At 48.8% G+C, this 67,815-nt stretch overlaps 6 protein-coding genes and 1 pseudogene across 10 annotated transcripts in view; 4 read left to right on the forward strand and 3 right to left on the reverse strand.

The window, feature by feature from the left end:
• FUCA1 (alpha-L-fucosidase 1) overlaps nt 1-4,826 on the forward strand; it is a 13,400-nt gene extending 8,574 nt beyond the window's left edge. The window contains exons 5-8 of the mRNA XM_058718655.1: nt 712-912; nt 2,410-2,600; nt 3,746-3,845; nt 4,067-4,826. Coding sequence (XP_058574638.1) covers nt 712-912; nt 2,410-2,600; nt 3,746-3,845; nt 4,067-4,207 — 633 coding nt within the window. The 3' untranslated portion in view covers nt 4,208-4,826. The remainder of the gene's footprint in view (nt 1-711; nt 913-2,409; nt 2,601-3,745; nt 3,846-4,066) is intronic.
• Nucleotides 4,827-5,277: 451 nt separating this feature from the next.
• LOC131505740 (U4 spliceosomal RNA) lies at nt 5,278-5,432 on the forward strand (annotated as a pseudogene).
• A 15,331-nt stretch (nt 5,433-20,763) lies between these two features.
• On the forward strand, nt 20,764-37,193 carry HMGCL (3-hydroxy-3-methylglutaryl-CoA lyase). 2 transcript variants are annotated; one of them, XM_058718658.1, is made up of 9 exons: nt 20,764-20,894; nt 24,443-24,526; nt 26,939-27,046; nt 27,715-27,810; nt 29,309-29,457; nt 32,103-32,166; nt 33,617-33,805; nt 35,140-35,265; nt 36,534-37,193. In XM_058718658.1, the coding sequence occupies exons 1-9, from the start codon at nt 20,835-20,837 to the stop codon at nt 36,633-36,635; spliced, it is 978 nt and encodes a 325-aa protein (XP_058574641.1). In that variant the 5' UTR covers nt 20,764-20,834; the 3' UTR covers nt 36,636-37,193. The 2 variants fall into 2 exon arrangements, with proteins under 2 accessions (XP_058574641.1, XP_058574642.1); XM_058718659.1 differs by lacking the exon at nt 20,764-20,894 and adding an exon at nt 22,296-22,843.
• A 922-nt stretch (nt 37,194-38,115) lies between these two features.
• Nucleotides 38,116-42,842, forward strand: GALE (UDP-galactose-4-epimerase). Of its 2 annotated transcripts, none has more exons than XM_058718656.1 (11): nt 38,116-38,230; nt 39,901-40,026; nt 40,227-40,342; nt 40,427-40,540; nt 40,806-40,982; nt 41,281-41,394; nt 41,492-41,558; nt 41,660-41,745; nt 41,845-41,922; nt 42,121-42,235; nt 42,485-42,842. In XM_058718656.1, exons 2-11 carry the CDS (start codon nt 39,906-39,908, stop codon nt 42,541-42,543), a joined length of 1,047 nt encoding a protein of 348 aa, XP_058574639.1. In that variant the 5' UTR covers nt 38,116-38,230; nt 39,901-39,905; the 3' UTR covers nt 42,544-42,842. The 2 variants fall into 2 exon arrangements, with proteins under 2 accessions (XP_058574639.1, XP_058574640.1); XM_058718657.1 differs by lacking the exon at nt 38,116-38,230 and adding an exon at nt 38,286-38,548.
• A 49-nt stretch (nt 42,843-42,891) lies between these two features.
• On the reverse strand, nt 42,892-47,570 carry LYPLA2 (lysophospholipase 2). Of its 2 annotated transcripts, XM_058718660.1 has the most exons (10): nt 47,421-47,570; nt 45,847-45,950; nt 45,542-45,573; nt 45,349-45,414; nt 44,831-44,878; nt 44,671-44,741; nt 44,362-44,435; nt 44,185-44,286; nt 43,909-44,082; nt 42,892-43,806 (listed from the first exon to the last, which is right to left on the reverse strand). In XM_058718660.1, exons 1-10 carry the CDS (start codon nt 47,542-47,544, stop codon nt 43,756-43,758), a joined length of 846 nt encoding a protein of 281 aa, XP_058574643.1. In that variant the 5' UTR covers nt 47,545-47,570; the 3' UTR covers nt 42,892-43,755. The 2 variants fall into 2 exon arrangements, with proteins under 2 accessions (XP_058574643.1, XP_058574644.1); XM_058718661.1 differs by lacking the exon at nt 44,362-44,435.
• Nucleotides 47,571-49,694: 2,124 nt separating this feature from the next.
• Nucleotides 49,695-56,304, reverse strand: PITHD1 (PITH domain containing 1). 2 transcript variants are annotated; one of them, XM_058718662.1, is made up of 6 exons: nt 56,007-56,300; nt 55,264-55,307; nt 54,828-54,905; nt 52,199-52,303; nt 51,392-51,500; nt 49,695-50,630 (listed from the first exon to the last, which is right to left on the reverse strand). In XM_058718662.1, exons 1-6 carry the CDS (start codon nt 56,202-56,204, stop codon nt 50,529-50,531), a joined length of 636 nt encoding a protein of 211 aa, XP_058574645.1. In that variant the 5' UTR covers nt 56,205-56,300; the 3' UTR covers nt 49,695-50,528. The 2 variants fall into 2 exon arrangements, with proteins under 2 accessions (XP_058574645.1, XP_058574646.1); XM_058718663.1 differs by lacking the exon at nt 54,828-54,905 and having other exon boundaries at nt 56,007-56,304.
• Nucleotides 56,305-65,976: 9,672 nt separating this feature from the next.
• ELOA (elongin A) overlaps nt 65,977-67,815 on the reverse strand; it is a 16,783-nt gene continuing 14,944 nt past the window's right edge. The window contains exon 11 of the mRNA XM_058718664.1: nt 65,977-67,815. This exon is cut by the window's right edge and continues 782 nt beyond it. The gene's annotated coding sequence lies outside the window, so the exon portion shown is untranslated.

Here is a 67,815-nt window from a genome sequence, read left to right on the forward strand (position 1 = left end):
CTGTGCTGTCATATTGTCCACACGTCTGTCTCCTCAGCCAGTCTCTGCTGGATCTCTAAGGACAAAAACTGTTTTATTCACCTTAGATATGCCAGCACGAGCATAATGGTAGTATTAATCATTAACATTGAGATAATCTGCGTAATTTCTCAGAGTGCAGCAAAGATTTGAAGGAAGGAAAAGAATATTTGCTGACTTTTCTTTACCTAGGAAAAGGAAGTCAGGGTTATATAGTGGAAAGCATCTTGGGCTGGGTTCACCTACCAGCTTCACAATCCCAGCTTCCTGAAACTCTGCCCAGGGATGTGACCTTGGGCAAGTCTTCTCTCCATTTCTCCTTTACAGAAGAAGTGGTTTACCAGATGGTCTTTAAAACAGGCTCTCCCAGCTCTGACGTTACCTATGGGCCTAGCAGGGTTTCTCAGCCTAGCACTGTTGACATTTGGGGCTGGATGTTTTGTTGTGAGACATTTAACAGCATCCCTGGCCTCTACCCATAGATAGCAATAGCACCACCCCGACTGTGGCAACCAAAAATGTCTCCAGACTTTGCCAAAAGTCTCCAGAGTAAAACAGCCCCCAAACGAGAACCACTGTTGTAGACCAAGTCTGCTCCTTCTGTCCAGATACATACTTAATTTACCAAACAGCATTACATAAGGAGGCTAGGTGGTTTTACCTCTGGTGACCCAGTACTCTTTCTTCCTTTAGGACAAGGTAGTGGTAAATGACCGATGGGGTCAGAACTGTTCCTGTCACCATGGAGGATACTACAACTGTCAGGATAAATTCAAGCCAGAGAGCTTGCCAGATCACAAGTGGGAAATGTGTAGCTCCATAGACAAGGTCTCCTGGGGCTATCGTCGCAACATGGTGATATCTGACGTCGCAACTGAGTGTGAAATCGTTTCGGTAAGAACACTTACGAGTTAGGTGTTTGTTAACTACTATCTCAAACTAGCCTTCTAACTAAGAGTGGTGGGAGCATTCTGGGATGGAAGTGCAGGTCGATCTATAGACCCACTGGGGTCATTGAACATACCCACAGAAACCTGTCCTAAGGAAATCATTGTAATTACAGAAGAAGGTTTTACATACAGAGATGTTCTTCCCAGGATTATCTGCAGTTGGACATGCGGATTGTGTTCATTTCTGGCAGCCGTAAGGGGATATTTAAGTAGATTTGGGGATTTTCCTTAACCATTAAAAAGTTTATGAATGTAATATTGGGTCAGTGCCTGGGGATTGCGTGAAAAAATAAGTTATGAATTACCACAGCTATATAAAATCTATTTCCACTGCATAGGAAAAAGACCAGAAGGGAGTATCAAAAGTTGGTGGTGTAGTGTCTTTGGGATACTGTAACAAAGTCTCCTTTTTAAAATTTTATGAGTGTAACCATAATTTTTCTGGGCCTCCTTGAAGTGCACCTGTTTGAGGTCATAGTAAATACACACACACATACACACACACACACACACACACACACACACACACACACACACACCCGACTCCAGAAGCCTTGAAGAATATATTTCTTTACAGCATCTTTTCCCAGAGAGGCAGCATATACATTTATGTAGCCCATTTCTTTTTTTTTTTTAATGTTTATTTATTTATTTTTGAGAGAGGGAGAGAGACAGAGCACGAGTGGGGGAGGGGCAGAGAGAGAGGGAGACATAGAATCCCAAGCAGGCTCCAGGCTCCGAACTGTCAGCACAGAGCCCGACGCGGGGCTCGAACCCACAAACCGTAAGATCACGACCTGAGCCAAAGGCGGACACTTAACCGACTGAGCCACCAGGCTACATAGCCCATTTCATACAGAGCGTCCCGAATTCTGCAGATCTCGTCCATGTCCCCAAAGTGCCCCTAGCACCCCCTCAAAATCTCTCTTGTCTTATCCCCGTATTCTATGTGGCTCCATGGGATCACATCACAGCAAAGTGTTTTGTCCTCCCCTTCCCTGCTCACATTTTGCCCTTCTGACACATGACCTTCCCAGTGCGTGCCGCACCGTGGGAAGTGCAGGCTGACACGGAAGCACCCATGATCACTTCCTGGAATTCAAGTTAATCTATTTCTCCACTCACTCTGTAGCAGGATTTTTTCAGTTTTCTCATATAAGCCCGTCCTGCTTTCATAATGACAAAAAATATATGGCATTTTCAAAAGGATAAAGGCTATTCACCAAAGGAGATTCTTTTTCTTAATACCTATGTGTTTCAGATTCTGTGTCTCCCTCTCTCTCTGACCCTCCCCCGTTCATGCTCTGTCTCTCTCCGTCTCAAAAATAAATAAACGTTTAAAAAAAGAATTTTTTTTAAATAAAAAAAATACCTATGTGTTCTCAGCATCATGCTGGGCTTGGCACTCGTAGCTATGGTTTCACTGTTCTGCTCTCTCCAGGAACTGGTTCAGACAGTGAGCTTGGGAGGCAACTACCTTCTCAACATTGGACCAACTAAAGACGGGCTGATAGTTCCCATCTTCCAAGAACGGCTTCTTGCTGTTGGGAAGTGGCTGAGCATCAATGGGGAGGCCATCTATTCCTCTAAACCGTGGAGGAAGCAACTGGAGAAGAACACGACGTCTGTGTGGTGAGCTTGTCCTTCGTTGCGGGCGGGAGCAGGACGGCGGCCCGTCCCAAACTGGCGTCTCCTCGGGTCTGCAGTGTTAGAAGCCAGGCTGGAAGCCATCTTGATTGAGGAAACCCGGAGCCGTTCTTTTGCTGTTAGATTTGTACCCCAGTTTATGTCTGAAGCCACCAGGATATCTTTGACTCGTGAGAGGTGTGGTGGGCTTCGTGAAGGAAGGAGCCACAAGGCATCTGTTAACATACTTGACCTTGTTACCCTATCTCTAAAAATAGTAATAGCCAATACTTGCACAGCACCTGCAGTGTGTTAGGCTCCAATCCAAATTCTTCCCATTCACATAATCCCTTCAGTAGCCCCACCAAGCGGACACTGTTATCATCCCCATGTTGCAAGTGAGAAGGGGACCCAGGGCAGTTCTATACAGTTCCTAACCCTAGGACCACAAAGCTAACTAGTGGAGAAGTTGTGATCAAAACTTGGAATTTTGAATCTAGTTATTTGACCCTGGGCCTGTGTTTTTCAAGTGCGAAGCAGAGCAAAGATACTTAACTTCCCGGAGTTGTTGTGATGGTTAAGTGTGATAACTTATGTAAAGCGCCCGAGAGCATGCCCAGCGTATACAAAGTGCTCAGTGAAAGGTATCTGCAGGTGTTACACCATAGCACATAGGTCTTTGGATCGGGGGAAACACGTTCATCCTTCCGTTTCGAGTGAATTTCTATTTAGTGACTTTCATCCTCTTCTCTAAGCCTGGTGAACTCTCAGAACAAATGCGTCTTTATTGTACATCTTGCCCTTGTTAGATCCTCTGCTGTTCTCCCACGGATTTGGGGTTGAAAAAAGATTTGAATAATAAGGGAAGTGGCTTCAATGTGGAATAACTAGTATAAGCGTTAAAATTTTTTAAAGACAATTTCTAGCCCAGTAGAGCAGGAAAATGGAAGAGATCACCAAAAAGAGCCTTCCAAGGCTGTTTTCTTTCCTTCCTGCGGACCTTAACTGGTGTCCGAGTAAGCATCACTTCCTAGCAGCAGTGACAGACTCAAGGTCTTGGAGTTGGTAGATAACTGAAAGGGAGATGTATAAGGTTATGTGTCAGGGTCACAAGCCAGGTATTTCTGACAATGGTGTTTCTTTTTTCCCAGGTATACCTCAAGAGAAACAACTGTTTATGCCATTTTCCTGCACTGGCCAGAAAATGGAGTCTTAAGCCTCGTATCCCCCATAACTACCTCGACTACACAGGTAAGGAGCCTCTCAGTCTGTCCTTTCTGAGAGGTAACTTTTTTTAAAGGAATGGGAGGTCATCTCTGTTTCTTCCCTTTGGCCCCAGTTTTCCCCCATTTTGATTCCCCTTTTAGACCGTCTGCCCTCCCCTGGCCCGGTGTGGCCGTCTCCCATCATGTTCAAGCCGTATTCTGTACTCAATGCACTGATGTGTGATCATTCCCTTTTACTTTCTGCAGATAACGATGCTGGGGATCGAAAAAGATCTGAAATGGTCTCCAGATCCAGAAGGAGGTCTACTCATTTATCTGCCCCGGTTACCACTCCTTACTCTCCCAGTTGACTTTGGTTGGACTATAAAGCTGATAGGAGTGGAGTGACCACTGGAGCTCAGGCAGAACTGTCTTCTCTTTGCTGCTTTGATTTTCCCCTTATAGCACCATCGTTGTAATAAACTACTTCTCTACTCAGAGCTGGATTTTCCAACACATTTTAATCAAAGGAACTGAGCGTCTGTACTGATGTCTCTGTGGATCAGGGATCTGAGATCCATGGCTAGCATGTCCCTCTCTGAGCAGAAGGAACTAATCGGTTAAGCTCTGAGTTCCTCCTTCTCTTCCCAACTCGGGAAATTCTCTACCCTGGAAACTTCCCTCCATTCTCTGTGTTCGAAACCTGTTTCCTTACTCAGTGACTTCAGGTAAAGAATAAGCCAGTCACCCTATTGCCTGTGGAAGGAGGTGAAAAAGGTTTAGCAAGCTCAACCACATGCTGTTTACCTAGTGCCATTTGTCATCCCCACCCTTCCAAGAGGTGGAGAGCCTGGAAGGGAAAGGAGAGGCTTGCTAGACTGCACGTGGTCAGCTCTTTGAAAGTTTCCAAAGCAAACTAGGGACTCAGAAGTCCAGTTTGTTTACAGAGATATTATGAAGGAAATGAATGTGATTCTGCCTTGCTTTTTAAAATACGATCAAATAAATAAATTTTTATGTCAAATCATTTCTACCAAAAAGCATGTTGTAGTCGTCTTCTCCCAGTTTCTATATGGACTGCTTATAAAAAGCTTTATATTTCTGTAAAAAGAAAAAAAAAAAAAAAAAAAGACTCGCCAAGTCTCCTTAATGCAGAACAGAGAACATAATTCCTTGGTTTTTTTGCTTCTCTAATACTGCTTCTTTTGAGTTGGCTACCAGTTCAGCCCCCCTCCCCCCTTTAATTATAGATCTAATCAGATTTTCCATTTCTTTTTTATTTGGTAGATATATTTAGACATCTTAACACGACGTTTAAGGAATGTTTGTTTTCTCAAGCACATGGAATATTTATAAATATAAATACCAAAGGAGCACTATCATACAGATGTCTGCAACATAATTAAAGGACCATAAAAACACAAAAACCTGGAGGAAAAAAGCGTATAGTTTGGAAATTTTCAAACCTACCTTAAAATAGCTTTGCACAGTGGCAGTATCATAGCCACTGAGGTTTATCCGAGGCACGATTATTGCTAATTAAAACATACTTTAAAATAACTCACTGATCAAAGAAGGCACCATACAGGGAATGAGAAAATGCTTAGAATAATATTGAGAACACTATGTACTGAACCTTGTGAGATGGAATGAAGTCTTTAGAGAGGATGCTGGGAAGATGGCAGAGAGGAGGCACCAGGAATCTATCTCCAGACCTGGACCACAATTGCACTGGCAGAATTTGATGCAACTTTTGTAGAACTGTGGAGTCTACCAAGGCTCCAACTTCCAGAGGAAGATTTGGATGGTAAATTGTGGTTAGTGTTGGTCAACTTAGCTGCCTATTCCCCACCCCCAGCCACGGAACAGGCAGCTATGAATGTGTTCCTGGAACAACTTGCACACCGCTCATGGGAGCCCAAGAGGGCAAAAAGGACCCTGCCCTCCAAATACCTGGGATTTGAGCTCGGATCTCTGATGGCTGCTTCTGGTCACAGAGGTGGGCAGCCATTGTTGTGCCTCCCCCATTGTTGCAAGCCCCTCCTCCTTGGGCTAAAGTGACTTCCAGTGGATTTAAAGGGCTAGTGCCCTCCCCTCTCCCATTCAAATATTACCCATTTGGGGAGCCAGACATTAAAAACTAGGATATTCAAAAGCAACTGCATGTATGAGGAGAATTAGAAAGTGACCATGCATGCCCAGGGAAAGGCTCAGAAAAGACCTGAGGAGACCTTAAGTTTATACCTCTGGATTATCCTCAGCATAGAAACAGCCTACAATAATCAAAATACAAAAACAATAACAACAACAAAACCCCAGCAAACCCAGGAGGGTAGTAACTGATTTCCAGAATTACGACATTATTAGATTCCAACTTCCAGTTTTAAACAAATCACCAGGCATGCAAAGAAACAGGGAAACATGTCCCTTCAAAAGAAAAAAGCGAATCAACAGAAACTTAAAAACAAGTCTCTGAAAAAGACCTGATGGCAGATACATTAGACCTTAAAACAGCTGCCTTAAAGACGCTCAAAAAACTAAAGGAAGCTGTGGGAGAAATTCGAGAAAATGATGTACGAATGAAACATATGTCAATAGATAGCTAGATAACATAAGAAACCGCACACGCACAAAATTCTGGAGCTGAAAAGTACAATAACTAAAATGAGAAATTCACCAGAGGGATTCAAAGGTAGATTTGACTAGGCAGAAGAAAGGATACCGCACTTGAAGACAGGACAATGGAAATTATGGAGCCTGAGGAACTGAAAGAAGAAAGATTGAAGAAAAGACCATATGTTAGAGCAGAGATCAACAGAATAGAGAACCAAAAAACAATAGAGAAGATAAATGAAACAATTGTTTTTTCAGGGCGCCTGGGTGGCTCAGTCAGTTGAGCATCCAACTCTTGATTTCACCTCAGGTCATGATCCCAGGGTTATGGGATTGAGCCCTGTGTCAGGCTCTGCACTGAGTGTGGAGCCTGCTTAAGATTTTCTCTCTCTGAGCCAAAGCATAAGAGACTCTTAAAAACTGAGAACAAACTGAGGGTTGATGGGGGGTGGGAGGGAGGGGAGGGTGGGTGATGGGTGTTGAAGAGGGCACCTTTTGGGATGAGCACTGGGTGTTGTATGGAAACCAATTTGACAATAAACTTCATATATTGAAAAAAAATTTTTTTTAATTAAAAAAAAAAGATTTTCTCTCTCTGCCCCCCTCTCCTACTTGCATGTGAACTGTCTCTCTCTAAAAAAAAACTTTTTTTAAAGTTCATTTTTTGAAAAGATCAGCAAAATGACAAACCTGTAGCTATGATGAAAAAAGAAGATTCAAATTACTAAAATAAAAATGAAAATGGGAACATTACTACTAATTCTATAGAAATAAAAAGGACTATAAGAGAAAACTAATGAGCAGTTGTACTCCAACAAACTGGATAACCTAGATGAAGTGGGAAATTTCCAAAAAACAAAACCTACCAAGACTGCATCACAAAGAAATAGAAAACCTGAATAGACTTATAACTAGTAAGGAGATTGAATCAATAGTTTTAAAATCTCCTGTCAAAGAAAATCCCTGGACCCAATAGCTTCTTGACAAATTCTACCGTTTAAAGAACTAACTTTTCCAAAAAATTAGGAGAGAAAACTTCCTAACTTTGCGAGACCAGAATTAAACTCCTATCAACCCAGACAAAGACACTACCAGAAGACTACAGACCAATATCCCTACGATCATTGATGCAAAACTCTTCAACAAAATACTAGCAAACCCAAATCAGCAAAATATTCAAAGTATTACACACCATCACCAAGTGGAATTTATTCACGGAATGCAAGGATGGCTCAAGATACAGAAATCAATCGTTATAATACACCACATTAACAAAATGAAGGGGAAAAAACATGATCATCTCAACTGATGAAAGCATTTGACAAAATCCAACACTTTTTTTGTGAAAAATACACTCAAGAAACTAGGACTAAAAGCAAACTACCTCGACATAATAAAAGCCATATAAAAAAAAAAACCTGTAGCAAACATCATACTCAATGGTGAAAGACTGAAAGCTTTTCCTCTAGGACCACACACAAGACATGAATTCCTGCTTTTACCACTTCTCTTTGGAAGTCCTAGCCAGAGCAGCTAGTCAAGAAAAAGAAATAAAAGGTATCCAAATTAAAAAGGAATAAGTAAAATACTCTGTTTGCAGATGATATAAGCTGATATGTAGAAAACCCTGAAGATTCCACACACACACACACACACACACACACACACTGTTAGTTACTAAGTAACCAAACAGCATGGTACTGGCATAAAGCAGACATAAAGTAGATAAATGGATTAGAATAGAGAGACTCAAAATAAATCCTTGCACATGTGGTCAAATTATTTTTGAAAACGGTGCCAAGACATTCACTGGGGGAAAAAAACAGTCTTTTCGACAAATGGTGCTGGGAAAACTAGATATCTATGTGCAAAAGAATGAAGTTAGACCCTTCTCTGATATCATACAAGATTAACTCAAAATGGATCAAATACCTACACGTAAGGCCCAAAAACAATAAAACTCTTGGAAGACAGATGACATAGGACAAGAGTTCATGATACTGGATTTGGTAGTGATTTTGTGGATACACCAAAGGCACAGAAAACAAAAAGAAATAGACAAATGGACTTAATGAAAATTTTAAAAATTTGTGCATCCAAAGGCACCAACAGGATTTATAGAGCAAACCTCAGTTAAAAAAAAAAAAGAATGCGGGGCGCCTGGTGGCTCAGTCGGTTAAGCATCCAACTTCGGCTCAGGTCATGATCTCGCGGTTTGTGAGTTCAAGCCCCGTGTCGGGCTCTGTGCTGACAGCTCAGAGCCTGGAGCCTGTTTCCGATTCTGTGTCTCCCTCTCTCTCTGACCCTCCCCCGTTCATGCTCTGTCTCTCTCTGTCTCAAAAATAAATAAACGTGGGGCGCCTGGGTGGCGCAGTCGGTTAAGCGTCCGACTTCAGCCAGGTCACGATCTCGCGGTCCGTGAGTTCGAGCCCCGCGTCAGGCTCTGGGCTGATGGCTCGGAGCCTGGAGCCTGTTTCCGATTCTATGTCTCCCTCTCTCTCTGCCCCTCCCCCGTTCATGCTCTGTCTCTCTCTGTCCCAAAAATAAATAAAAAAAAAAAAATAAAAAAAAAAATAAATAAATAAATAAACGTTTTAAAAAATTTGTTTAAAAAAAAAGAATGCATACCTCAGAATGGGAGAAAATATTTGCAAATAATATATCTGATAATATTACATATTTAATATTATTTTTAATATTAATAAAATATTGATTTTATTTAATATTCTGATTAAAATCCAGAATATAAAGTAGTAGACTCCTAAAACTCAACTAACAAAGGACAGACCAATTTAAAAATGGAAAAGGACTTCAACATATATTTTTCCAAAGAAAATATACAAATGGACACTAAGAATAAAAAGATGATCAGAATCACTAATCGCTAGGGAAGTAGAAATCAAAACCCCGAAACGCCACTTTACAACCATCAGAATGGCTTTATCAAAAAACAAAAAGACAAACCAGAAAATAAGTGTTGGCAAGGATGAGGAGAAATTGGAACCCTTGTGCGTTGCTGGTGGGAATGTAAAATGGTGCAACTTTTGTGAAAAACAATGTAGCACTTTCTGAAAAAAATTAGACATAGACTTACCATACGGTCCAGCAATTGCACTTTAGGGTGTATACCCCAAAGAACTGAAAACAGAGTCTCAAAAAGAGTATTTGTACACCTATGTTGATACCAGCATTGTTCACAATCATCAAAACATGGAGGTAACCCAAGTGTCTGTTGACAGATGAATGGATAAGCAAACCGAAATATACTTACATATGTGTTTGCTTTTCAATGTATTTCACCTGTATATTGCACAGTTTGCTTAGCCACATATATGTTACTCAATGTCAAAAAGGAAGGAAATTCTGCAATGATACAACATGGATAACCCTTGAGAACATTAAATGAAATCAGCCAGTCACAAGAAGATTCCACTTCTCTGAGATACTTAGCATAGTTCGAATCACAGAGACAGAAAGTAGAGTGGTGGGTACCGGCTGTAGAATTTCAGTTTTACAAGATGAAATCAGTTGTCGTGATGGATGACAGTGATGGTTGTACATTATGAATATTTAATACCACTGAACTGTACACTTAAAAATGATTAAGATGATAAATTGTATGTTATATGTATTTTACCACAATAAAAAATGGGAAAAAATGGAAAAGTGTACTTAAAGGAAATGTATAGCCTTAAATTTATATTGGGAAAAATGAAAGGCTGAGATTTTTTTTTTAATTTTTTTTTTAACGTTTATTTATTTTTGACAGAGAGAGACAGAGCATGAACGGGGGAGGGTCACAGAGAGAGGGAGACACAGAATCTGAAACAGGCTCCAGGCTCTGAGCTGTCAGCACAGAGCCCGACGCGGGGCTCAAACTCACGGACCGCGAGATCATAACCTGAGCCGAAGTCAGACGCTTAACCGACTGAGCCACCCAGGCGCCCCAAGGCTGAGATTTAATAAGTTATGGAATATCATTGTAAAAACATCAGGAAGCAGGGTTGGGGGGTGGAAACGGAGCACCAATTCAAAGAAAATAATATTTAAGTGATGAAATTAAAAGCAGAAACTCAAGAAGCAGAATAGAATAATGATCAATAGGGCCAATAGTTTATTCTTTGAAATACTAACAATAAACAGAAAAAAGAAAAGAAAAGGCACAAATAAACAATCTTAGGAATGAAAACACACTACACAGCAAGATTAAAAAGGGAATAGGGGTGCCTGGGTGGCTCGGTCATTAAGTGTACGACTCTTGATTTCAGCTCCAGTCATGATCTCAGGGTTTGTGAGATCGAGCCCCAAGTTGGGCTCTGTGCTGACAGCATGGAGCCTGCTTGGGATTCCCTCTATCCTCTCTCTCTCTCTCTCTCTCTGCCCCTCCCCTTGCTCTCTTTCTCTTAAAAATAATTTTTTTTTAATTTTAACATTTATTTATTTTTGAGACAGACAGAGCATGAACAGGGGAGGGTCAGAGAGAGGGAGACACAGAATCTGAAACAGGCTCCAGGCTCTGAGCTGTCAGCACAGACCCTGACGCGGGGCTCGAACTCGCGGACCGCGGGATCATGACCCGAGCCGAAGTCAGACATTTAACTGACTGAGCCACCCAGGCGCCCCCCAAAATTTAAATTTTTTACAGAGAATAAGATGGATGATTTTGTACCAATAAAATTTGAAACAAATAAAATGAAAAAATTCCTTGAAAAAAGCACTAAGCCAAATGACTTAAGGAGAAATAGAAACCTTGAAAGTCCTCTAACATTTAAAGAAACCGAATCAGTACTACACGATCCTCCCGTAAAGAAAACACCAGACCCAGGTGGTTTTACAGTTGAGTCACGCAAAACTTCCAAAGAGGTTGGAAGTCTTACTGTTTTTCAGACAATGGAAAAAGGAGACACACCTCACGTCATTCATAACACTACCATAATTTTGACACCATAATTAGAGGAAAATAGTAAAATAATAGGATAGCTCTATCCACTCATAAATAAAGATCCAAAAAATTCTTTTTTTTAATTTTTTTATGCTTTTATTTTTGAGACAGAGAGAAAGCATGAGCTGGGGAGAGGCAGAGAGAGAGGGAGACAGGAACCGAGCAGGCCCTGCACTGACTGAGCTGTGAGATCATGACCTGAGCAGAAAGTTTTTTTTAAGTTTATTTATTTTGAGAGAGAGAGAGAGAGAGCATGCGGGGGCAGGGAGAGGCAGAGAGAGAGGGAGAGAGAGAATCCCAATCAGGCTCTGCCCTGCCATTGCAGAGCCCGACTTAGGGCTCATTCACATCAACCATGAGATCATGACCTGAGCCAAAATCAAGAGTCAGACACTCAACCGACTGAGCCACCCATTCACCCCCAAAGATGCAAAAAATCCTAAGCAAAATATCACAAACTGAATCTAGGTAACAGTCATAAAAGTATAACAACACTTGTTGAAATTGGTTGTATAGCAGGAATTTAAGGTTGCCTTTAATATCAGAAAAAAATGCCAGTGAATTCAACACATTAATGGAGTAAAGCTAGATGATCTCAATAGTTTCAGAAATATTTTTTGATAAGTCACATTTTTTTTTGTGGGTTTTTTTTTTTTGTAGTTTTTTTAAGTAGGCTCCACACCCAACATTGAGCTTGAACTCATGACCCTGAGATCAAGAGTTGCATGCTCTACCAACTGAGCCAGCCGGGCGCCACCCCTGATACATCACATTCGTAATTCAGAATAACAACAACAACAAACCTAAAGCAGGACCAGAAGTGGGCATACGCTAACAGTTTACAGCAAACATTATACCTAAAAGGGGGTGTTGAGAAGCAAGCCTTGTAAAGCAGGAGTGAGCTGGGGTGCCCAGTATCACTGTGCTCAGCGCTATTTGGGAGGTCCTAACCCATGCAATAAAACAGGTAAAAGAAATAAGGGACATCAGAATTCGCAAGGAAGAAACCAAGCTGTCGCTGTTCTCAGATTGTGTGATTGTCCACATACAAAACCTCAAAGAATATACAAATGAATTCTTAGAAGTAACATGATATGTTAGCAGGTTGTTGGATCCGTAGATAGAAACCAGTTGCATTTCTACAGTCCAGAAACTAGAAAACAATGAAAAACTTCCTTCTTCTGTAACAATGAAAGATACAAGATACCTAAAACAAAATGAGAAACAGTTGTGCCAGAGACTCAACAATGGCCACTCCCACGGCCCTAACCCCTCATCCCACTGGAAGGAGATGGGGCAGACAATGTGGCCTGCATCTGAAGGCCTCCCAGACGGTATGAAAGGTCCCCAGTAAATCCTGCTGGCTGAGTTCACTTACAGACCCAGCTCCTGGCAAAATCTTACACACCCTAGGTGTGTCCTCAGCTCTTCAGTCTTTCAGAAGATGCCAAACTGGAGTGCTTCCAGGATGGTTCTCAAGAAGAAGAGTAGATTCAGCTCCTTAAAAATGTAATCCCTTGGGGCGCCTGGGTGGCTCAGTCGGTTAAGCGTCCGACTTCAGCTCAGGTCACGATCTCCCGGTCCATGAGTTTGAGCCCCGCGTCAGGCTCTGTGCTCACGGCTCAGAGCCTGGAGCCTGCTTCCGATTCTGTGTCTCCCTCTCTCTCTGACCCACCCCTGCTCATGCTCTGTCTCTCTCTGTCTCAAAAATAAATAAACTTGGGGTGCCTGGGTGGCTCAGTCGGTTGAGCGTCCGACTTCGGCTCAGGTCGTGATCTCACAGTCTGTGAGTTCGAGCCCCGCGTCAGGCTCTGTGCTGAGTGCTCAGAGCCTGGAGCCTGTTTCAGATTCTGTGTCTCCCTTTCTCTCTGACCCTCCCCCGTTCATGCTCTGTCTCTCTCTGTCTCAAAAATAAATAAACGTTAAAAAAAATTTAAAAATTTAAAAAAAAAATAAATAAATAAATAAATAAACTTAAAAAATTAAAAAAAAAAATGTAATCCCAAAGTGTGGTCCCAACTCTAAGATGTCATCCAATGTCTGGAGTAAATCATCACTGTTGGTCATTATTGGAGAATGGCTGCTATGAAAACCGGCAGGTCCAACTTCTTACAAAATTGAGTTGTCCCTAACTCTTAAGTCTTAAATATTGCATCAAATGTCTGGAGTATGGAGCACCTGGGTGGCTCAGTTGGTTAAGCATCTGATTTCGGCTTAGGTCATGATCTCACGGTTCATGAGTTCGAGCCCTGCATGAGGCTCTGTGCCGACAGCTCAGAGCCTGGAACCTGCTTTGGATTCTGTTTCTCCCTCTCCATGCTGTTTTGGGTTTGATTCCAGATGACGGTTATGATGGAAATAAGTAGATCCAACTTCTTACGAAACGGAGGTCAGAGGTCTGTCATATCCTTTCAGCCTCCCTGCTCATGTGGAGGGTCACAGGTCCAGGATGGTATGCTGCTGGGACATAGATGGAACCCCTTACAAAATGTTGGCTCAAGGTGTGTCCCAGGATCTTTCTCAACGGAGACAAGCAAATCAAACACCTTGCAAAGTTTGCCATCAACTCAAATGTCTTAAGTAATTGCATGTTGGAATTACCAGCCCAGGGCAGGATAGTTTGTAGGGAAGACTTGATTGGATCTCTTACAAAATGGAAGCCTAAGTTTCCGGACTCTTCAGCTGAGGACCTTGGCAGACCACTTCCTCTCATCTGCCAGCAAATCCTAAGCTGACAAATTTTCACTGTAGTTACCTTAGGAAACTGACAAAAGTGACTCTCATAGTCTGTTAATGGGCTGAGAATTTTCCAAAGGTAGACAACCCTGCCACAGTGCCCCCCCCCCACCGGGGACATGGGTTGCAGATGAGAAGACCTTGACCAGGCCCAAGATACTATACTTGTGGGGGCTACCTTGGGCCATAGATCTAGATGGCCAACCTTGAGCGGGTGGAAAGATGGGACTGGGCGCAAAGACTCCATTGTCGGTCATCTCAGGGACTTTCCCTCCCTTTATTATGTTTTTGCCATTTAAAAAACTGCTTGATGGAGCTATAATTCACATTCTACAACTCATCCATTTAAAATGGACAACTCAGGGGCGCCTGGGTGGCTCAGTCGGTTAAGCGTCTGACTTCGGCTCAGGTCATGATCTCACAGTCCGTGAGTTCGAGCCCCGCGTCGGGCTCTGTGCTGACAGCTCAGAGCCTGGAGCCTGTTTCGGATTCTGTGTCTCCCTCTCTCTGTGACCCTCCCCCGTTCATGCTCTGTCTCTCTGTGTCTCAAAAATAAATAAACATTAAAAAAAATTTTTTTTAATGGACAACTCATTGGTCTTCAGTATATTTACAGAGTTGTCCAAACATCACTACAATCCATTTTAGAACATTTTTATCACCCCCAAAAGAAACTCCATACCTTTAAAAAAAATTTTTTTTTACATTTATGTATTGTTGATAGAGAGAGACAGAGCACAAGTGGGGGAGGGGCAGAGAGAGGAGACACAGAATCCAAAGCAGGCTCCAGGCTCCGAGCTGTCAGCACAGAGCCCCAAGCAGAGCTCAAACTCACAAACTGTGAGATCATGACCTAACACTCAGGCACTCCTCCATACTTTTTTTTTTTTTTTAATGTTTATTTATTTTTGAGAGAGAGAGGGAGAGACAGAGTGTGAGCAGGGGAGGTGCAGAGAGAGAAGGAGACACAGAATGTGAAGCAGGCTCCAGGCTCTGAGCTGTCAGCACAGAGCCCGATGCACGGCTGGAACTCATGGACAGTGAGATCATGACCTGAGCTGAAGTCGGACGTTCAACCGACTGAGCCACCCAGGCACCCCACCTCTCCATACCTTTTAAAAGTTGGCACTCCCATATCCCTTCAGTACTCTCCCAGCCCTAGGTAACCACTAACATACTTTCTCTCTATGAATTGACCTATTCTAGGTACCTCATATAAATGAAATCATACAATATGTGGTCTTTTGGGTCTGGCTTCTTTCACTTAGCCTAGTTTTTTCAGGGTTGATCCATGTTATAACACATATCAGAACTTTCTTTTTATGGCTGAATAATACTCTGTTGTATTCATGCCCCTCCCCCACATTTGTTTATCTATTTATCACTTAATGGGCATTTGGGTTACTTTCACTTTTTTGGCTAATTATGAATAGGCTGCTTCATACAGTTATGCACAACTTTTTTTAATGGACATATGGTTTTTAAAGAAAAATTTTTTAATGTTTATTTTTGAGAGAGAGAGAGAGAGAGAGAATGTTAGGAGGAGAGGGGCGGAGAGAGAGGAGACACAGAATCTGAAGCAGGCTCCAGGCTCTGAGCTGTCAGCACACAGCCCGACGCGGGGCTCGAACTCACAAGCTGTGAGATCATGACCTGAGCCGAAGTTGGACACTTAACCAACTGAGCCACCCAGGTGCCCTGGACATATGTTTTTATTTCTCTTGCATATATACCTAGAGTGGAATTGTTGGTTCATACGGTAACTCTTTTTTTAACTCTTTTTATTATTATGAATATATATATATATAACATAAAATTCATCATTTCAACCATTTTTTTAATATGAAATTTATTGTCAAATTGGTTTCCATACAACACCCAGTGCTCATCCCAACAGGTGCCCTCCTCAATACCCATCACCCACCCTACCCTCCCTCCCACCCCCCATCAACCCTCAGTTTGTTCTCAGTTTTTAAGGGTCTCCTATGTTTTGGCTCCCTCCCTCTCTAACCTTTTTTTGTTTTCCCCTCCCCCACGGTCTTCTGTTAAGTTTCTCAGGATGCACATAAGAGCGAAAACATATGGTATCTGTCTTTCTCTGTATGACTTATTTCAGTGACCATAACACTCTCCAGTTCCATCCACATTGCTACAAAAGGCCATATTTCATTCTTTCTCATTGCCACATAGTATTCCGTCAACCATTTTTAAGCATATAATTCTCAGTGACTTTTAGTACTTCCTCAGTGTTGTGCAACTATTTCTAAGATTTTTATTATTCCAAACAGAAACTCTGAAACCTTGAAGCAATAAGTCCCCATCCCTCTCATCCCCACTCCTCTAGCCCCTGTTTTTTTTTTCATTTAAAAAAAAAAATTTTTTTTTAACGTTTATTTATTTTTGAGACAGAGAGAGACACAGCATGAACAGGGGAGGGGCAGAGAGAGGGAGACACAGAATCCGAAGCAGGCTCCAGGCTCTGAGCCATCAGCCCAGAGCCCGACGCGGGGTTCGAACTCATGGACCACGAGATCGTGACCTGAGCCGAAGTCGGACGCTTAACTGACTGAGCCACCCAGGCGCCCCTGTTTTTTTTTTTTTTTTAATGTTTACTTATTTGAGAGAGGGGGAGGGGCATAAATAGGGGAGGGGCAGAGAGAGAGGGAGAGAGAGAGAGAATTCCAAGCAGGCTTCTCGCTGTCAGCGCAGAGCCCAAGGTGGGGCCTGATGCTACAAACTGTGAGATCATGACCTGAGCCAAAATAGAATCTGAAAGTCAACTGACTGAGCCACTCAGGTGCCCCCGGTCCCTGGTTATCTCTATTCTACTTTCAGTCTCTGTGAATTTCCTAGATACTTCATGTAAGTAGAATCATATTTGTCTTCGGTTATTGGCTTATTTCACTTGGCATAGTATTTCAAGGTTTATTCGTAGTACAGCCTGTATCAAAACTTCATTCCTTTTTAAGGTTGGAAAATGTTCCACTGTATGTGTATACCACATTCTTTTTATCCATTCACCAATTGATGGACATTTGGATTGCTTAGACCTTTTGACTACAGTGAATATGCTGCTATAAACATTGACATGCAAGTTATCTCTTTGACTTCCTGTGTTTCATTTATTTTGGATGCGTAACTAGGAGTGGAATTGCTGGATCATATAGTAATTCTGTGTTTAGCTTTTAGAGGAACAGACAAACTTTTCCAGGGTGCTTTGTACCATTCTGCATTCCCACGGGCCATCTACGAAAGTTCCAGTTTCTTCCTGTCCTCATCACCACTTGCTATTATCTGTCTTTTTTTTTTTTTCTGTATTTTTGATTATAGCCATTCTATTATATTTGAAAAAAAATTTTTTTTACATTTCTTTATTTTTGAGAAACAGAGTGAGACAAAGCATGAGCGGGGGAGGGGCAGAGAGAGAAGGAGACAGAGAATCTGAAGCAGGCTCCAGGCTCTGAGCAAGAGGGCAGCACAGAGCCTGATGTGGGGCTCGAACCCACGAACTGTGAGATCATGACCTGAGCCGAAGTCAGACACTCAACCGATTGAGCCACCCAGGGGTCCTGATTATAGCCATTCTATGGATGTGAAGATGATTTTATTTTTGAGCCACTTTTGAAAGTTATAATTTTCTAGGAAATCCATTTCAACCAAGTTTTCAGATTTATTGTCCATAAATTGGTAAACTCAACAGTGCAGTGTCTTTAATTCTGTCCTCTTGTTTTATTCGTGCTTCTTTTTTTTTTTTTTTAATCAGTGTGGTCATATGGCGTTGGCACTGTTTTTAGTCTCAAAGAGCCAGTTTCTTTTTTTTTTTTTTTGATTGGATGATCCTCTCTCAGTTGTAACTTCTTCCCTCTTTCATTCAAATTTGTACCTTTTTTTTTATTCTTCACTCTACTTACTTGGTGTCTTTTTCTGGTTTTTTTTTTTTTTCCTCTCTCATATTTGAGTTAAAATAAGATTCCAACTGAGAGTGACCCTGAGCAGACTCAAGTACATTTGCTAGTATTACTCATTCAGTAAGTATTTAGTGCCAGCCATGTACCTAGTATTGTGGACACCACAGTGAACAATCAATTAAAGTCTCTGCCCTTTAGGCATTCACCTAAGAGCTGAGCTTGTAAGTAACTTACATTTGCAGAATTTACTAACAAGTGCTTTCAGGAGACAGACAGGGAATGAGTGAATCAGACCATCTGTGATAATAATTAGGAGGGGTGGGGACAGGAACTGGCAATGGCATGCTTTGCCTAAGAACAGTCATCATATGGTGAGCGTGTGTGCACTTTTTTATTAAGGTAAAACGTACACAACATAAAATTTACTATTTTAACCCTTTTGAGTATACAGTTCAGAGGCATTAAGGCACATTGTTGCTCAATCATCTCCACTAATCATCTTCAGAATGTTTTCATCTTCTCAAACTGGGACTCTGTACCCATTAAACAATAATGCCTCATATCCTTCTCCCCTCAGCTTCTGGTAACCACTCTACTTTGGCAAACACCATCTTCCTAGGAGGAATGTCTATTCACATTCTTGCCATTTTTGCGATGTTTATTTGTTCTTGAATTTTAGGAGTTCTTTGAATATTCTGGATATTAAGCACTTATCAGATATATGATTTTCAAATATTTTCTCCCATTTTGTGGGTTATTATTTCATTCTTGATGGTATTCTTTGATGCACAAAAGTGATGAAGTCCAATTTCTCTGTTTTTCCTTTTGCTGCCTATGATTTTGGTGCCATACTCAAGAAATCATTGCCAACTCAAATGTCACGAAGCTTTTCCTCTATGTTTTCTTCAAAGAGTTTTGTAGTTTTAGCTCTTACGTGTAGATTTTTGATCCATTTTGAGTTAATTTTTGTATATGGTGTGAAGTAAGCATCCAATTTCATTCTTTGCAATGTGGATATCCAATTTTCCCAGCATCATTTATTGAAAAGACTGTCCTTTTCCCCACTGAACGATCTTGGCATCCTTCTTGAAAATTATATGACCATATATACAAGGGTTTCTTTCTTGGTTCTCTATTCTATTCTACTGATCTATATGTCTTCCTTTATGCCAGTACCACACTGTTTTTATTAATATAGTAAGTTTTGAAATCAGAAAGTGTCAGTCCTCCAACTTTGCTTTTTTTTTTTTCCAAATTGTTTTGGCTATTCAGGGCCCCTGGAGGTTCCACATGAATTTTAGGATGAATGTTTCTATTTCTTCAAAAAACATCATTGAGATTTTAATAGGGATTGCACGGAATCTGCAGATCACTTTGGATGATACTGACATCTTAACAATATTGTCTTCCAATTCATGTACATGAGATACCTTTCCATCTATTTCTGTCTTCTTTAATTTCAGGAATTGTTTACAGTTTGTTTATAGTTTTCAGTGCACAATTCCTGAAAGTCAAAAATAAATATGTCGTAACAGTCATGAAAATCATAAATAAATATTTTAAAATAAATTAAATGCCGTGCTAGTATTTTGAGGTCTGATTCTGTCCGTTAGCTGCAGGTTTGAGAACTCTGGGAGTAGTTTTTGGTGCTGAGGAAATTTTTGGTACTATGGAAGCATAACAGAACACTTATCAGGTCATGTTCTTCCCTAGCTAAAATCTGAGCCCCCTGATGGCAGGGACAGTGCCTTCTCTGACTCCCGTAGGAATGCCAGTTAGTGTATTTACCAGCTGGATACCACCCACCCAGTAGCCACAGTGACTTTCCACTAAATGGGAATTTGATCATCTCTCTCTGCTTAAAACCCATCAAATGCATTGTTATTAAGATAGCTGTTAATGTGTTCTCCAAAGCCAGTGGTATGGTCCCTGTCAATCTCTCCCATCTTAGTAGAAAGTCCCATCCTTGCTCTGCGGTCATTCTGGCCTTCTTATCTCTCTAAAACAGTGTTTTTCAAACATTTCTAAATTACAACCTACAGTAAGAAATTTAATTTACATTGTAACCTAGTTGACATATGTAACAACAAACAAAAGATTTGCAAAGCAGTACTTAGCTTTACTACTATTTTCTCCAATTTTTTCTATTTTTTAAAAAAGTTGGCACCTGCTAGATTAACGTTATGACCCATTAATGGGATACAACATGCATTTTGAAAAACACTGCTCTAAGCATTCAATTTCTTTGCCCCGGGGCCTTTGCATATGGTTTGCTCTCTGGAAAGCTTTTCTTGTGTCCTCTTTACCTGGATAAATCTTACTCATTCTCAAGGTATGAAATCAAAGGATGTTTCATGCTCGCGCCCACTGTCTCTCTCATCGACTGCCTGCATTTGAATCCTGGAGGTCGTGATGAAAGAGTTAATACGTGCAAAGAACTCAAACCTGGGCATGGCAAATAGTAATGCTTCATCTTATTACTTTCCACTCGGAACTGGAAGGGTATTCGTGATTACTGTTAAAGGTAGTAATTATGCAACTATTTATGTGATTATTAATGTCTTCCTACAGCTCCCAGACTCCAAACCCCTTGATTAATTTTTGTTCATCTTTATAGTCCTAGCCTCACTTCGCCATGGCAAGTAGAAGGCACTCAGAAAACGTAATGGATAAGGAACAGCAGGCCAGAAGAAAGAAAAACAAACTGGAAACAGGGTCAGCTGAGGGTGTCGTTCCGCCGCACCCGAAGCCCCGCCCCAAAGGCAGGGGCACGCCCACCTGGCGGCTGGCGGTCACGTGAGACTCAGCCGAGGTCCGCGGGGGAAGCTGGGCCAAGATGGCGACAATGAGGAAGGTCCTGCCGCGGAGACTGATGGTTTTGGCGTCTCTCCGGGCTGTAAGTGCCCCGGCCCGCCGAGGGGTGGCCCTGCAGGCACCGTGACGGTCGGGTTCGGGGCCCTGGCCCGTGGCGGCTGCTCTTTGAGAGCCGAAGCCGGACAGCTCCTCAGGCCACCGTCGGGAGGAGGGCCTTGGAGTCATGGATCCTCTTTGTCCCGCCCAAATCCCTTGAGGGGCACAGGGAAACTGAGGCCCGGAGATAGAGAACGATTTGCCCGGGTCATGGAGATCTGGGCCTCTTCCCGGCGACCCTAGCACCTCGTCCCTCCGAGCTTCCGACCTTGCCAGGCTTCTCAGTAGCGAAAGTCACGAATACCCTTCCAGTTCCGAGCGGAGAAAGCAAGGCCCTCGCCCTCCCTCCGCCGGCATTGCCAGCTCTGGTTGCATTTGGGGACGCTTGGAGAGCCATCCTAGCGTGCCAAGTAGGACTGGGATCGCGTAAGACTATTTGTGATTCCCTTGGAATCGTACTTTGGGCATATTCGAGCCTGATGTTCCTGCTCAGTGAGCGGAGGGAAAGTGTAGGAGACCTAGCTGAATAAGGGGTTGAATAAATTGTTTTGGTTAGAGTTAGAGCTCTGGTGCCCAGTGGTTCTGCCCCTTTCTAAATTGAGTGACAATCATTTACTCTCTAAACCTCCGTTTTCTCGTCTATAACTTGGGTAAACATTACCTCAGGGTTCTTTGGAGTGGAAGGAAAATGTAGGTAAAGCATTTGACATTGTTTTAGGTCATGGTAAGGGATAAGTCAGTTGTGTTATTTTTGCCTTAGATTGTTTAGGAAGAGTTAGAAGAGTAAGGTGGGGAAAATGACACTGTCTTGGCAGCGGGCCCCTCGGAAGACCACTCTAATGTCTGCTAGGCCACCCACCCCTACCAATTATTAATGTGTAAAGTAGAGATGGTGCTTCCAACTTGAAAAATAAAATTAAATGAGATGGTGGGCATCAACGTGCTGTGAAAAAAAATGCCTGGTGTGCCGACGTGGTGGTAATAGGCCCTTCGTGGGGTTACTAGCATAGGGTTGAGAGCAGAAGCAGATGGTTCAAGGTCAGACTTCTTCACTTGCTAGCTGTGTGATTTTGGCTAATCTTTCTGAGGCTGCTTCTTCCTGTACGGACTTGAGATGATGATAGTCCCTGCCATGGAGGTACTCAGTGCGGTACTGACCCTGAAGTTAGCGCTGGACTTCAGTTGCTATTAACTGTTGGTACCGGTATGCCGTAGCTTGGGAGGCTTGGCCCAGGACTTCTGTGGTTAGAGGAGATCATCTCTGGGCAGAGCTGTACAGAGGGAATGAACTGGGTGATTAACCAGACTGGTGGCGGGGCGGCGGGGGGGAGACAGAAAAGTGGCAAAGAGGCAATGTGGCCTAGGGGTTAAGAGCAAGCGTTGTACGTCTACACTGCCAGGTTCAGATATCGATCAGTGGGTCAGCTAACCATCTGACCTTGGGAGAGTTATTTAATCTCTGGGCTTCACAGGAGATTGTAATAGGCCGACCTAATGAGGTTGAGAGGATGGTATGGGTTAATGTGTAAAAGGCGCTGATGAGTGCCTGGCAAATATTAAATGCTTAATAAATGTGGATTATTATTTTATTATGTGAAGAGTTGTTACGGGGAAGGAAGTGGAATTGAGTCTGTTCTTTTCTAGTAAAAGGACACTGGAAGCGGGTCTTGCGTGCTTTCAACAACATCCAGCAGTTATTTGTCAAACCCGTTTATGTCCCAGGGCCTTGGAAATACGGCAATGGATAAAGCAAAGTCCCTGCCTCATGCAGCTTACATTCCAATGGGATCCATTTAGGGCAATGGACTAGCATAGGCTGAACATCCCTGTTGTAGTGACATTCAACTTGCAGAGACCTTCCAACCTAGCCTATTGACTTCATGAAATTCATTGGCTCATCGCCTTAGTCTCTGACTAAAAGCAAGGCCAGTTCAGGTGAGTTGTTCAAGTTCTAGCTGATTCATAGCAGGGAATGTTTCCTTCCTTAAGGGTTTCAGGAGTTGGCGATCCTCAGCAGATTACCCAGTGCACTTCTCTCCCGCGGCCTCATTGCAGTATGTTTATCCAGATTAATTATGGTAACACGAAGTTAATTTGAAGAGTTGTAGTATTAAGAAGAACAGAGGAGAGGGGCGCCTGGGTGGCTCAGTCGGTTGAGCGTCCGACTTCAGCTCAGGTCACGATCTCGTGGTCTGTGCGTTCGAGCCCCGCGTCAGGCTCTGGGCTGACGGCTCAGAGCCTGGAGCCTGCTTCCGATTCTGTGTCTCCCTCTCTCTCTGCCCCTCCCCCATTCATGCTCTGTCTCTCTCTGTCTCAAAAATAAATAAACATTAAAAAAAATTTAAAAAAGAAGAAGAACAGAGGAGAGAGGGGAGAAAAGCCTTGTTTATTACTTGGTGGTAAGGAGAGGAAGATTTGGGGCAGACTTTAAATGGAGGAGACTCAAGGACTTTTTTAATGTGTTCAGCTGTTGGTGTCCTCTCCCCTCAAGCCCCTTCCTTGTCATCACCCAGCCTATGACTAACAGAACAAGTCCTCCTCTATCCCCCAACCCCACGAAGTCTAAGACTAACTACTCCCCATACCTAGTAATTGCCCTCCTCTGGGGCAGCTATGCCCCTTCATGCATTTATTTGTTGTTTCAGTAACTTTTTAATGAGTGCCTGCTTTGTGTGCCAAGCACAGTGCCAAACACAAGGGATGGAGTGGAGGTCGAGACTGAGCCTCATAGAGCTTATATTCTATTGGGGGAAACATTGAGTAGGCATTATTTGCAGTGCTCTGAAGGAATTACTGTTTTGATGTGGAAAATGATGAGGGTGAGGGGATTGGCAGCTTTACAAAGAGTGGTCAGAAGAGGCTCATCTGGCTGAAAGGTGAGAAGGAGCCACATGTGGACGAGCATTCGGGGCAGAGGGAACAGTAACCCTCGAGGCCCTGCTGTGGGAGGAAGGCCATTGGGACTGCAGTGTAGTTACCCCACTGGGGAAGGTGGGGCAGTGGGAACAAGTAATGGGTTCACTGGGAGGTGGGGGGGTGTGGGACAGTAGAAACAAGTAATGAGTTCACTGGGATTAGCAGGAGCCAAATGATAACCTTCTAGCCCATGGTGAGTGGGGTCAGGGGATGAGTCAAGTTTCTGGCTTAAGCAGTAGAATGTATGTGATGATTTTTACTGAGAAAGCATGAAGTCAGATGGGGCTTCAGGAGAATTTAAACAGTTCTGTTTGGGGATTTCTAAGTTTAGGAGGGGCAAATAGGTTTGTGTAAAAAACAACCTAAATGCTCCGCTGACAGACAGTTGGAAATGGACTTTTACTGGGAGCGTGAATCTCTTGCCCATTCCTCAGTGAAACATTTTTGTTCTTTTTGTTCTCAATTCTAAAATGAACCAAATGTGAGAAATATTTACTGTTCAGTGAGAAATACTGCTTCTTGTCTCAGTGAAGGTGGATCCATTCTTTTAGATCTGTTCCCCTGGGGACTTGGGACAATCTCTTCTGGTTACTTTTTGTTTCCTCTTTTAAACCAAAGGTCAGCACCTCTTCTGCGGATACTTTCCCAAAGCAAGTGAAAATTGTGGAAGTTGGTGCCCGAGATGGACTACAAAATGAAAAGGTAAAGATGGAAATCATCCAAAAGAGGTTTTTCAAGCAGTAAGAGCTCCCTGTGGTGGGCACAGCCGGGATGGACAGAGCTATGCAAGACACGATTGTCCCAGCCAAAGTCCAGGAGGCCGGGCAGGCACCTGTGACGGTAAAGCAATCTAAATTGGTGGAGCGACAGGTGTGGTGTCCCCAGGGGGAACATCTCAAGGCCCAGTGGGGCAGACCGCAGGAGAGTAGAGTGAAGGTGAGAGCATGCCTTTTATCCAGCAATTCCACGCAAGGGGACTTATTCAAAGGAAGTAATGAAGGCCACATGCAAAGATTTAGCCTTAGACATGTTCCTTCCAACCCCCTTGTAACAACAGAACAGTTGGAAACCACCTAAATGCTCAGTGTGGGGAATGTTAGATCAAGTACTTAAATGACTTCATAAAATGGATTATGAAGTTGTTACTAATATAGGTGTATATTAAGTGACTCAAGCTGATGATAAGATAATATGTATATTCTTTAATCTTACACTTTTACGTAAGAAACAAAAAAGTTTATATGTGTGTGGGAACATCTACCTAGAAAAGAGTCTAGAACTGTCCTGTCCAGTACAACTTTCTGTGAAGATGGAAATGTCGTAGATGTGAGCTGTGCTGGACATGTGGCGATCGAGCACTTGAAATGTGGCTAACGTGGGGTGCTGTGGTGGCTCAGTCAGTTAAGCGTCCGAGTTTGGCTCAGGTCATCATCTCATGGTTCGTGAGTTCACGACCCGCATCGGGCTGTCTGCTGTCAGCACAGAGCTTGCTTCAGATCCTCTGTCCCCCTCTCTCTTGGCCCCTCCCTTGCTCACACATGTGCCCCCATTCTCTCTCTCTCTCAAAAATAAGTAAACATTGAAAAGAGAGAAGAAAGAGAGAGAAAAAGAAAGAAAGAAAGAAAGAAAGAAAGAAAGAAAGAAAGAAAGAAAGAAAGAAAAGAAAAGAAAGAAAAAACAAAAGTGACTAGTGTGACTGGAGAACTGAAAGTTTGTTTTTATGTAACTTAAATTAATGTCAATTTAAATAATCACATATAGCTAGTGTTAATGTATTGGATTACATGGATCTAGAAAGCTACATTATCAGGGTGTTACCGTTGTTATCTCTGGGAGATTTTAAGGATGGCTTTCTTCTGGTTTTGGCATGTTTTTTGAAATAATCATGTATTATTTTTTCAATCAGAAATGTCTTTTTTTCCTTCTTTCTTCCTTTCCTTTCCTTTCTTTCTTTCTCTTTCTTTCTTTCTTCTTTTTGAAAAGCCAAGTGTTAATAGTGAGAGCTTATTTCTGACAATAAACTGTAAGCTCTGTGAGGGCAGAATCGTTTCTGTTCTGCTCACTGCTGTATCCCTAGCACCTAGCACAATCCCCGGAACATGGAGGGCTCTTAAAAATTACGGAATGAATTAAGGTAAAGCAATGGGAGAGAAATTAGGGGGTTGGGGTGGACGGGCCTGGTGAGAAGGACTGAGTTCTTGGGTTTTTTACCTAAACCTGTAAGTACTAAGGAGCCATAGAAGGCTTTTGAGCAGGAGAGTGAAACAATAGAGACTGTTTTCGAAGGATTCCTTGTGGGATGAATTGGTAGAGTGAGACCATGCCGTAATATACATGGGAGAATGATAGTGGATTTGGAAAGGGGGATCCATAGAACCTAGTGGAGCAACTAGGCGAGGTGGGGGAGGGAAAGAAAGAAGCAGTAGGCTGACCATGTGAGGATGAGGCCCTGAGCCAGTTGGGAGGTGGAAAAGGGGGCAGTGTGATACTTTAGGGGCCCCATCTCCTGGGACCCAGAGAGTTAGTCATCTCTGCCCTTTCGAGCCATCGCACATTGATCTCAATTTGTTTATGGTGGGTTCATGAATTAACAGTTAAGAAAAAGCCTTTAAGGCAGAAAAATTATCATTTCCATGTAAATATTTACACCTTTTCAGGCGAGAAGTTGCCTCCACTGCAAAATGCTATCTGTAGAACTTGAAGATGTGCCCCACCTACTGGCAAGGATTACGTGTGAACTCATTCATGCTTAGAAGTTGAGATAGTGAAGTGCATGCTTTTTTTTTTTTTTTTTTTAACGTTTATTTATTTTTCAGACAGAGAAAGACACAGCATGAACGGGGGAGGGGCAGAGAGAGAGGGAAACACAGAATCGGAAGCAGGCTCCAGGCTCCGAGCCATCAGCCCAGAGCCCGACGCGGGGCTCGAACCCGCGGACCGCGAGATCGTGACCTGAGCCGAAGTCGGACGCTTAACCGACTGAGCCACCCAGGCGCCCCAATGTGAAGTGCATGCTTTAAGCAGAGCTTTGAACTAACGGGCACTGCATTTTGAGACCACTGTATTCCCAGCTTTGCTAACCTGTCTTTTCTGGTGTTTCTGTCTCCTCTACAGAATATTGTGCCTACTCCTACAAAAATCAAGCTGATAGACATGCTTTCTGAAGCAGGACTCCCTGTTATAGAAGCCACCAGCTTTGTGTCCCCCAAGTGGGTTCCCCAGGTGAGCCCCAGCCCTCAGTAACAGGCGTTTCTCAGATGAAAGAGGTGTAAAGTTTTGCATTTGCCCTGAAAGTAGGTAGAAGTTGGGAACAGACGTCTCCTGATCTCTGGCTTGGTCTCAGGTGACTTCTAGTAGCATGGTGCAGCACAGGAACATAAGGAGGAGGCTTGCCCCTTCCTTGCTTGGGGCTCTTGGTGAGGTCTTCCCCTCTCCAGGTTGAGGGTGACCTCTCAGGTCTCTTCTGGCTCTGGAAGTCTAGAATCTCTAGACCTGTCTAGAGATGTGGTGTCTGTGTTTGTAAAAGGGAAAGACAACTGCTGCTTCACAGAAACAGTCAAGTGGGAAGAAAGATCCTGTTTACCTGAGTAGTAAATAACACAGAGTATGTTCTCATTAAATGGCTGGTAGCGTCATTGCTGCTTTTCCTGCTTATGTAAAGCTGACAGTATTAGCCATATGGAGAAATTGGGGGAATTACCTGCACCGAGGAGCCTTCTGGCCCATCAGTGCAAAACAAATAGAAAAGCACTGGGAAGACGCGGCTCTGCAAAAGGACTTCTTTTCCAGGGGTTCTGGACAACAAAGATCTTGTGATAAAAACGCTTTCTGTACCTGAGCTCTCTGCCTGCCTTTGGCAGTGACCTGGCATTGTCTCCTTTGGCTCCCAGATGGCTGACAATGCTGAAGTCTTGAAGGGCATCCAGAAATTTCCTGGCATCAACTACCCGGTCCTGACCCCAAATATCAAAGGCTTCCAGGCAGCGGTAAGAGACTAGCTTGATGGCGGGGGCCTCTGAAATGAGATAGACAGCATCGGTCCCCGTCTTGTCCCTGAGCCCCAGTTCCTGTTGTGGGATGTCTGTCTGAAGGGCTTTCTCCAGTAACGATGAGCACTGTCAGACAGACCGGGCCCTGCCACCCCCAGCTCTCTGATCTTGACCGGCTACTTAATCTCTCTGAGCCTCAGGTTCGGCCTGTAAAATAGGGCTAATCATGGTTACCTGATGCTGGGAGGATTTCAGAGGATAGAATGCACCTATATTGCTTAGCAAAAGCCTGGTAGAAGGTAAGTGCTTAATAAATGTTAGCTCTTGTTAATACACGTTTCCTCTTTAGAGAAAGGGCATCGTGCTCCCCACAGTGGTTGCTCGTATCTGCTAACTTTCTTACAAGTTAGGACAAAAGCATCATTGGGGATGTTGATTCTGAATTTAGGCAGAAAACTGTCCTTCAGGGTGATTTGCAGGGTGGTGATGGCAGTGGTAGTGTTGGCCTTTGGGGGAAGGCCATGGGTGGTGGTGGGTTTTTTTTTTAAGCTTTTAATTCTCTATTTTTGAGAAAGAGAGAGAGTGCAAGCAGGGGAGGAGCAGAGAGAAGGACAGAATCTCAAGTAGGCTCCGTGTTGCCAGCGCGGAGCCTGATACGGGGCTCGAACTCACAAAACTGCGAGATCGTGACATGAGCCGAAATCAAGAGGCAGAAGCTTAACCGACTGAGCCACCCAGGCACCCCAGGTGGTGGTGTCTTTTTAAATGAATATCTAATTCACAGTGTCAATTTCCTAGGGCTACCATAAGAGAATACCAAAAGCTAGGCAGCTTAAAACAGCAGAAATGTATTCTCCACGGCTCTGGAGGCCAAAAGTGTGAAATCAAGGTGTTAATAGGGTTGGTTCCTTCTGAGGACTGGGAGGACAACTCTGTTCTCTCTGCCTCCGTCTTCACCGGCCATTTCCTCTGTGTGTGTCTTCACATGGCCTCTGTCTTAGAAGGACACCAGTCCTATTGAAGTAGAGACCAGTATGACTTCATTTTAACTGATAACTTTTTTTTTTTAAATTTTTTTTAATGTTTATTTTGAAGGAGAGAGAGACAGAGTGTGAGTGGGGGGCGGGGGGAGACAGAGAGAGAGGGAGACACAGAATCCGAAGCAGGCTCCAGGCTCTGAGCTGTCAGCACAGAGCAGGACACGGGGCTTGAACCCCCAAACCGCGAGATCATGACCTGAACTGAAGTCGGGCGCTCAACCGACTGAGCCACCCAGGCGCCCCTTAACTGATTACTTACACACCCACCCTTTTCCCAAATAAAACCACGTTCTGGGGTACTAGGGATTAGGACTTCTATAAATCTTTTGTGGGGGGACACAATTCAACCCATAATATTCATATATTATAAAATTTGCCATAAGACCAGAGTGTTTGCCAAGCTGGTGTTCCTCGAAGGGAAAAAGGCTGAAAGGAGCTCACCCGGCTCTTGGCAGGTTGCTGCTGGAGCCAAGGAAGTGAGCATCTTTGGAGCTGCCTCGGAGCAGTTCACTAAGAAGAACACCAACTGCTCCATTGATGAGAGTTTACAGCGCGCTGATGAAATCTTGAGGGCGGCTCGGGCCGCTGGTATCCCTGTGCGCGGGTGAGTGAGACCACATCAGTGCCTTTCCCTCGGCACCATTCTGGAATGGGGCCAGCCTCTGACTCAACACCCTCCTCCCCACAGACTCCTTGTCCTGGGTGCAGGCAGCCCACACTGCACACCTAGCCATCTTTCCTCAAGCAGATGTGGTCAGAAGAAATCCTGGCGAGTGCTTTCTCCAAACAGGACAGGACGCTAACTGGGGTTTGCGGAGGCCAGATTAATCCTGGCTCCACCACCCTCTCCTCTCACGTGTCGGAAGAATCCCCTCGGCCTCTAGGTCTCCAACCTCACATGTATTTTTTTAAGGTTATTTATTTTGAGAGAGAGAGCATGTGTGCGCACACAAGTAGGGGAGGGGCAGAGAGCAAGAAAGAGACAATCCTAGGCAGGCTCCTCACCATTAATGCAGAGCCCGACGTGGGGCTTGAACTCATGAACCATGAGATCATGACCTATGCTGAAGTTGGACGTTTAACCAGCTGAGCCACCCAGGCATCCCTCCAATATCGCATCTTTTTTTTTTTTTTTTTTTTAATGTTTATTTTTGAGAGAGACACAGAGTGTGAGCGGGGAGGGGCAGAGAGAAAGGGAGACACAGACACTGAAGCAGGCTCCACGCTCTGAGCTGTCAGCACAGAACTGTGCTGTGAGATCATGACCTGAGCTGGTCAGACGCTTAACTGACTGAGCCACCCAGGCGCCCCAACATCACATCTTTAACGGCAGGAGTGCCAGGCACTGTCCACGTGTTATCTAACCTCACAGTCACTCGGCAAGGAAGATTGTCCCTACTTCCACATGACAAAACTGGCTCAGGAAGGCTGGGGAGTGCTGTGAGGTCACATAACTGTCCACACTGCAGCCAGAGTGTTCTTTCAGAAGCGATCACCTCACTCCCTGGTTAAAACCTTTCAGTGACTCCCAACCCTGGACTTCTCAGCAGGCTTACAAGACCCTGCCTCTCTCTGCAACATCATTGTTCACTTCCCCGTCCAGTCCTGCTTCCTCTGTATGCTGCATTCCAGTCCAACTGCGGCTTCTTTCCTTGTGTCACATGCTCCCACTGTCTGGCCTCTGGGCCTTTCCATGTGCTTTCCATAGACTGAACTCTCTTGCTCCTACGTCCTAACTCCTGTTCACCCTTCACATCCCCTCTGGGAGGCCATTTCCTCCAGGAAGCTTTCTCTGTCCCCCCTACTGGAGTTAGTGCCCCTCATCTAGGCTCCCATGGCCCCCCAGACATCCTCTGACATAACATTTAGTTGCGTGTTAGCTTCTCCCCGCCTCCCACCCCCGCTAGACTATGCTCCCCGTGAGGGCAGAGCCCACATCCTGAAGTCCCTGGTGGGCTCCCCTCCCTCCCGCAGCCCAGGGCCAGCGCTCGGGGGTGCTCAGGAAGGAAAGGGTGGATGGGTGGATGGGTGGATGGGGAAGCAGGGCCTCGTGGGGTTTGCCTGACTCCAAGCTTGTGCTCTTTCCCCAGCATATCTTGTCTCTTCGCCTTGCTTGGCAGTGATTGGAGAACAAGGCAGGCAATGGAATTGGGAAAATGCACTGAGATCTTTGAGGCAGAAACTGTTTATCCAGCAAACATTTGTTATGCCTCTAACATGCAGAAAAGTGTGCTAGACTCTAAGGTTTTAGTGGAGCCTTAGCTCCAACAGGGCAGGTGGGAACAGAAACCCACCAAGGTCCAGAGGCCCAGCCTCCTTCCCACAGCTTGCAAGTCGCCATGATCAGGCCTGTGCCCACCTCTCCAGCCACAGGCTGCCCTTTGCCCCTTGCTCTGTGAGCCCTGGCTGTTTGTCCTTTGTTCTGTGGCTTGAACACCCCCATTCCTCTATCTTGGGGCCTCCATACCGCTCTTCTCTCTGTCTGGAATGCTCTTCCAGCAGCTCTCCTGCCCCGCCCCCAGCTCCCACATCACAGCCCCAGAGGTCCGCCCCCCTTCCCCCGGGCCACCCAGGCTGCCATGGACCGCCTGTAGCTGCTCCTGTCACTTTCCCCGTTCTTCCCCTCACAGCAGTCACTCAGAGATGATCACATCCACCCCTTGGGTTGCCCTTTTCTTGGCTCTCTCCCTAACTGGAAACAAACTCCGTGAGGGTAGGGACCTTGGCGTCTTGCTCACCACATGACCCAGTGCCTGGCACTTAGTGGGCAACTCAGTAGATAGCAGTTGAGTAAATGAGTGTACGTATGAATCCTCCAGCAGCTCACCGGAGCAGCTGATCCTTGGCCTTCAGGCCAGCCCAGCCCTTCTGTTCCTACTTGGGTTTCATCTGTGCTTGGCCCCCTCCTGTGAGTAGGGGCCGCATACCCTGTGGCTCCGGGGCCTGTCATACTGCCCTCTCCCGGCTTCTCCCGGCTGTTCTCTGGCTTCTCTCCTCAGGCCTAAGCAGCCCCAACTTCCTGAACAGCGCCTTTTAGTCCCCTCCCTGCCCTGGCTCTCCACTGCCCCCTCCTGGCGTGACACGGCATGACCGTTCTGACTCCACATCCTTGAATTCGCCTTTCACCCAGACGTTTGACCTGCCCCACTCCAGGGGTGTATGTGAAACAGCAACCCTCGACCCTGCGTCAGCTCTGCTGGCCAAGGAGCTCGGGGGAACTGACACCATACCTCCCCTGTCCTCCCACAGGTATGTCTCCTGTGTGCTTGGATGCCCCTATGAAGGGAAGATCTCCCCGGCTAAAGTAGCTGAGGTGTGTGTGTGTATCGGGGCGGGGGTTTTCTGAGGGTCGTCTCCCTTGCCTGCCCCTGAGGTCCTCCTCACCACCCTTTCCTGGTGGGTCACTGATGTCGTTCGTTCACCCAGCTCCTTCCTTCATTCCCCCTGGGAGCACAGCCCAGCACTTGCTCCTGGAGGCCCGCCTCCCAGTGCAGCTTGGATTCTCTCAAGCCCCCACCTTCTGCCCCAGCCTGAAAACCTCTGGTGCGGCTTCCAGTCTGGTCAGTGGACTGGTGACAATTGAGGTGATCTATGGAGAGGCTCCTCCCCCGGGGTGCCTGCGGTTCCTTGCAGCGGTTGGGGAGGCCGCGTCCTTGGCGCCCTCTGAGCAGTAACCAAGTCAGCACCGAGAAGAACACGGTGTGGGAACGGAGTCTGAGCCACCCAAGAGCTCACGCCCCTTAGCCCTCAAAGTCACCCCGAAAATTTGGTCGTGTTAGCGTTACTCCATTTTTCAGGCGAGGAAACGAAGGCCGAACGACTTGCCGCCCAGGTTGGAGATGGTGCAGCTGGGTCTCAGCCCCACCTGCTGTGCCCCCACTCGCGTGGGAAGCGTCCGTCCGGGCAGGTGCCTGCTGAGGGCGGCGGCCGCACACTGCGTCTCGGCCGCCGGTCCCGCCAGTCCTCACCGTAGCCCACAAAGGCTCGTTGCCGTTTCTCAGAAGCAGAAATGGAAGCTCTGAGAGGGTCAGCCCTTCGCCGGCGCCCCCAGCCAGGGAGCGGGCAAACTGGGACGGCCACCGGTGTCCGTCACGCCAGAGCCTGCTCCTTCGCTGCGGCCTCCGTCCCCACGGGTCGTCCTCGGCCTGCTGCCCGGGCGGCGGGGCTCGCCCTTGCATCCCCCTGGCGCACCTCGGCCGAGCGTCCGCTGCGTCCCCGGCCCTGTCATCCCCTCCACCTTCTCTGCGGTGCAGGGTGGGGCAGCGTCTCCTCAAGCGGGACACACGCTGCCCTGGATTTTCAGTGGTTTTAGGGATTTGCAAATGGGCTTCTAAAAGTTTAAACAGTTGTGTACTTCTATTGACAGTATATAACTAGCACCTCAGACCCACGAGGTGACAGATCTTGCTGAGGATAAAGTTACGTGACAGGAACCCATGGTCCTGGGTCCAGTGTTTGGCTGTGGCACACGGAGGAAGTGAAGGACCGAAGTCTGAGGCACGCCGGGGAGGAAGGCACAGGGTCACAGCCCCGGGGTTGCTCCAGCGGCTGGCCCTGTTCCCTCACATCTCAGCAACCTAGTGAGGAGAAAGGTTATTGTCACTGCCATTCAGAAAGTCGTAAGGGGCCTATGATGCGACAGGAATTTAGTGTTTCAGACGTGGAGATGTTCCGCATAGGCCAAGAATCCCTGCGTCTGAAGTCTTGGGCCCCGGACCTGGAGAATCCAGTGTCCTCCAAGTACTGCTTGCTTGCTTCCCCAGATCACCAAGAAGATGTACTCCATGGGCTGCTACGAGATCTCCCTGGGGGACACCATCGGCGTGGGCACCCCTGGGATCATGAAGGACATGCTGTCCGCTGTCATGTATGAGGTGCCCGTGGCTGCCCTGGCCGTCCACTGCCATGACACCTATGGCCAGGCCCTGGCCAACACCTTGATGGCCCTGCAGGTAATCAGGGCATGTCCTGGGAGAAAGACCTGTGTCCATTCTCCTAAAGGGCATAGTGGCAGGCCAGCTAGGTTCATGTATTCTTTCAATAAGCTCTCACTGATTACCTGTGTGCCGGGCCCTTGCCTGGCCACCGTGGACACAGACATGTGACCCTCGCCTAAAAGGGCCTTAGGGGAGACAGCCAAGGGAGTTTTGTGGTAGCCTTCGTACATTATGACAGATCACAGGAAGAGAGGAAGCACAAGGCTGAGGAAGGCCTCCATCCCAGCCAAGAAGGCCAGAGAGGATTTGCCAGAAGAGGCTTGAATGAGGCTCGGAGGCTGTGAAGAGGTGAGCAGTTGAAAAGGGAAGTGAAAAGCTGACTAGGCAGCCCTCCACTGTAAGGCTGAGACGGGGTTCAGGGAGGACGCGTGCGCTGGCCCGGGGAGTGTGCACAGGGCTGTCGGGGAGCACACGAGGAGACCGGAAGTAGGGGTAGGCAAAGGTCACTCCGCTGCAGCCTTGCATGCTGTTCCCCGAAGATTGAACCGAGGCCTCAGGCTGGGTTTCCCTTGAGGTTTGCTTCTTGTGGGCTGGCCCAGAAGGATTCCCTGGACTGGCCAGCCCTAGAAGGAGAGTTCTGAGTGCCTGACTGCAAGCCGCCTTGCCTTCACATTGGTCAAGGTCTGACCTATTTCTTTATGTTAGCTAAAGCAATCCTGGGCCATCTTTGGGTGTTTTTTTTGTTTTTTTTTTTTTCTCCTTTGTTTCTCCTTTCTTTTTCTTCTTTTTTTTTTCCCCCCTCTTATCTCCTAGAAGCTCACGTCTCTAAGCCACATGACTCTCTAACTTTCTGGGTCTGTTTTCTCCACTGTGGGTATCCAGGTTAAGGTCTGGGAGGTTTGAGGAGAGGGAAAGGGGCAAGTGGGCAGTACTGACTCAGGGCTGTGGGATAAGGCCTTCTGGGGTTAGAGGTCCAACTTGAAGTGAGAACAGCCTTGGGCAGGGGAGGAGGGGTGGATAAATGAATCACAGTAAACAACAGGGGTCTGAAATCTCAGCAGTGGGAGGTACTTCCTTTAGGTCTGTGTCCAGGAAGAGCATGAGGAGACCTTTCAGGGTGAGGAGTCCAGCATGAAAGGAACCAGGGATAGAGGAAACAGTGTCCACAAAAAAGATTCACACTGTTCCATGAACTAGGAGGAGGAACAGTAACAGAATTTTTAGCCAAAGGAAAGAATAACTCTCAGTGGAATTTCAGCCAGCAGTTGATTGGGAGGTTTGCAAAGACTGGCTTTGTAGGGCCCTGGTCCCCACAATGACAGCCATGTTTCAACCCCCTGTGTTTCCAGATGGGAGTGAGTGTTGTGGACGCCTCTGTGGCAGGACTTGGAGGCTGTCCTTATGCACAGGGGGCATCAGGAAACTTGGCCACTGAGGACCTTGTCTACATGCTGTCTGGCTTGGGCATTCACACGGTAAGCACGCCTGCCCCCTGGTGGCGACAACCCTGAACTGACTAGAGCTCTCCCTGAAGCCAGAGGACAGAAGCTGATAGTTTTTAGGTTTTTTTTGTTTTTCTTTTTGGGTTTTTTTTTGGGGGGGGGGGTGGTAGGGAGGGCACTTAAGAGGGCAAGGCTTTCAGGGGGTTAGGGATGTTTTATTGTACTTTTTTTTTTTCCAATATAAGTTTTATTTATTTTGAGAGAGAATGCGCATGAGCAGGGGAGGGGCAGAGAGAGAGGGACAGACAGAATCCCAAGCAGGCTCTGTGTTGTCAGCGTGGAGGCCAGTGTGGGACTTGAACCCACGAACCGTGAGATCGCTACCTGAGCCAAAGCCAAGAGTCAGAAACTTAACCGACTGAGCCACCCAGGAACACCTATTGTATGTTTTTGAGGTAGCAGAGTGTGGTTGATGGAGGCCACAAGGCCAGGCTCTCAGTTGGACAGGTCAGTTGGAGGAGGCACCAAGGTGTAGGGAAAGGGCCCTGAAAGGAGTCACATCCATTACCTGAGTCATTTCCCCCCACACCTTTGTTTCACTCCGTGTAGAATGAGGGCAGAGGTAGCCAGCCCTTCCCGGGGCTCCATCAGAGTCAGTTAAGGGCCCTCAGTGGTGGGTTGGAAGCAGTACCACGTCTGAGCTTTGGGACCAGACAGAACTCGGTTTAAAACCCACTCCTGTCACTCACGGGCTGTGTGACCTGACAATTGTTTCACCTCCCTGGGCCTAAGAAATGGTGATGATAACAGCACCTATCTCCTAGGGCTGTTAGGATTCGATGGGAAAATGGGAGAATGTGCAGCCCAGGGCTGAGAGCATAGAATGCATCAGTGAATGAGAGCTACCGTGATGAACAGAGGTTTCCAGGGTGGCCCTTTGAGCTGGTGTTTTTGTCCTAGCTCTCCGCCTGTGGTCTTTCTTACTTCAATATGGAGTTTTTGACCACTGCAGGCCAGGCCGGGTGCTGGGCGCTGGAGATGGGGTACCAAACAGGACTGACCAGATTCCTGCCCTGGTGGCAGCACTAGAAACCATTTCCACATACAAGGAGAGTCGCGGGGATAACCCCCGATGGCACAAGGATACAGGCTTGTGGGCAGTCAGGGTCCCACCATAAGAGGAACAAGACCCGGTCTGTCTTCACCTTTACTTTCTCAGTATCAGCTTTCTGTCCAGTCTGTTTCCCTGGGTGTTGAAGGCAGGTCATGACTTAGTGCATCGTCTCACTTGTTTCTCCAAGGGTGTGAACCTCCAGAAGCTCCTGGAAGCTGGGGCCTTTATCTGCCAAGCCTTGAACAGAAAAACCTGCTCCAAAGTGGCTCAGGCTACCTGTAAACTCTGAGCCATTTTGCTGCCTCAAGCGCTGGGGACAATGTGGGCAAGAGGGGCACACGTGAATGATTCCGGACAGGGCACATGGAAATGGGAATGAAATTCACAGGAGCAGGCACCTCCCGGGGGGTCTGCACATAGGGCTCCTGCAGAAGGGAGGCAGGAGGGCAGGAGCTGCTTGGCCTCAGGCCTCCTTGCCAGACCCAGGTGTGAGTGAGAAGCCTTGGGGGCTGTAGGTCTCCCTGCCCCATGAACCCCCCCCTCCCCCTCCCGCCAGGAGCTGAATGCCTGGGGGTCCCCTGGAACCCATTTCCTGGTGCTCCGGCCTCATCTCTGGGTGAAATCTGTCAGCTAGCTACACTACACAGCTCGACCCTGCCATGGCCCTGGGGCCATCGCTGACTCCGTAGAGCAAAGGGGCGTGGAGTTTTTCCCCAAGCCGGCAGAGGGGGCGAGGGCTGAGCTGCTCTGGTGGCCACTGCCAACTCTGGCATCTCTGGAAAATCTCCACTCTGAGCATGATTTTCGAAAAGCGCTTATGTAATTAAAGGTTTAATGACACGAAGCATCCAGGTATTCCGTTGTGCAGATGTGTGTACGAATGGGGGAGACTGGTGGGGAGTAAACCACCTTTACAACATGGCATCCTGAGAGGAAAATGGAGACTTTGAGCTGGTTTACTGGCCGCTGGGTTTCCTCCGTTTCCCCACCCGGGCCCCAAATTCATAATGACTGGAAATCCGTGGCTTTGGGCTCGTTCAGGTCTGGCCAGAAACCCGCGGAGAGGTGGCTTCTGAGGCTCTTGGCCCTGAGAGCCGGGAGGCGCGGGTCCGGGCGCCTTGGGCTCCAGCTCCGGCGCTACCGTCGTCAGTCGTCCTCGCTGGACTCCAGGCCCAGGGCATTGCGGGCTGGGCACGGCTTGTTTGCTCGGGTCGTCAGGACTTCCTACGCACAGTGCCCCAGCCCTGCCCCTACTTTCAGCAGAAGCACGACACCGTCTTCTAGTCCACTGTGGCAGGCACGGTGCGGACGGACCGTCCCCAGTGGTCCGTGCGGGTGCCGAGCGCAGCGAGCACTGCGGCGTCCGCCCGAGCTTCCGATTGCCCTCCAGCTCTCTGGGTGGTTCTCGAAACAGACTTCGCAGAGCCCGCGGCCTCTGGGCGGCCGCCCCGTAGGGCCTGGGCTGCACGCCGTCGCTGACTTCCCGCTAGGCTGGCTCGGAAGAACAGGCGGGGCACGTGCAGAGAGGCTGGCGAACGGGCGGTGAGCGGGGTGGGGGTGGGGGTGGTGGGAAGGGGGGGTGCCCCGCCTTCGGCCTGTGGCTACGGCCGCGGGACAGCCGCCGGGCACCCGGAGCCGAGCTCCCCGGGCCAGGCCGCGCCTCCCCTCCGCCTTCCGACACCGGACCGCGCCGCGCAGGCGCCTAGATGTCGCGGTGCCCCTGGTCCTCCCGGCGCCCCGTAGCGCGCACTCCCCGGTGACACGTTTCCTTGGGGGCGTGGAGGGGGCGGGACCAGGTGGGCCGTGTGCTCTTAAAGGGACCCGGGCGCCGAGCGCGGGAGGCGGCGCCGCTGGAAGCAGCGCGGGGCGCGAGGCTCCGAACAGGTTCGCAAGGCGAATGCCGTGGGGAGGGGAGGGCTAGAGGGCTCGCGAGGGGCCGGGTGGCCTGCGGGGAGCGAGGGTTGGTTTCAGGGGTCCGGGCCGCGTTCCGGGCAGAGCCCCGCTAGGGCGGGCTCGCCCGTGCCTGTGCCGCTCCCAGCTCCCGCCGCCTTGGCCGGGGCGGCCCGACTTCATTCATTCCCGACCCGGGAGCTCCGAGCTCGGCCCCCTCGGAGCCACGGCCCGCATCCCAGCCCGACGCCCATCGCCTCCTCCCCTCCATTTTGCAGACTGGGAAAACCGAGGAGGCGACATCCGACCGAGGTCACTCCGTCGGTCCGGGGCGAGTTCGACCTCACCACCCTTCCTGCCTCCCGGGGCCCCTCCGCGACCACTTTTCGGGCTTCCGCGAGGCGGGGTGGGGGCGGGGGCGGTCTTGGCGTCGGGAGCAGAGTCCAGCGGGAAGCCATGGGGGGAAGGGTGAAGTGCGAGGTTGGCTGGCTGTGAACCTGGAGATCCGGATTCTAGGGCGGCTATAGTAGCTGTGTGTCCTCGGGCAAATTACTTGACCTCTCTGACCTTAGTATCCTTCTCGGTAAAGTGCCGGCACTGACACTTGCCTCATTAGGATGTTGGGGGAACACAGGGAGAAAAATGCAGAAGTGCCCGGTAGGAGCCCCGCCACTCAGCAGGAGCGCAGTCAAGTGGGTGGGAGTGAATAAGCCCAGAAGGGGGCTGAAGCAGCCAGGAGGAAGGCGGCTGCGGGCCAGGCCACACCGAATGAAAGGCCTCAGTGTCTGGGGTTCCCTACCCGCTCCCCCTCTCCGCCCACAGAGTTTGCTCAGGGCGGAGGTGCACGCCTGGCAGTGGAGTCGGGACCAGGGCCACGTCTACAGCGCCCGGCTCGGTGCCGCCTAAAGTTGGGTGGCATCCTTAGCTCCAAGCGGGCAGTGACCCAGCTGGCCCTGGCATGCATTGGTAGAGGCTGAGCCAGCCTGAATGACCTGGGGCGGGTGGGGCCCACTCCGGGACTGTGGTGCTGCAGCCCCAGAGTCGGGCTCCAGTGGGCCTGGCAAAGGACCCCACCCTGTGGCCAGTTGGTACCTTTCCTGCTTCCTCCCAGCTGACTCTTGTGGGAGTCAGGGGAGCTGCCTGGAGCGGGAGGTATTAATCACTGGGCCACTTTACACCTAGTGATGGCAGAGAGACTGGGAAGGCCTGAATTTGAGCAGACAGAACCTCTTCCTGGGCTCTTGGGAGTCCCAGTGCTGCTGGCTGTGTGTCCTTCGGGCCAGGACTGTCTAGTCCCCAGACACCTTGGGGGCCTTAGGTTTCATCTTCTCAATCACAGGTAAATTGGGACCAGGATTGTGGTGCCCGTGCACCAGTCTCCCCACCTGTGCCACATTGTGGGCGTTTCAAATCACTCACGTGAGCCTCACACGATTGCATCATGTTTGTAGTTATCAACTCCCATTTTCTAAAGACGGAAACTGAGGCAGAGAGGATAAGTGATTTCCAAGGCCTAAGGCCAGAAAGAGATGATGTCCAGACCCGGACCAGGGCTGATTCCAGATCCACCCTATTAGCTGGGACACACTACTGCCTCCCTCGGACGTTAGGCGGGTCCCTGAGTGGGCCATCTCAACCACCTCTGACACTGTGTTCTGTGCCAGGTGCGATGGCAGAGAAGGTGCTGGTGACAGGCGGCGCTGGCTACATCGGCAGCCACACGGTGCTGGAACTGCTGGAGGCCGGCTATCTGCCTGTGGTCATTGACAATTTCCATAATGCCATCCGTGGTGAGCACAGGGGTGGGGGGCTAGGGCTTTGGGCAGGGACGGAAGGAAAACCTTTTGTTCTACCTCCACCTACTAGGGGTGACAGACACACAGACATATATATATATATATATATATATATATATATATATATATCAGGCTAGTCCCTTGGGAACCCAGGACCCGTCTTCTCCTTTGACGGTCTCCATGTGTCCAACCAGGAAGGGGCTCCATGCCTGAGAGCCTACAGCGGGTTCAGGAGCTGACAGGCCGCTCTGTGGAGTTTGAGGAGATGGACATCTTGGACCAGGCAGCCCTACAGCGTCTCTTCAAGAAGGTCAGTGCTTGGCAGGCAGGCAGGGGGCCCTGCCAAGGGCCAGGGCCTGTAAAGCAACGTCTGACCCTGGCTTTGCACCTGCAGCATCACTTTATGGCAGTCATCCACTTTGCGGGTCTCAAGGCCGTGGGAGAGTCCGTGCAGAAGCCTCTGGATTATTACAGAGTTAACCTGACAGGAACCATTCAGCTTCTGGAGGTGAGACGTGTGGCAAGGACACGGACACCGGGAGGCCCCGGCCAGGCAGGCCACGCCAGACACGGTAGATGAGGGCCTGGGGGGCAGAGTCAGGCAGGGCCCGAGCTGTACCACCTTGGACACGTGTCCCTTTTGACTTCTCCGCCTCAGTCCCCCCATCTATAAATGGGAGCGCCCGAACCTCAGCCCCTCTCACCTGTAAAGGAGTAAGGGGGTGGGACTAAGTGCGGGGCAGAGGCCACTGACGCCTCTCCTCCGTGAGCAGATCATGAGGGCCCACGGGGTGAAGAACCTGGTGTTCAGCAGCTCGGCTACCGTGTACGGGAATCCCCAGTACCTGCCCCTGGATGAGGCCCACCCCACAGGTGGCTGTACCAACCCCTATGGCAAGTCCAAGTTCTTCATCGAGGAAATGATCCGGGACCTGTGCCGGGCAGACAAGGTGAGGGTACCCCCTCCCCGCCCCAACACACACACACACACACACACACACACGCTTGACCCAGCCCTGGCTCCACTCATGGACTCAAGGTCTCCCGTGAACACCCCCAGCTAGGACTCTGGAAGCTGCTGCAGCGATTTGCCCAAAGTCACAGCACGGAGTGGGTGGGCCTGACCCCCTGCTGCTTTCCGGGGATAGAGACTAGGCCTGGGGGCGGGCGGAAGCAGCTAAAGAGCTCCGGATTCGGCTTGGGCACAGCATGCGCCTCCTTCCCCATCATCTGACCTGTGTCCCACAGACCTGGAACGCAGTGCTGCTGCGGTATTTCAACCCCATAGGCGCCCATGCCTCGGGCTGCATCGGTGAAGATCCCCAGGGCATCCCCAACAACCTCATGCCCTATGTCTCCCAGGTAAGGGAGAAGGGGAAGGTCAGGGGGGTGGCCATAGGATTGAAGGGTACAACTGGTGCCAAAGGCCTGGAAAGAGCTGACCTGACCTCCACCCCAGGTGGCAATTGGGCGACGGGAGGCACTGAATGTCTTTGGCAATGACTATGACACAGAGGATGGCACAGGTGAGCCCAGGACCAGGAGGATCCAGGAGGGGGAGCCAGGGGGAGAGGGAGGTCCGACAGAGACTACACTTAACCCCCACACCCAACCACCTCCTCTGCAGGTGTCCGGGATTACATCCATGTCGTGGATCTGGCCAAGGGCCACATCGCGGCCTTGAGGAAGCTGAAGGAGCAGTGTGGCTGTCGGGTAGGGAGAAAAGGGAGAAGCGAATTTGGTGAGGGAGATGGGGTCCAGAGGGGTAGTTGGTCCACCCCGCTCCATAACCCGTTTTCCTCTCCTGGGCAGATCTATAACCTGGGCACGGGCACGGGCTATTCGGTGCTACAGATGGTCCAGGCCATGGAAAAGGCTTCCGGGCAGAAGGTAGGCCGGAACGTCACAGTGAGCTGGGCCCTTCCCACTAGCCTCCCTGACGGGGATCCCAGCGCCGCCTGGTTCCACCACCTGCCTTAGTGCTGTTAGCGCAGGGTGCCTGCACCTGCATTTCTCAGCCTGGTCGGCAGCGGGGCAGGAGACGCCAGGGCCGGCTCAGCCAAGCCCCCGCTGCCCCTTCTCTTGCAGATCCCATACAAGGTGGTGGCACGGCGGGAAGGCGACGTGGCTGCCTGTTATGCCAACCCCAGCCTGGCCCTCAAGGAGCTGGGCTGGACAGCAGCCTTAGGGCTGGACCGGATGTGTGAGTTTTAGCCCTAACCCCTGACCCTGGGTGCTGGCCTGACCCCCGAGGCCAGGAAGGCAGGCCTGGCCAGGCCCCGGAGGCCTATGGGAAGAGGACAGGTCAGGGATGGTGGGGACAGGGGCTCGACCGGCTCCGGGGCTGGGAAGGGGCTGACTGGGTCTGGGCGCGCCCACCCCGGGCCGCCCGAGGTGGCGGGAGCCCTGCATTCCGACGTGGGCCCTGACCCCACACCTGCCCCCATCACAGGTGAAGATCTGTGGCGCTGGCAGAAGCAGAATCCTTCCGGCTTTGGGGCACAGGCCTGAGACCTTCTCCTGCCACGCACCAGTGACGGAAAGAAACACCTGCTTGTTCCCCAGCCTCCGGTGGCAACCCAGGGCCTCAGCCTCCCCTACCTCAAACCCCAGACGGGCCTGCTCAGCCCACCAGGCGGGGGGCCAAGGGTTCCACTGACCAGGAGTTGGGGGCCTCTCTTTTCCACGAAGCCATCAGGACCACCAGAAGCAAATGTGGGAACGAGGGCCCTGACACAGGAACTAATTTATACTGCTCTGAAAGAGATTTCTAAAGTATTTAAAATAAAAAGTTTTCTAACACTGGGGCAGATTCTTGCACATGACCACTCTCTACCCCTCGGACAGAATCATCCAGCCTGAGAGTTGAAGCAATTTAATTTTATCGGAATCCAGGATACAACAAGAAAAACACCCAAAACCACATGGAGACAGAAGACGAGACACAACTCCCCCACCTCCCCCCTGGCCCTAGAGTGGGGACAACGTGGGAGTGGGACAGCGGGGGGAGACTTTGAGCCTCAGTCCAGCCCTGCAGGCTCCAGGCCTACGGGGGGGGGGAACAGGGCAATGGGGGGGGGGCGGGGAGGGGCAGGGCCCAGCCCCCACGTTTCAGGGGCCTAAGGGAAGGCCCCCCTCGAAGGACTCTGCCCCCTCACCAACACCCCTGCCCAGGGGCAGGCAGCCCACAGCAGCACGGGGGCCGGGCCATGGACACATTCATGACTGAGAAGCAGCTGGAGAGAAGGAGGAGAGACACGATTATCTGGGCAGAGTCACTGGGGGGGGGGTGGGGGGGGTGGGGGGGGTGGAGTGGTAGGTGGGGCCCGGGAGGGCCCCATGGGCCAAACCCTGAGGTCACAGGAGGGGGCCCAAAGCGGGGCTAGTGAGTGAGGTCCTGAGTGAGTGGGTCAGCGGCCGGGCCCCTTTCTCCCGCTGCCTACAGCCCCTCCAATACTGCTGCCGGGGGGGGGGGGGGGGGGTGGCCCACCTCCGGGGAAATGGGAGAAGAGGGTGGCCCACCCCTGCTGCAGACAGCCAGGTGGCTGAGGCCAGGGAGGCAGGCCTGGCCAGGCCTGGGCCCGCCTGCCCCAGAGGCCTATGGGAAGAGGACGGGTCAGGGATGGTGGGGACGGGGGCTCGACCGGCTCAGATCCGAGATGGCGCCGCGCGTGCTGCGTCCCCCAGGAGCTGGGGTCCTGCGCTGGGGGCCAGCGACTCTGGTTAGACAGGAGGCAGCAGCTTCTCAAGAAACTCCTTCACGGCTGCCATCTCCTGGGGGTGAGGAGGGATCGTGAGGGGGCTGTGAGGGGCTCCCAGCCGGAGGGAGGAGGGAGGAGGGAGGGGTGGGGTGGGAAGTGGTCCCCCGTCACCGACCTGAGGGCAGGAGCTGTGCATGACACCTGGGTACGTCTTGAACTGGACCCTGGCGGGTGTGACGACGGACCGAAGCTTCTCGGCCGTCAGGGCCCCAAACCGTACTGGAACCATGGGGTCCAGCTCCCCGTGGCACTGCAAGATGGCCAGGTCCTTGGCACTGCCATTGGCTGCCTGTGGGCCAGACGGGGCTCTGAGGGCAAAGCCAGTGTTCGGCACGGTCCCCGAGCCGCGAGGAGACCCGAAGGGCAGGAGGGGACTCGTGGAGACACTCACCTGGGGGAAGGCCCGATGCAGAGGCAGCCAGCAGCTCAATGCCACGATGCCAGCCAGGGGGTGGGGACAGGTAAGGGCCGTGTAGAGGGACAGGGCCCCGCCCTGGGGGGAGGAGAGAATGACAGGTCATGAGGGCACAGCTCTCCTACCACCCCCCACCCCTCGCTCTCCCCTCACCTGTGAAAAGCCTCCCAGGACGATTCGATTGGCGGGGATCCCGTTCTTCATCTCGTGTTCGATCAAGGCCTTGACTGGGGGGAGGGGGCATGACTGGGTGGGGGGAGAGCTGCTGGGGGGGCCCAGGGAAGGGAGCCAGATGCTGCCCGGCGCTCTCCTGGGGGGGCCGGTGGGGGGGGAGGGGGCATGCCTGGGTGGGGCGAGAGCTGCTGGGGGGGCCCCAGGGAAGGGAGCCGGATGCTGCCCGGCGCTCTCCTGGGGGAGCCGGTGGGGGGGGAGGGGGCTGCTGAGGAGGGACCGGGGCCTTACTGTTCTCCGCTGCCTTCTTGATGCCGGCCTCGTCCTCTGGGGCATCAGGACTCAGCCCCATTAGGTCAAACCTGAGGGAGGAGAGGCGTGGCCGCTACTGGAAGACCCTGGCCGGCCCCCTGCAGCTCTCTCAGCACCCATCCCTGCCCCTGCAACTCACCAGGAGGGCATCACCATCTTCATGTTGAGCGTCACAGGGATCCGGGGTCTGGGGAGGGGCGGCGAGAAGGGCCACGGCGCTCAGCAGGGTGAGGGAGCCGCGGCAGAGGGCCGGGAGGGGGCAGAGTAGCCCCCGGGGAGGGGGGGGGGGCGGCCCCTCCCAGCAGGCAAGGCCCGTGTTTAAGGTGTTGCCAGGCAACCTGCCACGTGGGGCCGGAGGCTGCGGTCGGGCATCGGCAGACAAGCAGAGCCCGACACACGGCGTGACGGGGTTGGGGTTCCGGCTCGGTCGGTGAGTACTTGGGGAAGGGGCACAGGAGGCCCCTGGGTCTAGGAGGCCTTAGGGCTGGGGGCTGGGGCCGCGGGCTCCACGGGAGCGAAGGCTGAAAGTGGCACTTCCGACTGCCCCGGGCCCGGGGCGCAGGGCGCAGCTGGCAGGAGAGAACAGGCCTGGGACCACAGGACCACCCCCCAGCTTATCCCCATCCTCAGCCCCTCCCTTGCTGGGGTGACACTCACGCATGGGGACAGATGTACTTGACGTGAGGGAGCCGGATGGCGGAGAGGGCGTCAGCCCAGCTGTGCCTGTAGGAAGGAAGGGAAAAAAGGCACCGATGTGGGGAGGGAGAAAGGAGGGCACGGGCCTCTCTAATCCTGCCCACCGGGCCCTTCCCCACCCTCCCAAAGGACACCCCCTCTCCAGCTCACTTACCCTGTGTCTCCAAGTCCATGTAAAAAAATAACCTGGAAGAGGGTGAGACATGGGGAGGTGGAAAGAGGGCAGTCACCCCCCTGCTCTCACTCCCCCTCTGTCCTCCAACTTCTGGCCGCCCTCTCACCCCCGAGGGCCTAGGGGGAAGTACAGGAGCAGCCAAACAGATTATTACCTCGCTGCCGCCTGGCTTCAGCCTGCTCCCTTCTCCGCACTGCACCTCCATCTTTCCCACACGCCCCCCCCCAGCCAGTTACCGGCAGCAGCCGGCCTGGGGGCTGCCCAGGGTGGGAGAGGACCCTTACCGCAGCCGTTTCCCGCTCAGCTCCAGACACAGTGGCAGCATCGGTGAGCAGGGGCACAGACATGGTGTTACCACACATACACTGCAGGGCTCCACGGCTGGGGCCTGTGCAAATTCGAGGGAGTGGTCAAGAGCAAGGGAGAGACTCCTGACACAGGAGAAGAGCCTCGAACCCAGGGCCCACTCAGGCCATCAACCCCCCCAAAGCACCCCGGGTTCTGTCCTGGCCACAAAGGAAAGGCAGGAAAGAAGTCTCGGGCCACAGGGGGTAGGAAGTTTGCCTCTATTCCAGGCTGAAAAGCAGAGGCGGCTACCCTAGCGTCCCCGGTTCTGGTCCACCCCTTAGCCTGAGCTTGCTGGAGAGGGGCAGAAGTAGGGCTTAGGGACCCTGCGGGAGGGGAGGGGCAGGGCATCCCCTGCTGTCGTCCCCCCACTAACTGCCTCCTCCCTGCTTTCCAATCATCATGCCTCTAATAGAGCCCCTGGTCCCCTCCTCCCCAGCTCTCAGCCCTACTGGGAAACGAAGCGGGGGGGGGGGGGGCAAATGCCAGAAAAATATGCTTTCAGCCCCTACCCCCAACCGTCCCACACATTTTCTCCCACCTCTCTCCCATCCAGCCCCCACCCAGCCTTCACAAGCAGTTTCCGGCTCAGCCGTTCGCAGAGCCCCGGGGGGCTGCCCAGGTCTCCAGGAGGCGCACGAACTCCCGTCCACCAGCCGCAACTGGCGCCCCACGCCCCGCTGAACGGTGCTACCTGCTGCTACTGCCCCTGAATCCAACCGGGTCCCCCGGTTTGACCATGCTCTGGGGCTCCCAAACACACGAAAGAATGTAAGGCTGGCGGGCTCCTCCCCGTCCTTAGCATCCTCCAAAGTCCCCAGAAGCTCGTGCAACCTGTCCCTAAACGCCTGCCCTTCCCAGCGGCGCCCACCCCTCCCACCTTCCCCACTGGCTTCAACCTTCCATCTCTGACCCTGAGTGCACCTCTCCACGTGGGATCCCTCACCTCTGACCCTGGGGTCCCTCTTCCCACATGGGAGATGCACGTTTCGTCCTAAGCTGGGATTCCCTTCCCTCCTCACTGGGAGACTTCCACCTCTCACCCCAGGGTCCCCTCTCTCAAAGTAATGCCTTCCCCGCTGACCAGGGAAGGGAGCTCCCCACGGTAACAAGTTCCACTCTAATCCAGGCTCTCCCACTCCCTACACTGGGAATGTCTGTTCTGACCAAGGGTCGCCCCCTTCTCACAGTGACATTTTCTACCTTGACCCAGGACCCTCTCTTGTCCACAAAGGACTGTTCTACTTTTGACCCTGTGGAGCCCCCGCCCCACAATGAGATCTTCCACTTCAACCCTAAGTCCCTCCCGTCATAGCCCGGCCGCCTTCTCTCCCCTCTCTCCCCCCAAAGTCCCCAGGACTGGCCAGCGCCTCTTCGCACCTCACTCCCCACCCCCATCCCTCACAACTGCGGTCCCCTCCCCACTCTCCGGGACCCCCGCGGTGCTCCGATCTCCCCCTCTCCCCCCCACCCCCGTGCCCTCCCTCCGCCGGCTGGCCCCGGACGAGGGTACCTCCACTCCCTGGGGGTTTCGAGACCTCTCGGGCGATTCTCCTCTTTCTCCTGCACAGACACACTCTCTTCCCCCTCGGCCGCCCCCGCCGGAACTTCCGTTCGAGTCCCGGGAACCCAGCCATCGCGCTGCCGGAAGTAGCCTGGCCAGCAGTACGGAACCCGGAAGTGGGCGTCGGCGATCCGCCAGATAGAAGCTGCCATGTTGGATACGGTGGGGCCACTCCCCGTAATGAAGCCACGGAGTTACCTGCGGAATCTAGACAGCGCGTCGGTAGTCCCCGCTTGCTACCGCCGCCCGTGCGCCTCCTGGAGGAAAGCTATCCGGAAGGAGAGGCATACCTCTCCTAGCACAGTTTCCCACCTCCCGGCCTTCACGGGTGGCACTTCACCGTGGTCTTGGATATCCACCACTGACCTCAACGCCCTGTTTCTGGATGGAATCATCCTCAGAATGATCCAGGATGTATCATACACTGGAGGGATGGAATCACACACTTACGACAACCTTAGAGACCATCTAGTCCTCCAGTCTTACTCTAAAGATGAGGAAACTCCCGCTCAGAGCGGGGAAGGAAACAGCGATCTCAGGACAACACTAATGCTGCCTCTCTGCACCTGCTTCCTGAGCTATAAAACACGGTGATAACCACTACCCTGCCTCCTTCACAGCTTTGTTGTTAGGCTCAAACGAGGTCGTGTGGAAATGCTTTCTACACTGTAAAATTACAGTGTGAGGATGTAATGACCAAAAAGGACCCTGGGAAAACACAGGTTACATCAGGACAGCTGGACAGGCATTGGCAGCGTTGTCTTAGCTCTGCCCCCCACAAGCAATGCCATGCAGACGGTGCACAAAATACCATCAATGAGCTCCGGTTGTTAAGAACAAAAAAGGCTTCATGTTGTTCCCATTTGCTCCTTGCTGCACTGATAAAGTGGAAATGGGTTCAGGGTCCACAGAAAAGCTGGAAAGGGAGGCAAACTGAGTCGAAGGCCACATCCCTAAGAGAACACATAGATACCTGCAAACAGGAGATGAGTGACACTGGTACCTAAGCAGCTTAGGACTCATTCTCCCAGCATAACCTACAGTTTTTCTTTGAACTGAAAGAACACTGTAAACCTGGGAACTCCAAGCACTTTTCCCAGGCTGAGAGGCAGTTTGGTTTTAGTGTTCAAAGGGTCACAAAGAGCCTAAAACACCAGGATTCTGAGCAGGAAATCTTTGAGTCCTGAGAAGTGCAACAAGCCGAAGACCCAGACTAGATGTCAGAAAGGAAGAAGTGCACGGAGACCACGTAACTGCCCCCCACATAGGATCCCTGCTAGGTCTGCTTATGGAAGAGTAAACAATTCCTCCTATACTACACCCCCAATCGCCTGAGATCCTGGGGCCCTTCTTCACATCCTGGAACAGATTCTTCAGAGTGAAGCTTCATATTCAGAAACCCAGTCCCAGGGGCTACCTGTGATTAGATTTTAATTAGTGGAATTAATGAAGGGATAGTCTGCTCTAACATTTCTAACTTTACTCTTCCCCCTACTCCAAATTTAAAGACATAGCCTATATTTTTATCTCCAAAATGATCCAACTGAAATAAAGAGGCTGTGGCTGACGAGTAGGTCCCTTAGTGCATCAGTAATCGTGTTTGCACTCTGGGTGATTTCAGGATTCATTTTAGAAATCTTGAGGCTTGACAAAACGGTGGTGGCAGGCTTTCCGTTGGACAGGCTGGGGAAACAGTGTGGGCCAACACTTTCAGGAGAATTCTCTCAAGAGGATCAGGTTCAACACTGATTCCCATTATCCACTGTTTCTATTGTCTACAAAGGAGAGAATACTGACCATCTCCGATCTCATTTTAGATATTTAAATTCTCTCCAACTGCTGTCTTAACAAAATTGAAGTCCAAGGTCTTGGGTCTGCCGTGTGCTGTTCACTTACTCTCCTTACTCTCGTTTCTTCTGGTGAGTTCCAGAATCTGTTCTCCCTTGTCTTTGTAAATGTCACTCAAGTTACTTCCTCTCATGAGAAATGGGACATCAGTTTGTAACTTCACCTTCCTCTTTACAAAGTGTGGGTGGGTGGGTGTAGGAGTGCTTTTAGTCCACTGTATCTTTCCCGGAGAAATGATCTAGTCTTGAATATATATCACTGTGGCACTTATGATCTACCTAGTACAAAACAACAACAAATTTCAAAGTTCCACACAGTTCCTGTGAAGTAAAAGTTTCATCAGTACTGCCAAGAAATCAAAAGAATATACAAACATGAAGTCCGGCAAAGATTTATTAGGAAGCTTATTAGTTACGGTGAATAAAAAGCCATGAACAGAAAAACTGAGATCTCCAATTTCTGGCACTGCGCTTATGACACTAGTTAGAGGCTAATAAACATTAAAGATGTCCCAAGGGGAATCTTACCTAAGTCCCAACCTTATCCAACCAGGATAACTCACAAACACAGAAATGATGCCCATGCTCTCCCCAGACTGCTTACCTAGGCAGTAGAAAGACCTTCTCCTCAAGCTATTAAGCATCATCAGGACATTCCTGCTCTCCTAGCTACCATGGGACACTAGTACATGACAGACAACTCCAAGCCGGGCAACTTGACAAGAATGCTGAACGCTGACAGGAAGAAGGAGCAAGCAGGGACAAGTATTTCTAGTTGGAGACCCTCCTGATGGCTAATAGAAACGCAATGCTGAGGCTTCAGAAAGTTTACTGCAGCCCAGGAAACAGTTTCCATGTTTAAAAAAAAACAAGTCACACAAAAATCCTGCCACAAAGCAACAAGACGCTTGGGATCCCATGGCCACACTGACTGGAAAGGCAGGCATCATCCATGCCTGCCAGATGCTGACCAGTCCAAGACTCAATTCCTAGGCCCTAGAGAACCACGACTGTCCCTCAGCACCCACACAACCCTCCCCGGTGGTGTGGTATCTTCCATAGGCCGGGTTTCTGCAGCAAAAGCCCCAAAGACACAGCCTGGCAGAGGCTGTGGCGCCAGCTCTCTCCGGAACCCCATCTCTTTGTCCTCCCCAACAGGATGCTGCACGTCTTCACTGACACAGCGCCTCTGTGGGAGCCCTGGCCAGCCTTAGGAAATGAAGTGTGTCTGTGGGGTAACCTGATGGACCCTGTGGTCTGCTGGGTTGGCTGAGGCTTCATAATTGCAGATGGTCACCTCGTGTCGTCGAAGCTGCAAGAAAAGTGAGAGGCTGGGTCAGCTGGCCATTTCCCAGACCATACAGTGGAGTCGTCCTTACTCAGGTTCATTTCTGGAAGCCATCTCTTCCCCCTGCTGATACAATCATCCTAGGAAGACTGCAAAGACCATTATCAATGATTCACCCCGTAACTTAGAAGATTCATTCCCCCACTATAATGGTGCCACCATGAGAAGAGGACCTTGTCTATCTTATCATCTTCTCTCTGGTTCCTGACACAAGAAAGGTCATCAAAAATGGTGGATAAAGAAAAGAACCTTAAAGTGAAAAAAATGAATTGGTGTCAATTGGGCTACTTCAACTCCGTTAAAAATACGGACAGCCTGGGGCGCCTGGGTGGCTCAGTCGGTTAAGCATCTGACTTCAGCTCAGGTCATGATCTCACAGTCCGTGAGTTCGAGCCCCGCGTCGGGCTCTGTGCTGACAGCTCAGAGCCTGGAGCCTGTTTCAGATTCTGTGTCTCCCTCTCTCTGACCCTCCCCCGTTCATACTCTGTCTCTCTCTGTCTCAAAAATAAATAAACGTTAAAAAAAAAAAAAAAAATACGGACAGCCTGCCAAAGGAGATGGACAGTGTACAGTAACGAAACCAAGAAAAATTATAAACAGACTGGGAGCAAGCAGCGTCTCACCTGCTCTCTTTCCGTTCCCTGAAGCGCCCATATGGCAACACACAGATATACACACACATATGCACATATACTGGGGGGCCAGGAATTCCTGCCCCTTCTTACCTCAGTCCACTCTCCTCTTAGGCCAATATACAAGACCTTTGTGGTATCAGCTCCAAAGTTTTTTGAAATATGAATTGAAAGATGATAGACATTTGAAAAACGAGAAATTCTAGAGAATGAAAGGGATGGGGAGAGAAGACACAGGTTAGAGGTCAATGAATATCTCACCACCGGCTCAGAAACAATTCTAACTCTAACTTGTGGTAACACCCGGGCAAATGTCAGAGAACACTCTGGGCTCTTAGGTCTCATTCTTCCCTTTTGGATAAGCAATCGATTCAGTACACACTGCCTGAGCATCTGCCAGATCCTGCCCAAGGCAGTAAGAATAGAAAAGTGAGTCAACGCTGCCCTGCCCTCAAGGAGCAGGAATGAGAAATGCTGTATGATCAAGCAGCGATTCTAATGCAAGTTCAGTGCCGATCTCACCGACCTTACCATTAGGAAAAAGAGAGCCAGTGAAGAGCTAAAGTGGTCATGTGTAACTCGGCCTGTTGTAAGCCCACTGTGCAAAGAGGAATTCTGAAAACATCTTTCCTAAGACCACCCTAGGAGCTCACTCAGATCTGTCAACTGCTTACAAGTGCAACAGGCCTATGGCTTGCACTGCATCTCTGCCAAAAATTGACCAAGCTGAGGATCAAGCTTCCCTCCACTGTTTTAACTAGTTTCTGACGTTAAGAAAGTAGGAGATGGGCCAAAATTAAACTGCAAGCTCAGTAAGTGCTAATGCATATATATGTTCACTGCAAATGAACACCTGCTGTTCCTCAGAAGCCACAGAATGGAAACAGGTACAGTGCTTACTTTGTAGCATACTCTAATTCTCCCGTAAGATCCCGATTCAGACTAAAGGTCTGATCTGGCTCCCTGTCTGTATCATCAAAGGACATCTGTGGAATGTTTTTGTACCTGAGAAAGGAAAGGGAAGAAAAATCAAGAATGTGCATTATCATATTTTTCAGTTTTTCAAAACTGCCTATCGACTCAACTGCCTTCAGTTCTATCAAAAGAAGATCAAATTTTAGGAATGGCATTTTACTGGCATTTATACACAAATATCTTTAAACCAGCAGGAAAAGAGCTGAGAACCGCAACATAAGCCAGTGGCATCTTTGAGTGGGTTAAGATCACATGAGAAGCAATATACAAAGAGAAGGCTCAAACCAGGTCACACGCAGCAAATGCATGGAGAAAATCAGCAACTCAGCACATTCACACCAAGCTGAGGAGGTTAAACAAAACAGCTTACTCATGGGAGAAAAATAGTTTGGCAGAAACACATTAAACACAGCTAAGGGAGAAGAGCAGGTAACTTAACACTCAAGCAACTTTTGTGTTCAAAATTACCCTATACATAGAGTCGTCTTACAGTTCTTTAAACACATAGTATCTGCGGGTTTCCATTTTGAAAAGAGCACAAAAGGCTGCCAACTCACAATGGGCTTTGGAAAGTCAAGTAAAACTGCTAATGAAGAAATAAATTTTCCAAAGAAATATCTAAGAAACAGCTGTCTCCTCTATAACTCACAGATTCTAAAGACCTGCGCCACACCCCCACCATCTCCACACCCACACAGAAGGGGCCTAGATATTGGCGGCAGGAAAACGCACGTGATTTAAGAAAGCACGTGTTTGCTTCAAAGTGTTTCTAAGCATGATGCACAGAATAATAATAGTGAACATTTATGAGCAGCATCATGAGAGGCAGCGTAGCACTGTAGTTAAAAGCAGTGTCTCTGGAGCCAGACTTCCTAGGCTTAAAGCCTGGCTCCGTCACGTACCCGCTGTATAATTTTGGACAAGTGATTTAACCTCTTGTATCTGTTTCCTCATGTACAAACTGAGGATGGCAACAGTACATATCTGATACAGTGATGAGATTAAACGGAATCACTTTTAAGATACATATACTTAAAAATTTTTACTATGGGCAATGTCAAATTATACACAAGCAGAGAGAAAAATACAATTACTCTATCTCCACTTATCACTCAGCTTCAATAATGAACATTATGCCTATTTCCTATCACCCCCATTTTGTTTGTGCTTGATATTTTAAAGCAATCTGAAGCATTTCACTTCACTCACATGTTAGTACATATTTCTAAAAAGCAAAGACTTCTTAAAATACCACTGTTAAAAAGTGAGATCACTTTACAAAAATTAACAATTCCTTAACAACATCTAACACCTAGTCTGTGTTCAAATTTCATTAAGTACCAATTTAACTTTTCCAGATGTGTCAGTGGCATGTCATAGTTGAATAGGCAATGTTTTTTCTTTATCAATGGTGTATAAGATAATTACATCAATGATATCTTAGATTCGATAAAGTGTAATATAGGTAAAGTGTTTAGATGTGAGGTCTTATGTAAGTATTTGTACCTGCCCTCCCAAAACTGGGCATTTATGAAGTTCCAGACTTCTTCTAAGCTCTTTACATGTTATAGATCATTTAATTCTCTCTACAATCTTACGAAGTTCCTACTATTACTGTTGTCATTTTACATATGAGAGCACAGAGATAAAGAGAAGGTAAGTAATGCCCCACAGTCACGGAGCCAGCAAGTGGTACAGACAGAACTGGAACCCAAGCAGTTTATTCCAGAGCCCCCTCTTAACCACAATGCAACATGGATTTCTAGTTTTCTCAAGCCAGCCCATCTCCCCAGTAAACAAGTCTCCAAAACCATCAACTCAAATGTACTGTTCCCTTAAAATGATTACATATGTGGGTTTGCTTTCAAATTTATGTTTCTAACATTCAAAAAGTGTGAATTTCTTAAATTTCTCATTTAAACGTTTTCAGAAGAAATTCTTTAAAATGTGAAGTTCTTCTGGTATTTGTTTCTCCAGCACTCAAAAGTTTGCCCCTTCTTTTAGGAAGGCTATGCTGGAATAAGGCAAGCTGTCAAATAAGGGGCACCAGCCCTGGTGGCAACAGATTCCTGTACCGCAAGAGGCCTACGGAACTTTGCTCGCTAAAGGGCATGCACACTCAGATGGAGTAATTCCATGTAAACAAAACACACGCAAAGATTTTTAACTGTGTGAAATAACAAGGGTAAATTTGGAAACTAACCCCAGGAGTAGAAACCATAAAGACCATTTGAGATCTGCAGCTGGGTTACTAAGGAAACTGCAAAGTCATCAACAATTGGCATTTATAGGATGCTCTCTGGATGAATGGTTGGCACAGCAAAAGCATTTTGAAAAGACACAAGCTGTTGGCCTTAAAGACACTTAATCTAAAAAAGTCGTTAATTCAGGAAGAGATAAGTGTATTCTGATGCAGAACAAGATCAAGATTTTTAAGAGGGGGAGGAGGGGATATTTAACCCAGTAGAAAACAAAAAAAAAGGGGATCATTCTGGAATAAAGTGCTACCAGAGAAAAGAGAACTCCGAGGCTTCTTGAAGGCCTTGCCACTTACAGTCTCATCTCAGAGGGGTGTGAGTCATCGTCCTCTCCCATTATAATGATGCCTTTGAGCTTGACATTGCCTGTAAATCTGCCAGGATGCAAAAGAAGTTGTCAACCTGGGTTTGAACTTCTGCTTAGCTGCGTGACCCCAGGCAAGACCCTTCCCCTTCCTGGGTTTCAGGTGACTCATGTGTCAGACTTGTACCAGAAAATTTCTAAGATCCTGTCTGCCTCTGGCATCCTGCAATTCTAAGAAAGTTACCACGGCTTCTCAGTTATCTTTCAACCGAAACATCTTTACCCTTTCCTCCTCAAACCCACCACACTGTAATCTCCCCCATTTCTAGAAACAGATGTGTGCTCTTGACACAACCAGTGAGTGAATCGTGATAAGGATTCTGGGTACAGCCTATCTAGCCTGAGGCAAACACCAAGGAGGTACTTACGGAATATTAAACAGAAGCTCTTCATCTGCATCGCTTTCAACAAACTGGAGGGGATGGGGAGTGGGGAGGAGAAAGCAACAAATATTTGCTGAGAGCCTACAATTTTAGGCATCTTCCACCCTGTTCTACAACTGGGAGTGCAATGCAAATAAATAGTCGACCTCCCTCGGTTTTTCAGCACTTACTGCCTTGATGCTAACAAAAGTCTACAGGCCATCCTCTCAGAGGGTTCTTAAATGGGGAGCCCATGAATGAACCTCCAGGCTCGACGAGCCCGAAACTGTGCAAAAGTATGTGCCTATGGGGTCCACAGCTTTTAAATGGCTCTGTGACCCCACAACGGTAAAGGCTCTAGATAGGATAACACGCTTCATCTGCCTACGCTGTCTCTGGTCTTCATCAGGTGATATGATCAGGCAGCCACTGGGACTGGTAGTCAAACAGTAGAGAAAACGCCCTACAGCCATCCTCCCGAAAGCCCTGGAAGAGAACGTCGGCTTCGTAAAGCCAAAGCGCCCCTCTCCCTCTCCGGGCCTCAGTTCCCCTACCTGCAAAATAGGGAGACTCGACGCTGTTTCCCTCCCCAGGGGCGGGCAGGTGACAGGCACGGGAAAGCGCTTGGCAAGCGGGCTGTCGTTATTTTTAACAGCAGGACGGAGGCCGACAGAGCAGTCGGGAGGCCTGAGGCCCCGCGCGGGTCCCCGCCTCGCCCGCCCGCCCGCCCCAGGCCCCGAAAGGCCCACCTTGGAGCGGTCGGTCCGCTCCTCCCACGGCTTGAAGACGCCGCGGCCGCTGCCCTCGCGACTCTCGTTGAGGCACTGCAGCCGCTCCAGGTCGATGCGCAGGTACAGGCCGTAGGCCAGGCCGCGCTGTTCGGGCGGCTCCTCCCGCTCGGCGGCGCAGCGACAGCCGCCCCCGCCGTGGCTGTGGCCGTGCGACATGGCGACGCCGCCGTCCGCGCGTCCCCTCGGCCCTGCCGCCGCCGCCGCCCGCGCCGCGCCGCGCTGCGCTCGCTGCGCTCCGCCGCTAAGCGCACCGCGGCCGCCGCGTCGTAAAAGGCGCCCCTGTGCGGCGCATGCGCCCGGGGCCCGGGGGGGGGGGTGGGGAGGGGGAGGGGGCGTGGCTCGGCGAGGGCTTGACTTTCGATAAGCGCTTCCAGGTGCAAGGGAGTTCCTGTTGACTCAGGTCCGGAGTCCGCGGTCCTGTTGCTCTCCCCGCTTCCCAGGTGTGGAAACTGAGGCGCAGAGACATGAGGCTCGTGTTCCAGTAAATGATGGGGCTGGAATTCGAATCCTCTTCCCCATTAGGCTAAAGGCTGTGCTCTTTTACCACCAACGTTTTGGGGGAGCTGGTCGCAGAAAGCGTGTACAGCGGTAAGGTCCTGAAGGGCTGGGAGCACAACGTTATAGCTGCTTCCCACGTGCACGTGTAGGCACTGAGCGCGCACACACTCACTTCCGTAACCATCCATAGGGGGCTTAGCGGTCGAAACCACCGGATCTGAAGACCGGTCCTGGGTCTGCTACTGACAGTGTGACACTCTGAATAATTCACTTTCCCCATCCCGAGACTTCGTTTTGTCATCTGTAAAGTGGGAATGATGATATGTTTCATAGAATCACAGTGAGTATTACATGAAATAAGGAAGTGAAAGAACGCAGCACAGTGGGTGACACATGGTAACAGCTGAGTCAGATCTTGGTTCAAATCCAGGCACTGCCAACTTGCTAGCTACGTGGCCTTGGGCAAGTGACTTAACTTCTCTGAGTCTCCATTTACTACTTGTAAGGTGCAAGAATTGGACTAAATGACCTTTAAGTCCCCTTGCCGTGTGACATATCAGAGCAGGGTTTTTTTGTCAAACGGCTGGTTGTGACCCATTAATAGGTGTTAAAATCCGTTTAGAGGATTGTGACCAGCATAAAAATAGAATATAATTAAAAAGTCAGAATATATCACACACATTTTAAGTCTCAATTTATAGAACTTTCATTTCAGTTTGGGTTTGAGTACCCAGGTGCAATGTGAAGTGTTTTTCACATCGTGGGTTGAAGTCAAAAGAATTGTCAGCCACTGTTTAGAGTTGAAATGATTTTTGGATTCAGGGTCAAATGCATTCTGACTGCTGGTGGGGAGAGGGAAAGAGGGAGGATGTAGAGAGAGTTATGGGATACTCTGGATATCCCTTGCCCTTCATGTCTGGCTCTGGGGTGTCCAGACAAGAATGGGGGCAGGTGAAATACAAATCAAAAGATCCATCTGTTTAAGTTCCATTCAAACATATTTTGATGTCCTAGTTCAATTTTGTGTGAAATAGGTGAGCTGGGTTCTGGTTCAGAACCGCACAATGTCATGAATTATTCCTGCTTTCCTATCACAGTTTCAGGCCAGGGGCCTGGCACATGGTAAACACTTTAGTAAATTTTTTTTTTTTAACTTTTTTTTTATTTTTTATTTTTGGGACAGAGAGAGACAGAGCATGAACTGGGGAGGGGCAGAGAGAGAGGGAGACACAGAATCGGAAGCAGGCTCCAGGCTCTGAGCCATCAGCCCAGAGCCCGACGCGGGGCTCGAACTCACGGACCTTGAGATCGTGACCTGAGCTGAAGTCGGACGCTTAACCGACTGAGCCATCCAGGCGCCCCAGTAAATATTTGTTTAATTGAATGATACTCTCAGTAGCCTTTCTTTGCAAAGACCGTGGGACTAATACAGGCCTTACTTACTCAGGATATCTACTCACTTCTGGTTTCTATCCTGTCATTTTCATCTTTGTCATCCTTTACTGATTTGATTTTTTAAAATTTTTTTTAATGTTTATTTATTACTGAGAGACAGACACAGCATGAGCATGGGAGGGATAAACAGAGGGGGAGACACAGAATCCGAAGCAGGCTCCAGGCTCTGAGCTGTCAGCACAGAGCCCAATGCAGGGCTCGAACTCCCAGACCACGAGATTATGACCTGAGCCAAAGTCGGACGCCTAACCGACTGAGCCACCCGGGCGCCCCTCCTTTACTGATTTATTGAGCACTAATGTGCCGAGAACTATACTCATATGCTTCCAGTAGGCTACCTGAGCTTAGTCACATGGTAGGAGCTATAGAAGCAAGAGAGGGAAGACCCAATTGCACAGGCACTTTTTAACCCTTGCTTCCGTTATTTTTGCTAATGTGCCATCAGCCAAAACAAGTTTTGTGGCCAAATCCAAAGTCAAGGGTGGAGATACTGTCACCTTTTGGTGGGAAGAACTGTAAAATGCTGTGGCTCCTTTCCCCCTCCTCCCCAGTATATCTGTATTAATTATATTTTGTTGCGTGAGAAACAGTTAACATGTATCTCAAAGTTTCTCTGAGCCAGGAATTTGGGAGTGGCCTAGCTGGGTGGTTCTGGCTCAGCTCTCTCACGAGCTTAGGGTCTTTCAAGGCTTGACTGCGGCTAGAGGATCCACTTCCAAGATGGCCACTTACATGGCTGTCAGGTTGCTGCAGGCTGTTGACTGGAGGCCTCAGTTCCTTGTCATACACACCTCTCCATAGGACTGCTTGCGTGTCCTTAAGACAGGAGAGCTAGCTGTCACCAAAGCAGAGAGAGCAAGGTAGAAACCACAAGGTATTTTACAAGCTAGCCTTAGGAATCCCATACTGTCATTCTGGAATATCCCAGGGTTCCACAGATTTGGTCAGCCAAATTCAAAGTGTGAGGGAATTATGTAAGGTTATGAATGCCAGGAGATAGAACTCATTAAAGGCTGGCTACTACACTACCATACATATTAAGTGACTGTTGACAATATCTTTACTTTTCTCTTACACTTAATTGGTAATTTGAAGATAAAATTCGTTTAGAATTTTGAAGATTTTGCTGTTTTCTTCTAGCTTTGAGAAGTACAATGCCATTCTGATTCCTGATTTTTTATATGGACCCCCCCCCCCCCCCACCACCACCACCGCTCCCTTTCTGGAAGCCTTTAAGATTTTCTCTCAGTCTCTAGTATTAGAAAATGTGATGATGTTGTGCTTTGTTGTGGCTTTTTGTGATCCACTGTGCTGGATATCAGATGGACCCTTTCAATTTAGAAACCTTAGAACAGGGCGCCTGGGCGGCTCAGTCGGTTAAGCGTCTGACTCTTGATTTTGGCTCAGGTCATGATCTCATGGTTGTGGGATCCAACCCCGTGTCGAACAATGCACAGAAAGCACGGAGCCTGCTTGGGATTCTCTCTCTCCCTCTCTCTGCCCTTCCCTTGCTCTCTCTCTCTCTCTCTCTCTCAAAATAAATAAAGAAACATTTAAAAAAAAAAAAAAAAAAAAGGAAGAAAGAAACCTTAAAACAGAACCTGAGCACACAGATTAGGACATCTGCACACATGTGCCCAAGGCCCCTTGCAGGGAAACATACTTAGAGGTATAAGGAGAAGAGGAGGGGGTTGGTGAGGGTCCTGCTTCTCTCCCTTCCCCCAACTTCTAGTGCAGAGCTCTGAGAAGCCCAGAAATTTGAACGTTGGCCTCCCAGGTCATTGTGAAGGTTTATTTTTGTAGGTAGCAAAACAGACTGTATTTTGTATGACAGTGCATGAACTCCATTTATAATTTTTTAAATATGCCTGGTACATATTAAATATGCCTGGTACATAAATACAGTACAACTGGAGTTGTACTTTTGTCCCCATCCTACAAATATTAGGTATGGCCTGCTGGGCAAGTTGCTTAGTTTCTCTTCTCAGATTTGTCATATCTAAATTGGGGCTAATAAGAATACCTACTTTGTAGGGTTTTATTACGCGGGTCATAAGAGATCATGCATGGAAAATGTTTGGAACAACACCTGGTCAGTAGATTGGAAAAGGTTAAACAGTGACTGTTAGTCTCTACTAAGAGCAAGGTTTTTGACTCAGCGCCCCCGTCTGCTTGGATGGGAAACTGCAATTGCTTCAGCCGGCCGAATTTGGAGGGAACCAGCAGTTACAGAGTATCTTGGCTCTGAGTTGGAAATAATGCCTCCGCTAACTGGCCTTACTCGGCCTGTCCCTTCTCCTGCCCTCCTACCTTGCAGGGACGTCTGAGAACAAATGGACATCCTCACTGACTTCTAGGACTTGCTGGGGCAGGTAGGAAAAGTTTCCAATTTGTTTCCTTCTCTCATTCCCAGGTCCCTTGTAAACTTTTCTGCGGTTCAAGAACTGCTAAATTTGCACCGGCTGTCTTCATTAGGCTGGGAGAAACGAACTGTTTTACTTCTGGATGCCTCTGTGTGGCTAAGAGTGTGGTAAAAATATAGCCAGCAACCACACGGTGCTAATAATGCGCCAAACACTGTCCCGACGGCCTTGCTTATATTATTTTCTAATCTTCATAACTGCAAGTGTCCTATTATTATCCTCATTTTATGGATGATGAAACTAGAGCACAGAGAGGCTAAGTAACTTGCCCAAGGTCACACAGCTGCTTAGTATTGTAACTAGGACTTAAACCCAGGCAGTGTTTATGCTCTTAACCACATTGAACCTTCTCCAAATATTAATTAACATTACTGAGTACTTACTAACTGCCAAGGGGAGACCCCAGAGCTCAGGCCCTTAACCACCATGCTGTACTTACCAGCTAGGTTACCTTGGACAGTCATTTTCCTCGGAGCTTCAGTCATAACAACAACCCTTTACCAAATGCCCCTTCCATGTGGGGTACTTCACCGTATTCCTCATAACATCCTGGCTAACATGTCCTGAACTCCATGTCTCAGGCACTGTTTTAAGCACGTTACACATTTTAACTCATGAAATCATTACTTAATAGCTCTGCAAGGTTGATATATTTTCCTCTTTTTTGGAGGAAGAAGCAGAGATACAGAGAAATTAAGCGACTTGCTCAAGGGCACACAGCTAGGAAGTATGGGATTTCAAGTTGGGTGGCCTTGTGGATTATCTGAGGATCCAGGCTGTTGTAATTGCTTTTGGAGTCTTTGGTGCCGTTAGCAAATATTTCCAGTTCTCTGTGTCCACGCACACGGAGGGATTGTACTTCCTTATGTTATGCCCAGAATTCGTGATCCCCAAATACCGCCAGGGAGCCAAGTCCGATGTAAAAGCGAAAGAGCCTTTATTCGAGCTAGCTCGAGCTCAATCCCCTACCTGCACCGACGCAGCGGTGAGATACCGGGGAGAGAGAGCGAGTTTCAAAAGGACAAAGGTTTTATTGGGGCCTAGGGGCAGTTGGTGAGGTAATGGCTATGGCCTCAGCCGATTGGCTGGGGAAGGGTCCTGGGGAAGGGTCCGAGTCCTGTTAGGCAGGTGAGGGGGTGGTTACTCAAGGGGAGGAGGTGTGGTCAAGGTGAAGGACACAGAACAAGATGGAGTCAGCCGGCGGAGGCCCGCCCTTTCACTTATCCCCTTGAATTTAGGTGCAGTCAGTGAAACATGATGGAAATGATGGCTGTCACTTCTGGACTTAGCTTAGTGGCCAGTGCAGTATTCTTCATTCGTCTTGGAAACCTGAGCAGCACGGGTGGGTGCCTCCCTTAGCCTGGGTCCCTGAGTTAGGATGATGTAAAGCGAAACCCCAACAGACCCAAATTGGACATATAGTTTCAATGAAAAACAGACCTTTGCTGTGTTGAGCCACCAAGACTTAGGAATTGTCACTACAGCATGCCCAAGTCCAGGGTTCTGTATCCTCAGCACTATTGACATTTGGGGTCAGATAATATTTTGCTTGGGGGGGGGGGGGGGGGGGCTGTCCTGCATGTTGTGGAATGTGTAACATTTTTGCCACGTGTCTTGGTAGGGGTAGAATCACCTCCAGTTAAGAATGACTGCCCAGGGGCGCCTGGGTGGCGCAGTCGGTTAAGCGTCCGACTTCAGCCAGGTCACGATCTCGCGGTCCGTGAGTTCGAGCCCCGCGTCAGGCTCTGGGCTGATGGCTCGGAGCCTGGAGCCTGTTTCCGATTCTGTGTCTCTCTCTCTCTCTGCCCCTCCCCCGTTCGTGCTCTGTCTCTCTGTCCCAAAAATAAATAAAAAAAAAAAAAAAAAAAAAAAGAATGACTGCCCAGCCTATCCTAATAGTCTGAATATCCTGCCAGTCCTAAGTAAACCCCATTTAGGTATGATTTCCATTTTATTTTTAAATTATATTTATTTCTCTTTGAAAGAGAAAGAGAGAGGGAGGCAGAGGGAGGGGGAGAGAGAGCAGGCTCCCCGCCCAGCACAGAGCCCAACACGGGGCTTGATCCCGTGACAGTGACATCATAACCTGAGTCAAAATCAAGAGTCAGACGCTCAACCGACTGACTGAGCCACCCAAGAGCCCCTGTTTCATTGTTTCGATATGCTGTTAAATTCTGCTAATATTTAGGGTAATCACGCCAATATTCATAAATAAGATTGGTCTGTAATTTTTCTTTTTTTTGGTTCAGTCTTTATCTATTTTCCATGTCTGCGTTATCCTAATTTCAATAGCACTTTCCTTCCTTTTCTTTGCTTCGGAATAGTTTAAGTGGTGTTGGTATTACCTGACTTTAAGGTTGAAAGAATTTCCCTATGAAACCATCTAGAGAAGAGGCTCTACAACCGGTTTGTCTATTTCTTCTGTGGTAAGGAGGCTGTTTAGACTCTAGAGGAGTCAGCCTTGGTAAGTTGCTTTTGTCTGGGAAGTTATCCACTCCATACAGGTTTCCTGATCTGTTTCATACAGTTATGGCTCAGGGTTTTAAAAACGGGGAAATTTTACAAAGAAGTCTAGATTTCTGTCTTGTCTTTAAACTTCCAAAGATATAGCTGCAGGTGGAGCTATAAATAGCTTTCATTTCCTGTTTCCCCACCCCCCCTCCTACCATCTTATGCCAAATTCCTGGCATGTGAGTTGTGATTCCTGAGACAAGAAGGAATTAGGTAGAGTCTGCCTTTTTCGTGGCTGTTAGGGGCTATATAGCATAAGGGCCTGAAAGAATAGACGGGAGTCCAAAAACAGAAAAGTTGAAAAACCCTGTCTGAGGCAGCATCGACTAGGATTTGGGTTATGAGGAAGGACTTGCTGACCTCTAAGTGGTTCTCAGCTCGTGACCCTAAAGCTTCAGTTCCCATCAATAGGAAATAAAGCTTTTCCTTTCATTCTAAATTTAGAGGGAATGAAGGAAGGACATTAAAACGTATTGAGCTCCCTTTCTCTCATTGGATCTTTACAAGAATTCCTATGGGGTGTGATCATTCCCATTTTACAGGTGAGGAAACTGTGTCAAAGAGGGGTCACAAAGCTAAAGGATAGTGGAGCCAGGATTTGAACCTGGACCTAACTCCCTTTAAAGCTCATGCATTGTTTTTCCATTATACTAGGTATTCCCAAACCAGGCTGTTCATCAAACTCACTGGGGAAGGCCTATGAAAAGTACTTATCTCCAGATCCTACCTCTGACCTATTTGAACAGATTTCTGCCATGGGGCCCAGAAATCTGTATTTTAAAAAAATTTTTTTAAAGTTTATTTATTTTTAAGAGATGGAGAGACAGAGTGTGAGTGGGGAAGGGGCAGAGAGAGAGAGGGAGACACAGAGTCTGAAGCAGGCTCCAGGCTCTGAGCTGTCAGCACAGAGCCTGATGCAGGGCTAGAACCCACCAGCCATGAGATCGTGACCTGAGCCGAAGTCCGACTGAGCCACCCAGCGCCCTGAGAAATCTGTATTTTAAACAATGATTTGTACAGTTATCTGGTTACTGTTTTCCTCTACTAGATGGAAGCTCCAGGAAGGTAAGGGCTGTGTCTGTCTGACTCAAGGACACGGAGCGGGGGCAAAGTGTACTGTGTCACCAGATGTGTAAGCTTCCCAGCTCTGACCGGTGGGCCAGCTGCAAAGAGCTTGTGGCAAATTAGCCAGGGCAGTTCTCAAACTTTTTAATAATGTACATTTTAAGAATTACTTATTGTTCGGGGTGCCTGGGTGGCTCAGTCGGTTAAGCATCCGACTTCAGCTCAGGTCATGATCCCATGGTTCGTGGGTTTCAGCTCTGCATCAGGCTCTGTGGTGACAGCTTGGAGCCTGGAGCCTGCTTTGGATTCTGTCTCCCTCTCTCTCTGTCCCTCCCCAGCTCACGCTCTGTGTCTCTCTCTCAAAAATAAATAAACATTTTTTTAAAATTTAAGAATTACTTTTTTTTCTTTTAATGCACACTCTGGGGCCCCAACCCCAGAGATTTGAGAGTTGAGAAACAGAGGTGTAGCTATATTAAATTCTGATGTCTGAACTTTCCACCCAAGTTTTTGAAAGGGGTAAAGATAGTAGGCATCACAGAAAGGGAAGTCCAGGAGCCTGTGAGGACAAACTGCCTGTTTCACCATTTAGCCAAATAATCTGAGAGAGACTCCAGTGGATGTAGAACCCTAGTGGTGATAGGCTGTGAAGGGGACATCTGTCAAGGTGATAAGCCAGCGAGAGGGTTCTTTTGGGCATTAATTGCATGCAGCCAAGAGAAGAAATCATTCTTAGCGACAGTTAGGGGATCTTTTTGCATCGGAGGTCAGCTTTGCTCCAAGGGCCCAACCTGGGGACGTGTGATTATATAGGAGATGGGTAAATGTCACTGACAACACGTGCTTGGGACAAAGGCCGACACACAGCGCTGCTCACTACCGCTCATGCTTGTGTCAGCTTGCACACCTTCTCTGTGCTTCAGTCTTCTCATTTTAAAAATGGGGCCCTGACCACCTTACCATGAAAGATCACTGTGGTAACCGAGCGAGCGTATAGGAGTCAGAGCAGGGCCTGCCCCCCGTGGCAGGTGCATCCCCAGTGGGCCCGGTGACTCTTACCGGACCGCACGTGCCAGACTTGTGTGCCACTGTGTGTCCCAGGGTCCAATCCGGGTGCTGGCTCTGCAAATGCTGAATTAATGAGTAAGGGACACGGGGCTAATTTACAAACTCCGGGTCGTCATTCCATCAGATCCCATGTTCCATCATTTAATGTACAGAACTTTTTACAGTGAGAATTCGATCCAGTAAAGGCTGGGAAGAGGTAAGCCCACACACCAACAACGCCCTCTTCAGGAGAGAAGGGTAACAACAGTGTGCCGCTGGGGGATTGTAGGTTTGATGCAAGATCCAGCCCGGTCTCTGCAGGGGCCACAAGCTGCAAGCACCCGAGCCCTGGCTCCTGACGCTGGGTAGTGATGGGTAGTGCTGGGTAGTGATGTCCGGACGCTGAGGCTCCTGCAGCTCAGCCAGGGCCAACGCGCGGGTGCTTATCAGGTCTTTGCTGACACGACCTTTCTGCACAAGTTGTCATCATGCTCCTGTTAGGAAGTCAGCGGAAGACGGAGGAGACGCACCCGGTCCTTCCCACCCCGCAGTGACCGACCGACAGGTAGGGTGGCACACACTTTACAGTCAGAGAATCTGGGTTTCAAATCCTTTCCTTTGCTGCAGGTTGGCTGTGTTATTTCATCCTTGAGCCTCAGTTAATCTCTCAGTCCCAGGATGACAAGGGACAGTGTCTGGTACCTGCAAGGTGCTTGTTTTCATCTGAGTTTCCTCCCTCTGCTCAGGGGTTCTTTACCCTGAATTCCCATCCCCCAGTCCTGCTTTGCTACAGACCTAAAACCCAACATCCTTGACAAGCCCAGGCCAGGGATTAAGCTCTCTGCCTCACAGCCTGGGAACCAGACACTCTGTGACCAGCTGCCATTCCGGAACACGGTAAGGGAGAAAGGAAAAAAGACCACAGCGCGTGGAGTTTTGTTTTGTTTTTTATTTAGACATGGAATTGTCCTTCCTTTTCATATAACTTATCTAATTAAAATATTCATCTTGGTAGTTACCACAAAAAAGTAACATAGAAAATTGTATTTACATTTTGGGACCAAAATACAAAGGAAGAGCAGGCAGATACCTTGCTCTGTTCCCTCCCACTTCCCGGAAAGAGAAAGCCCGAAGAAACTGCTCATTACACCAAGGATCACAAAGGGCTCATTTGTAATTTGGTGATTTGATTCGTATGTAGTGTAGCACAGGAGAAACAAAATTGCACACGTTTTCACAAATGAGACCAAAGGTTCGACATCATCCTGTTTTGTGTCTGCTCTGCAGCCATTTCAATAACCCAGGTGAGAAGGTTGTTCAGAAATTCGGCTTTTTCTCTTCCCTCCTTACTCTTCTCACCAAGTCACATCCCTGATGCAGACACTCTTGGAGGAGGAGGAGGAGGGAAAGATCTGGCTCTACGCAAACAGGGCCGATCAAAAGTCTTTATGTGCTAAAAATGGGTAGTGATGTCGGCGTGAACAAACAGATGTCCTTTCCTTCCTCCCTGCCTAAAGACTCCTAACAGAGGAAATTAAATCACACACAACCGAATCTGCAGTGTGAAATACCGGTTTCAATGACAAAGACTTGAACACGCGGCTAAGAGACAAATTCAAGCTGGTGGACACCTACGGGAAGCTACTCCAGGCCAAGAGATGTCTGGCACCTGACCCAGATGTTCACTTGGCATTCGGTAAGAGGCTTCCTAATACCAGATTTGGGGAGCAGGCCCGGGCTGGGGGTGGAATGCAATACAAACGATCAAGAGAAATCATGTTTTCCCCAATTCAAAAACACAGCAAATTAAAACAGGGCAACCCTTGTGTCCTGTTGCAACAGGCACCCTGCACAGCAACGCACACTGAACAATGCAACTTCTGCTGCACAGATTCTCTGCCGGCTCCGGAATCTTCAAAGTTAGCTTGAGGTCTCCGGGATGGTTAAAAGCAATGGACCCCATATTCTGGGCTCTGAGGGGGCTTGTCAAGAGGGAGCCTGCCAAGCTCCCGACGCTGTCCTACTAACCACGCCCTCAGTCTACCCCTTGGGTGTCTTGAGGACAGGCACCTCAAACTTACAGCATCTGCTTCCCCTGGGTCACAACCAAGCCGGTTCCTACTAGACCAGCGCTCTCCAGCAGCCAGGAAGAGCGCTGACACTGGCCTCCTAAGTGATGTCGTTCCTCTGTCAGCTTGCAAGTGAGATCCTCCCTTCTTAGACCTGATGGGTGTCCCCCGTGTTCTCCCCCATCCTGACACTAACAGCTCAGACACTTTGCCTAAGTGGGCCGTTCCCTCCAAATTCTGGCTTAAACACCCTAGAAGTAGAGAGTGCTTCAGCTGCAGAGTTCTCTGCAAAACAGCAAATTCCTGTGCTCTCCCAATCACATGATCTTACCTTTTAAAAGAAAGGCAAAAACAAAACCCATTTCCAACACAGCATTACAACCTTTAAAACCACTCACTTCTGTTAGCAGTTCACAGGGAACACGAGATTAAAGTGCTGGCTTTTCAACCTCTGAAGTTGTGGCGGGTGGGGGCGAGGGGGGGGGGGCACAAAAAGCCCTGCCGTGTGTTCGTGTCTCCCCCCTGCAAGCGGGGAGGAGGGAAGATAGGGGAGGGAAAAAAGCCCTAAAGTTTTGCATCAGAAATTGTAAAAATGTTGGGGTTCTGTGCAAATTGATCCCCCAAGTTTCTGTGTCCTCTAGTGAGCCTCAAAAAAGTGGGAACTGGCAAAAAGGCTGGGGAAAAGACTCGAGACCTTTA

Source organism: Neofelis nebulosa, chromosome 2 (assembly GCF_028018385.1).
Source record: "Neofelis nebulosa isolate mNeoNeb1 chromosome 2, mNeoNeb1.pri, whole genome shotgun sequence".
Taxonomy (NCBI): domain Eukaryota; kingdom Metazoa; phylum Chordata; class Mammalia; order Carnivora; family Felidae; genus Neofelis; species Neofelis nebulosa.

What these genes read in the sequence shown, in the direction of transcription:
- GALE (XM_058718656.1), top strand. Translation starts at nt 39,906, where the DNA reads ATGGCAGAGAAGGTGCTGGTGACAGGCGGCGCTGGCTACATCGGCAGC. An exon ending in TCATGCCCTATGTCTCCCAG is followed by an intron (nt 41,395 to 41,491) that starts GTAAGGGAGAAG and finishes CCTCCACCCCAG; the next exon opens with GTGGCAATTGGGCGACGGGA. An exon ending in AAAAGGCTTCCGGGCAGAAG is followed by an intron (nt 41,923 to 42,120) that starts GTAGGCCGGAAC and finishes CTTCTCTTGCAG; the next exon opens with ATCCCATACAAGGTGGTGGC.
- HMGCL (XM_058718658.1), top strand. Translation starts at nt 20,835, where the DNA reads ATGGCGACAATGAGGAAGGTCCTGCCGCGGAGACTGATGGTTTTGGCG. An exon ending in ATGGACTACAAAATGAAAAG is followed by an intron (nt 24,527 to 26,938) that starts GTAAAGATGGAA and finishes TCTCCTCTACAG; the next exon opens with AATATTGTGCCTACTCCTAC. An exon ending in TCAAAGGCTTCCAGGCAGCG is followed by an intron (nt 27,811 to 29,308) that starts GTAAGAGACTAG and finishes GGCTCTTGGCAG; the next exon opens with GTTGCTGCTGGAGCCAAGGA.
- LYPLA2 (XM_058718660.1), bottom strand. Translation starts at nt 47,544, where the DNA reads ATGGCTGGGTTCCCGGGACTCGAACGGAAGTTCCGGCGGGGGCGGCCG. An exon ending in CAAGAAGGCAGCGGAGAACA is followed by an intron (nt 44,436 to 44,670) that starts GTAAGGCCCCGG and finishes CCCTCCCCCCAG; the next exon opens with TCAAGGCCTTGATCGAACAC. An exon ending in TGCATCGGGCCTTCCCCCAG is followed by an intron (nt 44,083 to 44,184) that starts GTGAGTGTCTCC and finishes TCTGGCCCACAG; the next exon opens with GCAGCCAATGGCAGTGCCAA.
- PITHD1 (XM_058718662.1), bottom strand. Translation starts at nt 56,204, where the DNA reads ATGTCGCACGGCCACAGCCACGGCGGGGGCGGCTGTCGCTGCGCCGCC. An exon ending in AGCGGACCGACCGCTCCAAG is followed by an intron (nt 55,308 to 56,006) that starts GTGGGCCTTTCG and finishes CATCCCCTCCAG; the next exon opens with TTTGTTGAAAGCGATGCAGA. An exon ending in TAAGAGGAGAGTGGACTGAG is followed by an intron (nt 50,631 to 51,391) that starts GTAAGAAGGGGC and finishes CTTTTCTTGCAG; the next exon opens with CTTCGACGACACGAGGTGAC.